General features: G+C 45.0%; 1 protein-coding gene across 1 annotated transcript; it reads right to left on the reverse strand.

The window, feature by feature from the left end:
• Nucleotides 1-1021: 1021 nt before the first annotated feature.
• MAP6 (microtubule associated protein 6) lies at nt 1022-41741 on the reverse strand. The gene is made up of 3 exons (XM_054270431.1): nt 40960-41741; nt 6924-7137; nt 1022-5108 (listed from the first exon to the last, which is right to left on the reverse strand). Exons 1-3 carry the CDS (start codon nt 41676-41678, stop codon nt 4908-4910), a joined length of 1134 nt encoding a protein of 377 aa, XP_054126406.1. The 5' UTR covers nt 41679-41741; the 3' UTR covers nt 1022-4907.
• Nucleotides 41742-54221: the final 12480 nt, after the last annotated feature.

Raw genomic sequence — 54221 nt, forward strand, 5'->3', positions numbered from 1 at the left:
GCACTCACTTTGGGCAGCTGCAGGAAGGAGATGGATTATCTGTGAAGACTGCAGCATGGAAAAGACCCTGTGCCTGTGTGTCATGGGAAAAGCACTTTGCTGCCCATCGTGGGTTGCCACAGATAAGCCCCAGTAATAACCAATCCTTTAGAAATGTGCATTTTCTCCATTACCAGCTGTACAGTGAGATGGTAAATCCTGCAACATAATCCCAGCTGAAACACTCCAAAAATCCTATAGATAGGTGTGGTTCATGAATGGATGGAACTGGTGGGGGAGGGAGAAGGGAAGGCAGGGTGATACAGAGGACATCAGAAAGCAGCATTGTTACTTGCATGTGGTCACAAATGGAATAAATTCAGAAAGTGATTCGTAAACAAGGTAGGGATGTGAAATGGCACCCTTAGCAACAGGAAGGTAGAAGAGGTTTGGTGGCCCATGGATGTCAACAGAGAGGAGGAGGAGGTGGAGAAGAGGCTCCAAAATCATAGAATCATGGAATAGTTTCTATTGGAAGGGACCTTAAAGACCATCTAGTTCCAAACCCCCTACCATGGGAAGAGACACCTTCCAGTAGACCAAGTTTTCCAGGTTTAGTTTAGGGAGAAAATAAAAGCTGTAGGCAGTTGAAAAAAGTGTAATTAACATTGGCAAATACACATCATCCACCCTCCCTCCAGCTCTCAATGGGATTTGGTCTCTGCTCCCTGAGCCAGGACAAGGTGGACATGAGCAAGGCACTGCACGGACTCTCTACTCAAAGATATTTTGTATAGAAAATAAAAGAAAACTTGGGCCATCCACATGACTTCACTGTCCATCTTTGCATTTGCAAACACTTCCAGCTCATGCCAGACTGGTCTGAGATTAGCAGCCACCTAAAGGGAGTCAGACTGTGCCAGCCCAGCTGTCCCCACAGCAGGCATCAAAGTGGCAACTCTAAGCAACACAACCTCGTTTGGACAGATATTTCTTCCACTTAACTGCGCTTCTGATTGAGAAAACAAGATCAAGGAGGAGGTATTTGTCTTCAGCATTTATTTATCATTGGAAAAAAACCCTTTGAGCAAGCAAAGATCACAAGCACATCACAATCAATTGGCGGTACATTAACGTGTGTGTGTGTGTGTGTGTGTTTGTGTGTGTGTGAGACTCTCATCAGAATATCAACAATGAAAAAGCACCACAAGGAGGTGTGCTTAACATGTTTACAAGAGACAATTTGTGATACGCAACCAAACCCAGGCCACAAAATATTAATTAGACACTTCCTATCTGCCTCCAAGAGGCAAGAGGTTGTGGAATGCATGGGCACCAGGTTTTGGCACCGGCTGTGCTGCAGATGAAGAAGCAAGTGATCAGTGTGCAAAGCAGTCAGAGAACAGGAGCTCAGTCAGCAATTAGCACCATTTTGCAGAAAGGAGTAACAGTACAATACAGCGAAAATGTGAAAGCAAGCAATAGCACAGGAATTCTCACAGGGTAAAAAGCAAAACATTTCTTTTTTCCTTTTTACAAGAAAAGTAAAACATATTACAAATCAGCAGTGGAACAGAATCAGCACTGTGGTAGCTGGAAACACAGAAGAGCAGAGCACTGTTTCCCAGTGGGATTGACAAGTTCAGAGCCCAAAGTGAATTTGAAATGGCAGAGATTTGGTCTCCTTTCTGATAAACCTGAGTGGGTTGGATGGGCACAGAGTCTGTGGAAGGTACAGCAATGCAGGATTTCACTCTGAGGCTTGCCTCTGCTGTAGTTCCTGGTATTCAGTGCAGTGCCAGCCCATGTGCTTGGATGTGTGTGTGCTTGGATGCATGCTGCAGATGTGGTGCATACGGAACACAAGCCAGGATTTCTGTTCCTGTTCTTTTGATGTGAGAGGAAGGTGTCCAGGCCTCACCAGTCTCCCTGGATCTTTCTGCAAAGAAAACCTTTCAAGGACCATTCATCCCACCCAAAGACAGGTGTCAAAAGCAGGCAGCTCAATGGTCCTTGGAAAGTTCCTTCACTACAGAGGGAATTGAAACCACTGGCTAACACTTCATACCTAGCATTGTAGTGAGCTCATGGAATAGCTTGGGCTGGAAGGGACCTTCTAGTTCCAAGCCCTCTGCCACCAAAAGACTTCATGTATTATGGAAACAGAAAGCTACATTTTGACCACTCACTGTGTATGTTTCAAACACTGTGATAGATGCTCTTCATTAAGAAGAAACCATCCCAAGCTGGATAATCAGCAGTTCATCCACAGCCATGGAGATGCTTGGATGAGGTGGTCTGAGCATCTTACTGATGTTCCTTGGTCAAAATTTAGTTCACCTTGAAGTCAAGGGCTAAATTCTCATTGAATTCCAGGTGAAATGGTAGCAAGTGTGGTGTACCTTTAAATGTGAAACTTAGGGCTGAAAAATAATAGGAAGAATTGTTTTGCATGGTCTGTCCTTATGTAAGATTGGTGTGTTGAGCCATTTGAACTGTCTAGTGCCTTCCTGATGTGTTCTGCCTGCTGTGATGTATCATCCTCACAGCTACATCCCGTAGGAAAGGACATTACTGAGGAGTGTGACAATACATGAAGCATCTTAAAAGCCAAGGAATCACACCAAGTCTTGGGAGCTGCTCTTCTCTGGCCAGTTGTCCCTTATGTGACAGGTTGGAGGAGCCGTGAGCAGCGTGGCAGCATGCCTCCCCGTGAGCTCAACACAAGCCTTGTGCCAAGCTGCTCTGGACACGGAGCTGAGCAGTGCTGCAGGGGCTTCTGAGCACTCAGAAAAGCAATGATCAGTATGGACAGGTCAGCATCTCCATGAGGCATGCACATTAAAAAAAAAAAAAAAAAAAAAAATAAAAAGGCAAAGAAAAAAAGCACTACATTCACAAAGATTTCCACAGTTTTACTTCCTGGAGGATTTTCCCTGGTTTCCTCCTAAACAGCAGAGGTTTAAATATATATATATATTTCTATATATGAATATATATTTTCCACATACACAACCTGACTAGCTCATAGCACACAGTTCTAACACAGCTAAGCTGGGGATTACACCACTGAATTCAGAACACTACATTTACTGATACTCAAAGGTTTAGGCTGTTAGCGCAAGGCAAACAGGACACATCACATGATACACTGAACTTGGCATTTATTCATTACTAAGGCCAGCAAATGTCACTATCTGTATATCACAGAGCTTTCCTCCTCATTGGAACATTTCACTCAACCTTGTAGCCCACCACTCACTTATGTTTCCAAAAGACTAATTCTAATGGGATGAAACCCCAAAAAAGGGACTCCTCACCCTCCCAACCCATCCATTTTTCTGCTAGATAGCTTCACATCTCTAAAATACCCCTAGCAATAAGACTTTCCTTATTCCACCACCTCTACAGCAACACATCACCTCCCCACTCTACTTCCCATCTCCGTCTTCATGCTTCCCAATTGTCCACTGGAAGTTTCAAGCTGGACTTCACATTAGGAGAGAAAATTTGGAGCTGCAAAAATAAGGAATGAGAACCCTGCATCTTAATTTGCAGCCACTCTGCTATGGGAGAGTCTAACAGCTCAGTTTAGTGGGACAAAAATTAATCCTTATGTATTTAGGACCCAATCCAGAAGTTAGGCACATAAATTTGGACTGGGACCACAACTCTCCCACTGATCCAGTGACCCAGATTCTCTGGCATGCAATGCCCTTCTGTCGGGCCAGTTCATACTCGCTGACAAATGGTCCTGCTGTGTTTCGGGCTTCCAAACCGGTCCTGGGGATTTCCTAGTGTAAGAGCACAGTAAATAGGACTGAAACCCTGAGATCTTGTCTGGAGGGAGTCTAGGGATCCCAGAAACGTTTTTTATGGCCCTCTTGAGTTGCCCATGAGCCAACATGAACATTAACAGCTGGAAGAATAGACACGACGGGGGCTGACCGCTCTAGCCAACCTTGGTGACACATTTCTTTCTACCCCTTGGAAGGTCATGCCTGCAAACTAAACCACTTTTTGAAACCTAGCTCTGCCTATTGGCATCCCAGAAGTGAAGAAAGCAGATCAAGATTCAAAGCAAAACAGGAATACTTAATAAGATCCATAACTCAGGGGAAACAATAGGGAAGAACAACCTGCTGACAACCTAGTCTAACCTGCCATGTGACTGGAAAGTCTTTACTGCTCACTGCACCTTCCCTCACCAATTTATTATTTTTTTTTTTTTAATCAAGGACTTCAAGTGGTATTGATGAATGAAGTTGCCTTGATGCAGCTAGATGTACTCCCAACTACCCTTGGGGAGGATTTGGCCCTTTACTTCCATGGGATCTTCTTCCCTGTTGCTTCTTGGAGCAGAATTCCCATCAGTGTCGAAAGGGGAAATCATTCTTGGCGACACCATTGATTTTGGTGCATTTACAGCATATCCATGGCACCAGGAATGAACCTGATCCTCTCTGCCTCCAAACCCCTTTGCCAGGTGACACCAGTGGGAGATGACACAACAATGGCCAACCCAAAAGGGCCTCATGGGATGAGAGCACAGCCCCTCCTTGGCTCAATGGGCACTTCCATGCTGTCAAAGCACTGAAGAACCAAGCCCAAGGAAAGGGACAAGCTGTTGGATGCAATCACTGTTGATCCATCACCTTCATCTCTCAGGATCCTGCTCATACATTCTCACATCCCTCACTCTGTGCAGAGCCGTGCAGGCAAAGCAGAACACCCTGACCTCAGAAACAAGGATTTCCTAATCCTCCTTGGAAATAAAACAGAAAAGCTTCTAATACAATCAGAACAAAAAGCAGATTAGAAGCCTCTAATTAATTTTGTGGCCTTTATTTAATCAAAGGGAAAAAAAATAAAAAAGGAAGGAAGAAAGAAAGAAAAGGAAAAAAATGAGAAAGAAAGTGCAGTGACATTTACTCTTTTGCCTCAGCCAGTTTATTGTTCATCTCTTTACTTTTCTCCTTATCTTCTGGCTTTGCAGTGTTGGAGGTCTCGGCGCTCTTTTTCTTGGCAGCCCGGCCAGATGCAATCTGCTTGTCTTTGGCCTTTTTCAGGGGTTTATGGCTTGTTGTGGTCTTTTTTGGTTTGGAAGGCTTTGTGCTAGGCTTTTCCACCTGCATGGAGAGCGACAGGCAAAACAACGACATAGAGATGGAGAAGGGGGGGAGAGAGAGAGAGAAAGAAAGAAGGAGAGACACAAGGACAAGTGGAAAACAGGATTCAGATCTGAAGCAGCACAAATGTTACTTATCTGCTCATCTCTGCCCTGCCACAAAGGCAGGGGACCAGCTGAGCTTATGCTGAGTGGCAAATGGCCAGCTCCTTTCAGGATGCCCTGAAGTCAGTGCCCCTGGAGCCAGCAGAGCCCATTGTATCCAGATCAGGACAGAGCAGGCTGAATAGGAGAGGGAATATTATCAGTAATTTTATCAATTTCTGCATCTTTCTCTGATTTCAGGAGGGATTTTGCATACCCACAGAGGATTGTCTCTCTGAAGCAGAGAAATGATGCTCAGGGCAAAGAGGCTGCTATAAGTCTCCATCTTTCTTGCAGCAGAGGACTCCTCTGTTTGTCCTAAACAGATTCTCAAAATGGAGGAATATTACCTTGGGATACCTGAGGTGCAGAACACTAACTGGCACATGAGAAAATTCCACAGCATCTTTTTTCTACACTCCCAAAATAGGAAGGACAGTTACAAAAACTAAGGGAGAACAGAAGCCTTCATCTTCTACATGCTTGCCCTGTAATCCCTCTCAGTCCTCACAGATCTAAGCACTCATCAACTTAGGGAACAACTTATGGTGCTCTGTTTAAAACTTCACAGAGTTTAATATGCAGATCTTCTGCTGGTCCTAGAAAACAAGGCTGGAAAACATTCCAGCTCAGGCCCTTCTCAACACACGTTCTCGATCTGGTCAAAGGCAGAAGTGCATACTGTCAAAATCTGTGTAATGCTCTGAATTAACACCAGCATAAAATGTAATGTGGGGCTCCTAAAGTTTTGGAGGCAGGAAGAAAAAGATGCCTGGATAATTACATAGGAAATGACAACAGAAAAACCCTTTTCATCTCAGCCCTACCCTCACTTGACGTGGGGCACTGTTGTCTCCAAAGTGCCTCAAGCTGTCCCAGGGCCCATAGAATTATAGAACAGCCAGAGTTGGAAGAGTCCTTAAAGAATATCTCATTCCCTATGCCCTGCATAGGCTGGGACATCTTCTACTACACCTGGTTGCCCCAAGCCCTTTCAAACCTGGCACTGGACACTTTCAGGCATGGGGCAGCCTCGGGGCCTCACCACCCTCACAGCCAAGAATTTCTTTCCAATATCCCTTCTAGCCCGGCCCTCTGGCAGTGTGGAGCCATTCTCCATTGTCCTGTCCCTCCAGGCCCTCATCACAAGTCCCTCTCCAGCTCTCTTGGAGTCCTGTTAGGCACTGACAGGGGCTCTGAGGTCTCACCAGAGGCTTCTCTTCTGCAGGCTAAACACCCTCAGCTCTCCCAGCCTGTCTCCATAACTTGGAGCATCTCCGTGGCCTCTTCTGGACTCAGTCCAACAGATCCATGTCCTTCCCATGCTGAGGACCCCAGAGCTGGAGGCAGCAGTGCAGGTGGGGGTCTCACAGAGCAGAGGGGCAGAATGGAACAGTGGGACAGAATCCCCTCCCTGACCCCCCTGTCCATGTTGTGGGATCAACCCAGGACCCTGTTGGCTTTCTGGGCTGGCAGCACACATGGCTGGGACATGTTTAGCTTTTTATTCACCACCATCTCCAAAGTGGATCCCAAGGTTCACCTGCTGGTTGGAATGAGGATACCACACAAGGGGAGTGACAGCCAGCAGTGTTCAGCCCAGCCTGACTGCCTTGGACATGTCCCACCAGGAGCAGCGATGGCCCTGGGTCCCTTCTACCATGTTTCTCACCTTTGGAGGTTCTTTGTAGGGTTCACAGTAGAGAGTGCGTATCCTTCTGCGCTCCAGGTATTTGTTATCAGCTGGAGAAGGCTTACTGGTTTCCCCCTTGAACTGAGCACTGTAACTGGTTTCATGGATCATTTTCTCCTCTGGTGGCTTGTACTGGGGCTTTGCTTTTATCGCTTTCACAGGCTTGACATCTATCCAGGGTCTGAACTCGTTTCTACAGATCAAAAAGGAAAAGAGTTCAGGAATTAAACCAACGGGAGAGCAATGATAACATGGGGATGGAGTCCTGCATTGATCAACCAAGTCTACGTGGAAAGGATTTTGTCTCCATCCAATCAGATTAACATAGAAACTGTCTCCCAACAATTAATTTTTTACCTCATCCAAAACCTCTTGATACATTATGAGAAATTCAAATGAAATGTAGTCTGTTAAAGTCAGTAGTCCTGGACAGCCCATAGCCATGCCTGTAAGTAGAAATTGTTATGATCCCACCTACATTACACCTATTAGACAGAAAATTAGCAGTGTCTGCTAAGACCTTGGATTCCGAGGACCTTGAATGTCAAACTGAAGAACCAGGAATCTCCTGGTGCTCTCGTGAGGACGGAAGCCCCAGCTCTGCCCACAGGCCAGCAGACACAGCTGCACTCTCCCTCCTCCTCCGTGCCACCCCTGGGAGCAGCTGCGGCGTGTGTGTGACCTGTCGAGTCTCCCCATCCAAGCTGATTTTTAATAAAGGCATTGAAAAGGAGAAACATCTCCTGCCCTATTTATTTCAGATGGTGAGGAGCTTTCTCCCAGCAATGGCAGGTACTGAAAAGTCCCAGTCCAGCAGTCACTCCTGAGGGCAGTGGCCCACCAAAGACAAGGAGAAATGGCAAGGAAGGCTCAGCAGCAGCAGAGTGTCCCCCTGGGCAGGATGAGAGGAATGATGGATTTGTCTTTACAAACAAGCTGTGGGTCTGCTGGTAGGTAAAACTAGCACTGGGAGATACAAGAAACAGTGGGAAGGATTCCACTGATTGACGAATGGAAAAAGATATTTGCTTTTACAAATAAACTTTAGGTTTGCTGATAAATGAAATTAGACATTGAGAGATGAAAGAAACAATGGGGAAGAAAACCCCTAAATCCCATAAGAATGAAAAATTAAAAGGGAGGGTTATACATTAGAGGAAAATTTTCGGGATCAGGCATTCTGGGAAGTCTGTACCTCTCCAGTACCTCAGCCAATGGGGAAAGAGAGAAGGGAAATGTGCCCAGGAAATCAGGATAAAAAGGAGGCTGTGTCCTCCAAAAATTTGAGAGATCCCAGGGGAATGCCCCATGGCCTCTCCCTTTATTCGAATAAAGCCAGGAAGGACTCCTCTGTCTCCTTTTTGGACACAAACTTCTGGTGTTTGTGGATTGATTTTCCTAACAAGGAGAAGTCCAGCACCACAACCCACAACCGAACCAGCTCCAGATAAAGCAACTCCCGACCACCACACTGCTTCTCCCCCTCCCCCAGAGCCATTCCAATGATATGCCAAGGCCCTGGCTGCATCTTTTGTCTTTCAAATCAAGGTCCATTCACCATCTCTATGACAACAAATGGAGGAAAATTCCCTGAAGAAAAAAAAGGAAAACCTAACCCCCAACACTAGGGAAATTACCTCTGTAAGGGGGCTGCCAGTCAATCCCTTCCCGTAATACTATTGAACACCTTAATCAGCTTCAGCCAAACTTGTCAAATGGGAATGACGATATTTGGTTTTACTTCTATGAAAATAAGCACTGCATTGAGTCCAGAGGATCAGGAAAGCTTAAGTATGGACATGTGCATGTGATCAGAGGATGCTCAGGCAGGGATGCTAGGGCTTCGAAAGATCATCTGTTGTCCTGGCTGAGGACAGAAAACCCAGCCCATACCAGTCGGAGCTCTCGTTGTCAGGGAGCAGAACAGGGAGGTGGGAGAAAGAGTAACACCACCTTTCCCTTTGTCCTTCGAATCACACGCTCGACTGCAGAGCACCATCTTTGTGTGTGTGTGTGTGTGTGTGTGTGTCCGGTCTTTTCGTTCTGGGGGCAATGCACTAGATTTAGAAATGTTTAATCTGTGAAAAATGCATATTTTTATGATTGGCTTTTTACAAATATTAAAATGATTATTATATGTTATGTTAGAAAGTTGTGTTATATCAATTTTTTTAAGTAGTGTGTTAAATATAGTTTGGGGCTATAACACAATGTTAAAATAGAAACTATGTATGTAAGATATTTTTTTAAAAAGAGGACTCCCACCGAGATGGCAGCCACAGGACACCTAAATCCTTCAGAGAAAGAGAATTTATTGCTCTCTTATCAGGAGAAACGCACTTCTTCCTGCCTTGGCTCAGGTGTCTTCTGAAGATGCCATTAGGATTAATAGGAAGAAGTTGACACTGACCAGACAGAATCCTTTGTTTGAATGGAATTTATGCATCATGTATGAGGTGTATGAATATACAACAGGCTATTGCTTTTAAGGGTTAATCATCTGTTAACGTGTGTCCTTTTTTGGGCTTATTTTGCCCAGAAAAAGGTACCCGGACTGTCTGTAACTCTTTGTTTTTATTGTCTCATATTGTCCTAATCCAAATTGTCCAAATTTTTATTACTCTAATTATATTGATATTTTTATAACATTTTTATTACTATTAAACTTTTAAAATTTTAAAAACGAGTGACTGGCGTTTTTCACAAATCTATTTGTTATTTTTGCCTGTGGCTGCTTGTTAGTAAACTATTTTTTCAGTTATCTACTAGTCTCTGTTTCTTATTGGTGGAAAGGGATTATTAGAACCTATAAAGGGAGACAGCTCATTCCAGAGCATTCTCCTTTAAATTGCCTCAAATCAAGCCAGAATGACAAACTCAAAGTTCATCCTAAACTCCTCAGAAGAGGTTTCTTCCTAGGATCCACTTTTGTTCTAAAGTAGACTATATATTTTCAATATGCGGAAATAAATAAAATGGTGGACTAATTCTCTCTGCCCATATCTATCTATCTATCTATCTATCTATCTATCTATCTATCTATCTCTCAGATTTCCTTCCTAGTGTTATAGATGAGTAATGCAATGCAATGGCTGGCTCTCACAATTAAGAGATTAATATTATGTGGATGTTAAGAAGTTTTATTGATGTATAGTTATGTTATTGTGATGTGTTCTCCCCATACTCCTCTTTCCCCTCCCATTTTACTGTTGTCACGGGATGGCCTTGGTAGTCAGGGCATTTGGGGGGATGGAAGGCTTGTTGCTGGGGGGCACAGCATGGCAACACCTGACCTTCAGTCAAACTGCAAGAAAGGAATCTCCATCATTGGAAGGCAAAGAAGAGTTCACTGATGGACTTTGGGAGCTGCTGGGGTTACTTGATTCAACATCAGGAGTGTGAAAGGTGGAGCAGCCATTTTGTGGGTGAGCACATGGTGGTTTAGTTCCATGCTCCCAGCGCTGTAATTTTTCCTTATTCAGTGTTTTGCTGTATTTTGTTAAGGTTTAACAAACCTTTGAAATTTTAAAAGGGAATGTCGTTTCTCACACTAGCGACTTCAAAACCCATTAGCTGTTTTCTGTTGTATTTGTGGCAGAAGTAGAAATCTCAAAGGTGAAAATCACAATAGCTTTCCTCAAGATCAGTGAACGGGCACATGGGGAGTATCCAAATGGTGTTCTGCAGCAGAGGGAAAGAGGCAAAGTTCATGTTTCGCATTCATGCTCAGGACAGCTGAACAACCAGACCCCATGGATTGCGGGGTAAACCAGCAAGACCACAGATTGCATCTACAGAAGCAGAGAGAAAGGACAAAGGCTGTTGTACTGTGGATGTAGGGAGTGGATTTTAAAGGTGGAACACAAACCAGCATTTATTCATTCTTCTGCTTGTAGAATGCTGGTTTATATAGAAGTGAGCTCCGAAACAGCATGACTGTATTTGTTACCACATTGCCTAGCAACTTCATTAACAGATCTATTATGCAAACATAAACATGTAGGAAGTGACAGGCTTTTCCCCCAAACCCCTGTGATCTCTGCAGAAAAGGCACAGAAAAGCCTTTTATTCCCTGTGGGCTGTCAGGGAATGCATTTCTGCAACAGAGCTGGGCTCTTAATGCAACAATCAGTTTCACTGGACTGTGAAAAATGAGACTGCTTGTCTCCATCCTTGCTTTGCTGGTCTGAATGCAGATGTACCAATTCTGTGAGTACTCAGCTCCACTGTTCTTGGTGATTGGACTTCCCCCTTGACTACTTTATGTCTCCCAAGATGAGTCTTTGCAGGCAGATAATGAAACAGCCATTCTTAGGTGTGGGCACATTGATGCATTGTGTCTACTGTGGGATCACAGCCTCTCAGGGCTGAGGGACAGAGTGACCGAGACCACCCCTGGGGGGCTCGGGAGTCCTGGAATGTTGCCAGAAATGTCTGGTGGCTGGACTTTGATCCCACATGGGAGATGACATCAGTATGAGGACGGGAGGATTTCACTGGGGTGAATGGTGAAGGGATAAGTTAATTGGAGTGTGAGATACAGGGTTTAAGATTTCTGTACAGGGGGGTCTAGAGAAGTAAGATGGAGGAATTGGGGCGTGCCCTTCTCCTTCTTCTTCTTCCTCTAGGCCTCCATCTTCTGTGGTGATGTTGGCACTCCGGGATTGGACCTTACTAAAAGAACACTGGTTAATAAGGGTAGAGGGTATTGGAGAAAAATGATAAATATTGTATACGTAACTCCGGGTATAAAGATAGGTGGCTGCCCCAGGGGCTCTCAGTGTGTGCCCATGGCTGACTGCTGAGCAGAACTCTGTCAGGCCAAGAGAAAATCTTTTAGATAAGCATTTAATAAACACCGAGACCAAGAAAAGATTTGAAGTTTCTTCTCGTCCTTTGGAACGCGGGCGACCCAAGGCCATCTTTGGGCTTTTTCCAGACCATCTAAACAGCCCCAAATCCAACAGTCTACCAGCTCTGGAATAGCTCAGCCACACCTCTGGAAATCGAGGATAGAAGGCTACTGATCTAGAAATACCACACTTTGTTGACAAAGAAATTCTAAACACCAGTGTGTCACATGTATTCAGTGCACATCTAGAAATAACAGGTTGCTCACAGAAGCTGTGGCTGCCCCATCCGTAGAAGAATTCGAGACCAGGTTGGATGGGGCTTGGAGCAACCTGGTCTAGTGGAAATTGTCCCTGCCCATGGCAGAGGGCTTGGAATAAGATGACCTTTAAAAGCCCTTTACAACTCTAACTATTCTGTCATTCTGTGTTTATATTCTAAATCTAAATCCACATCTAAATCCTTTTCAGGCAAATTTTTTAACATCACCAGCTATTACACTACAACTGGTCCCTGCAAGTATGTGAGACAGCATGGGCCACGTTCATATGGAGCTCTACCACATCTGGGATGGACCAGCAGTTGTACCACACACACAGAATCAGACTGGTTTGATTTGAAAGGCACTTTTAACTTCATGTCACTCCAACTGCCCTGCCATGGGAAGGGACAGTTCTGACCAGACCACTGAAACACTCAGTGTGTCCAGCTCTCCATATCTGACATTCAGAGCAAGCAGAGACAGTGAAGGAGGAGAGAATCCCTGACCATTTACTACAGCTACAGCTGGTGCAACAGGCTGGTCTCAAAGCCTTTTATGATATTTAGGCAACATATAAACTTTAAATAAAGTCTTACAAGATGTCTTGGATTGTAAGATAAGTGCCTATTCTATTTGCCATCTCTTAGAGGTGTGGCAGTTATCTTCTGTCAATTGGGCAGTTTTTCTTTATCTCTTCCACAAACCAATCCTCCCTTTGGGAAATATCATGTGTTAATGGGCCATTGAGTGTCACTGCATGACTGATAAAAATTACAGCATCCCATTGTGAGATGCTCCATCCAGGGGGAGGAGCCAAGCATTCCTACGTGGACATAATCTGAGATTTTGGGACACCGGGGGAGCCTTTTCCCAGAGGAACAGCTGTCTTCTCCACTGGATTCCCAGAGGAAGACCAGGCCCATCTACACCACCACTGGACCTTCAGAGGAAGACTACATGCTTCTACAGGATCCCTCCTCCAACAGAACCACACCTGACACTGCAGGAGCATTGCAGCCACAATTTCAATCAGACTGCTACCAACACCCTGACCCACAGGGTGTCAGGTCATATTCTGTCAGGTCATAGGGTTTTTTTGTTTGTATTATTACATTTGCAATTTTAGTTTTCCTAGAAAAGAACTGTTATTCCTATTCCCATATCTTTGCCTGAGATTAATTTCAAAATCATAATAATTCAGAGGAAGGACACTTCCATTTCATTTTCTATTTCAGGGGAGGCTCCTACCTTCCTTAAGCAGATACCTGTCTTTTCAAACCAAGACACTAGAATAGACACACTCTGCTGATTGCATCAGTGCCCAGAAACTCAGCATGGTTAATGAGAATTCCTAAGTCCCTCCATCTCTACCACAGATGAATGAGGGAAAACAATCTGCTGGGAAGTGCCCTTGGAATATGCCAGTTCCTGAATCCAACCAGACAATTGCTTGGAAAAGCATTAGTTACAATGGACCAGAATTGCAGCCAAGAGTGTGCTAGCAACTTTGCAACCTGGATCTCCATATTTGAGTGTCAGGCACAGGGAATTTCCTAATGCAAGGTATGAAAGAGAAGGCAGGTGCCCTGCTTGGGGTCTGCATCTCTATTGCTTGTAGGGGTGAAGGGGATGTCTCAGGAAGGTAACCTAAATCCCCCTTCCAAGTCTGATGACTCTCAATCAGAGGTCTGTCTGATACTGTTCAATGTCACCATGACCTCGTGTTGTCCAAACAGTGCACGGCACAGCTCTTAACTCTCTTAAGGCAGTTGTACTGTACTTCCAATACAATGCCCTAGTGTTGGAAGTCTTCAAGGTCAGGTTGGACAGGACTTGGAGCAACCTGGTCTAGTGGAAGGTGTCCCTGCCCATGGCAGGCAGTTGGAACTGGATGGTCTTTAAGATCCTTTCAAACCCAAACCATTCTGTGATTCTGCCATCTGGAACTGGCCTGAATCTCCAGGATCTTTATGTCACTCAGAAAAGTTGTTATACATTTAAACACTTCTTATATTCAGTGAAGAAGTGAGAGGAAAATTAGTAGCTTTAAGAGTTAATAAAAAAAATATGCTGGGTATAGTAAAAAATACCTGTGTTCTAAGTTACCATATTTGTTGCTCCTGTAGCAATAAAACTTATGCTGTTTTGGAGAAAGATCCTGTCATTCTGAGACTTCCCTCATTATTATTCAACATTCCAAGGCACACTTGTGGGGAAGGTACCCAAAAAGTTACAAATTCCTTCTGCAATCTGAAATGAGCCCTGAAAATGTTACTTTCCCCTTATTTTCAGAACAGCAGGTCATAGTGGTGTCTGGACCTTTGAAGAGTTCTGCACACTCAGAGTATTTTAGGAATGTGCTAGAGTAAATTAGCTCTCAGAGTATTCAAGGAATGTGCTAGAACCCATTCTAAAAGAGGCTGGTCTCACAGCTCATTTAAACCTTTGCTCAAGTAGCAAGTATGAACCGTGGACCAGCTCCAGTCTGGATGTAACCAACAGGCACAGCTTCGTCCAGCTCTCAAATTCTTTATCAAAGGGATTTTCAATGCTCTTAATTTTGCTGAGGAAGATTTTAAGAACTGCTCTTTTAGTGTGAATGGAGGGTTGAACTGAAATAGCGGCCAATTACATGTCTCCTCATTTTCTGCCTCACTCTGGTCCCACCTTTACAAAGAATAATTAGAATTGATAGGGAACCCAGTGCTGGCCTGAAATAAAACTCAGTGAAAAAGAGTATATCAGGTATCAGGTGACCTTTTGCAAGCCACGAACAACAGAAAAATTTCCCAGTGAGGTTAAAGAGAGTTTATGTACCTACAGAGCTGATGAGAACATAAGGCTGTACAGGACAGGGCAGATGCCTCACCAATGCATAGGCAGTGGATCTTATCAGATAACAGTAGCCTGGGGAGGTGGTGGCCTGATCCATATCCATTAAAGCCTGGCCTGGTCTCCACATGTACCAGAGAACACCACACTGCTCTTGTGTGAGGCTTTGTGCACCCTGGTGGTTGTAATTGCATTTTCCCTTTGATGAGGATTGGTGAAGTTGGTGGCAAGATGAAAGTGACCTGAACAACCTTTTTCAGCCCAGCCAGGGCACACCCAGTTGTCTCTGGAGATGCTTGTGAAATCCTGTGCAGGCATAGATTGCTTTTATCTACTGAGGTCAAAGGAAAGACAAAAGGGGGAAGGGAAGGGAAGGGAAGGGAAGGGAAGGGAAGGAAAGGAAAGGAAAGGAAAGGAAAGGAAAGGAAAGGAAAGGAAAGGAAAGGAAAGGAAAGGAAAGGAAAGGAAAGGAAAGGAAAGGAAAGGAAAGGAAAGGAAAGGAAAGGAAAGGAACAGGACAAGGTTTAACCATTTCAAGCTTCCACCTTCTTTGAAGGACTTTTTAAAGAGAGGCTACATTTGCTCAGCAATAGCACAGGGTGTTCAATGTATTCTGCTGACAGCAACTCTGCTGGCACTGAGCCAGGCCAATTCCCTCTTCTTGATGTACACGTACAAAATAATGAATAATGCAGAAAAAGGAGATGGGGGACTTCATGCTGGAGTCCTGCACAGGAGGGACATTTCTAGCTTAATCTGGAGAAGTACATCTTGGTGAAAAAAGAAAAACATTCATATTTCTCACTGAAAAAAAAAAGAAACCTTTACAAAATGTTAGGCCTGAAACATTTAATTAATTCTAAAATGAAACTTTAATTTTCTTTTTCAGTTTCTTTAATTCTTTCCTATCCCACTTTTTCCCCTTATTCTACTCAGGACAACGCCAAAAACTATGAATCCTCCGATGAAGCAAAGTGCTTCACAAGGAGTATTTCAGAACATATTTCTCTTTAATGCTTCTCTAAACAAAACAGCAACAACAAAAAAAGACACATTTGAGCCAAACTAAGCAGAAAATATGTCCAGGATTTTCAAATTATTTTTCCTTTCTGGAATGCAGTGTCACTTACTCTTAAGTATTCTCCTGCTCTTAAAACCAGAAAAGAGGAATTTGGTGAAATGAAGTAGTGAGAAACCCAAAATCCATAATAATGGGTGGCTGAACTCAATGCCAAAGGAGGACACTGAACTTCAGTATATAATGAGATTTATTTAAATCATGGCTGTTTAGACGGATATCAAGAGTATTCAGAGCTGTCTTCAGCATCTAACTGCTCCTGAAAAACCATGAGCCAAAGCAGGAGTTATTCCATGATACAGGAATCTCCTCCAACCCCCCTCTGGATGTCTGGTTCTGGCTGTGATTGGCCAAAGATGCTGGCCTAAATGGGTTCCAGGCAAATTCTGCTCAGAAAGGATTGCTTGCATGAGGAGCAGGCTTCTGTTTTGATCCTAAAGCTGTTCTCTTTTCTAAGGTGAACAAAAAGAAATACATTTCCACTCAGCATAAACAGGTGCATTCTCCTGCAAGCACAGCTGACTTTAAAGACAAGCCTGATCAATGGTTACTGCTCTGCAAGAGCCAAAACCTGCCTCCTAACCCATTTCCAGCCCCAGAGGAATTCTGCCCCATGCTGAGGTCCCCCATGCAATAGTAAACAGCGCAATGTGCTCTTGCCTCGCGGAGAAATAAACCTAAAATTCTGGGCCAGAGTGATTTCTTGTTTTGTCTGACATTTTACTGCAACACAACATTTCCACTGCACCGCAAAATATTGGAGCTGTTGGAATGAGTCTGGAGGAGGCAACAGAGATGCTGCAGGGGCTAGAATCCCTCTGCTCTGGAGACAGGCTGGAAAGCTGAGGGTTTTCCCCTGGAGAAGGCTCTGAGAGACCTCAGAGACCCTGCCAGTGCCTGAAGAGGCTCCAAGTGAGCTGGAGAGGGACTTAAGACAAGGGACTGGAGTGACAGGACACGGGGAATGGCTTCTCATGGGCAGAGGGCAGGGTTAGATGGGACATTGGGCAGAAATTCTTCCCTGTGAGGGTGGTGAGGCCCTGGCACAGGTTGCCCAGAGAAGCTGTGGCTGCCCCATCCCTGGAAGTGTTCAAGGTCAGGTTGGATGGGGCTCAGAGCAACCTGGTCTAGTTGAAGGTGTCCCTGCCCATGGCAGGGGGGTGTAACAAGATGATCTTTAATATCACTTCCAACCCAAACCAGTCTGTGATTCTGTGATTCAGCCATTTAATTCCATTTTCCATCCCAGACTTCTTTAGTTAAAAGGTCAATTTCAACCAATTTCTGATTTCAATGGTCTTGTCAACATACAAATTTGCCACTGCAGTGCAAGAACACCCTTGTCATTGCCTGCTGCATCCAGTGGCCCATCTTCAGCTCCTGCATGGAGGCTTAATGTCATATTCATCCTCTAATCCCTGTGCTATTATCTTGAACACAATAATTTACTGTTAAGTTTCAGTGAGATTGTGAAGGGTACAAAGAAGCTTCTGGTGGCCAAGAGCATTTTTTCCCCAAACATTAATAATCAGCCTCTAAGACATGCACATATACACACACAAACACATGTACAGAGAGCTAGTCTGTTTGGATAAGCCAATTGTGTACAAAAACTAAAACACTGTGAAATATATTAATGAATTATTTTGAAACTTGGGCAATGGACAATGGAATGAATGTGAGCAGAATGGGGAGGGACGAGTATCTCTAAACATCCCTGGTTAGGGCCCATCAAGCATGGCACTGGCACAAAAGAGGAGAAAAGTACTGAGTCTCCAAGGAGGTGACTTCAGCACTGGCTGAAGGAGGTTATGATCAAGAATATGTACTGGAAATTATGAAAACAAGTCATTTGGCAGAGGAGAGCCATGTTGCCATCCATTTATAAAAGCTGGATGAGCTTGAGTCAGTAGCTCCCAAATCATGGATATTGCATTGCCTGAGGACCATGCAATGTGGGCTTTCAAGAAGGAAGAATTAAAACATCACAAAACCAGGACTGAAGGTGACAGTGAACACTGCAGAAGGCCAAAGAGCTGAGTGAGACACAGAGTTGTGGGTGAGTAACTCTATGAGTAACATCCCAGCCAGTGTGGAGAGGCGCATGTATGATGTAAAAGGGTGAGATAAATCCTTGTGCCCAGACTGAGTGGCACATCTAGGCAGCTTTGTCACACAAAATCAACTTTGCAGACCTCACAGTAAACATCAGCACCCCCATGATTGTTTCCTTCTTTCCACTGCTGCCTTCAGCTTAGATCTGCTCTCCAGCCTCCAGCCTGCACCCAGTGCCCTGTGCTCCCAGCCACAGGGAGAACACACTCTGAGCCTGATAAAGGATTTCCATCAGCATCTGCAACAGCCCAGGAGCCCAAAGCTATCCCTATCCCTAGCAGCTAAACACCTGCCAAAGGGAACAGCATGGATTCTGGGAGCCTAACACTTGGGGATCCCACAGCAGAAATCACAGAAACAAGGAAAAGGTAAATCTGGGGATCTGGAGAGAGGTTAAACCAAACAACACTGACACCTCCTGGTGTGAATCACAGCCCTGTGGAAATTTGCCAGTTTGTATCACTCTGAATTTCCGTGTGTATTATAAACTTGTGGGTTCTGCTAAGGAAGGGACACGCGTCGGCCATTCCATATAGCAGTTTTCATGTTGTCTCCATACAGGCTCAAGCCTGTACAGATGATGAACTCAATGTTGCTGTCACCAAGGAAGCCAGACCATGCAGCATGCTGGAAAAGCTCCCAGGGTGATCACAGCCTGAGCTTGCTTGCAGAAATAATCCATCTGTAAATGTCAGGTTCACCCCTGGAAAATGGGTCAGGATCAGGTCAAAGTTCTGCCAACACACCATTTAATTGCCTGTACATCTATTCTCCAGTGGGCTGGTCTAGGAGCAGCAACTCAGCCCCCTTGTCCTCCATAAGGACAGATGACTGTAAAATTTGCCACACAAAGCAGTTTGTTTAGTATCCATAATATGGATGATTTGACATAATATCATCTTTATTGACAGAGTGCTGTAGGATTGGGAAAAGTGTTGCTATAGGCAGTTCTGGATAGGCTGCAGGAACCAGGACATGAGAAGAGCCTGTAGCAGGACTTCTGCCCCTGCCACTGGAAAGCTTATCTATAACTCAGGAAATCTTGCTCTGAGTTAAGCACCACATAAGCCTTGGTGAAAGACAGTTTTGCCTTTCATTGAGTTATTTTGGTGCCACAGGATTGATGCTTTCAGCTGACAGTAAACATCTTACTGTTGAAGCAGATCTGGGAAGATAAGCTGGAATTTCTGACTGACAGACTGTTCACTTTACAAACTATGAGAGCTACACCATATTTTCACAAAGCAGAAATCTTCTGCACATTCCTCAGAAGGTGTGGAGTCTTCTCCCCAAAGTCAGGACGCCTTTCATGGTTACTCCCCTGGTGGCTGAGTGATCGGACTGTCCGATCATCAATTTCTGGTAAGTTACATTGACTCCTAATCTATAGTGTTCCTTTGCTAGCTATAGCATAGATACATTTTTATTGTGCACTGTTTTATGTAATCTAGTAGTAGCCTTTTGTTTTATCCTGTGTAGGAAGTAACTCTGTTAAAGGCCTTTCATCCCTTAAGCTTCTGTCTTTTCAATAAATAACTATTTTATAAGAGACCTGATTGGCCATTCTTAAGAACTTGCAAGCCAGAGCAATTTAGCTGCGGGTCACCTGAGTAAAGCTGCTGCCAAACATCTGAACCTAAGGCAGGGCTTGTCTAACACTCTCACTCGATCCATAATAGAGCCAAAGTGCTCTTTTGGGAGTTTGCTGGGTCAAAGGGCACCCCATATCTGACTCTCTGTTCAAGACAACACACACAAATGCACAGAAATACAGAAATGTGAATTAACTAGGCTCATCTATTAGGGTCCCAGGAATAAAAACCCTTAAGAAGAAACCTTCATGTTAGGAAAAGTGGAAGAAATTACAAAGACAACATAGCATTGGAAATTCTTCTCTCCTCTAAGTGCAAAGATTTTTTTTAGTGTAATTCATGGTGAATGCAATGATGTAATTCAAATATCTGATGGGATGCAGAGAAACTGGCAGCTGCCTGCCTCTGCTCATCCCCATGCAAAAAGGGCACAATGAATCACTGAATCTTTAAGAATGGAAAAGTCCTCTAAGATTATAGAGTCCAACCAGTCCCCCAGCACTGCCAAGCACACCACTAACCCCTGTTTCCAAGTGCTATAACCACCTGTCCCTGTTAAATCTGTGTTAAATCCCTCCAGGATGGGGACTGTACCACTGCCCTGGGCAGCCTGTGCCAAGGCTGAACAACCCCGATCTGATGGCCTTGTGAGCCTTTGGTTCTAGTGGGATTCTTGGCAGAGAGATGTTTTCAGCACCTCATTTAAAGTGTCTGAGGACAAAATTTGCAGATGAACTAAAAATACATTATTTCAGTTCATCAGAAAACTTCAGCATATGCATAGTGGCCCTTAGCTGCTCCATAGAGGTAAATATGGACAATAAAAACCTTTCTGAATGAGAGTTTCATACTGCAAAAGCTATGAATGAATCCATGTGGATCCATTATGTGACTTGTAAGAGGAGAATCTGGTGCAGCAAAATGTGCTAATGGACACCGAGGAAAATAAGCTTTTTAAGGTCAAATGAAGCCATTGCATTTCACAAACTCAGGGTCATCAGTCCTTGAGGGAGATCCATCAGCAGGATAAGGAGAGAAGCCAAAGGCATCACCTTTCAGCAAAGACAGGACAGATGGTTGGTTAAAGAATTGAAGAACTACTGCCCAAGGAGATAAAGGACAAGAGCATCTCACTGCCTAGCACTGCTGACAACACCTCTGGTCCAAATTCATGGAATTCCAGAATGGTTGAAGGGACCTTAAAACTCATGTCACTCCAATTGCACTGCCATAGGCAGGGACACCTTCCACAAAATGAGGTTGCCCCAAGTCCCACACAGCCTGGCCTTGAACACTTTCAGGAATGGGATAGCCACAGCATCCCTGGGAAACCTGCACCAGTGTCCATTCACACTGCTAGGGGGGAGTTCATTAAGTCTGGTTATTCTCATGGGAATATGCTGGGTAGGGATTGCTGGGGAAACCCTTCTTCCCAGACTTTATGGGAAGCTCTGCTGTGAAGCTGCTTGAGCCCATCACCAGCTCCTGTTTCCTAAATCCTGCCCCTTCTTCAATAGGTGATACTGCAGTCCATTGCATGGGAATTGTGAGGTTTGCCCTTGAGGCAAAAGATAGAGATGGGTGGTGGTTGGGAACCACAAGAAGGATTTTGTCTGAATTTCTTCAATTATTATCCAATTCATGGGTACAGAAGCATGGGTCTTTCTGGAGAAAGGTCAGGACATCACTATTGGCAAGAAGCAGCCTTTCTGTCACAGCAATATAATTCAACTTGCTGTATTTTGCTTCTCCATGCAGGGAATCATTATTTCCCTTCTTCCTTTGTGTTTCTCTTAGATTTAATTGCTAGTCTGCATGACAGTGTAATTGCTCACATGGCAGGGTGGGGGGGAAGCTTTGGGCTCTTTAGCCGGTTTTTTCAAAGCCTTACTAGCGAGGCGTTCTATATCCCTGTGTGGTTTGGTTTTACTTGCCTAGCTTGGTTCTGTTGGCCCAGGAGAGTATCTTTTTCCTTTCCTGGCCTTGGAGAAGCAGCAGCAGCAATCTTTTAGCTGCCTTTGAGGTGAACTGAACAGCTGCTGGTCTGAGACCAGAGAAGCATGACCAGCAGTAGCAGGAGATAGGTTGCTCTGTTCCAGCCCCCAAACTTTGGGAAACTGAGATGGGGAAAGAAAGCACACCAAGAGGCTCCAGCCCAGATGCTCAAACTGCTGTGAGAAGCTCCTGTTTGTTTGGGTTTTTTATCCTGAGAGAGAAGCCAGCACCATTTTGTACTGCATGTTGTAGCAGGTATTTTCCCAGCCATTTTGGGTTTTTGTTCCAGTGCGTGTGTGTGTGTGTGTGTGTGTGTGTAAGGTCTGACAGTTTAATATTTAGCAGTTATTTACGTTTTCCCCCCTTACCTTGTGGAATTCTGTATGTTAACAAAGTGTTGCGTTTGGGTTTTTTTCACTTTAATTTCCTATGGGTGGAAAGGGATTGTTGGAACCCTTTTAGAGGAGATGACTCATTATAAGAGTGTTCTCTCCTAAATTTGTCTTGAAACTGAGACATCAAAATCTGAGTTTCATTTAATATATGAAAGCAGTTCCAGTGGGCTTTCATAGAAGAACTAGTCACCTGGTTTCAAATGGTTTACCTGTCCAAGGTAGGAACAGGCAAATGCTGAGAAAAGGAAAGTTATGAATAGGGATCCCCATGAACATTAATGGAGGGGACTGAGGAACAAGGGGACTGAGGAACAAGGATCTTCACCACTACATAAAGAGGCAATAAACCAAGTCCAGTGGCACAGTTAATACCCAGAATATCATAGTGTTGCATCCCAAGACATAGAAGGGGATGCTGAGGCAGGGGTGCCTTGAGACACCCTTAAGTTAGGGGACACAAAGAGATGCTCTCCCACAGTTGTTGTGCCTTTATGTTAATGATGCAATTTGTGTCATCCCTTTTCCCTCCCCAGTTCTAGAATGTTCCCTGCTCCCATTTCCCCTGTTGGTCCCCATTCCTTGCAGCTCTTCCCCTGAATCCCAGTTAGTTGTTACCCTCTAACCCTGCCTCTGTACCGCCCCTTTCCCTCAACCCATTGTCCCTCAGATCCGACACTCTGCCTCCCTTGTCCCGTATATAACCCTGGACCCTCCTTTGTTCTTTGACCCCGGTTCCCTTCAGTGTGCTCTTAATAAACACCCCTGGAATGCCATACAAAGAACCCCTCCTGCTTTTCTCTCTGTCAGCCTTCCAATAACATGGCCTGCTGAGTGTGCTCGGTGCACTGAGCCATCCCCTTCTCTCGGGAGGGCGGTGGCTTCGGCAGCTCCGGCCGCGCCATTGCATCACAGAATTGCAGAATGGTTTGGGTTGGAAGGGACATTAAAGATTGTCTTGTTCCAGCCCCTTGCCATGGGCAGAGACACCTTCAACTAGACCAGCTTGCTCCAAGCACCATTTAACCTGGCCTTGAACACTTCCAGGGATGGGGCAGCCACAGCTTCTGAGGGCAACCTGTGCCAGGGCCTCACCACCCTCACAGCCAAGAATTGCTTCCCAATATCCCAGCTAACCCTGCCCTCTGTCATAGTAAAGCAGTTCCCACTCATCCTGTCACTCTTTGTCCAATGTCTCTCTTGGAGCCCTTTTAAGTACTAGAAGAGGTTCCAAGGTCTCCCCAGAGTCTTGATCCTGTGGTAATTAAGTTTTTCCTTGCACTGGGCTGGAGCAGTGACACACGTCTGAAAGTCCAATGCACACAGAGTCTTGAATAGCACCTACTTCTTCTGTCCATAGTGCTTGTGGAAGGTAAATTTATCATCTAACTCTGCAGCTGCCTGGCATTATCCCTGCATCCACCTTCAGTGACCCTGCAGAGCTGAGGGAGATACTGATCTGAGGTCACAGCCCTAGCTGCTCTCACCACAATGGATGCCCACAGAATAGACAAGCCTGCAGCTCAGCTCAGAGACCAAGCAGCCAGGATAACCTCTTGTTTTCTGTTCTATCACTGAACTTGGGGTTGTTATAACAACCTGGTACCATGTAAGTGATCTTATGTTTTAACACCTTAGACCCTCCAAGCCAAAAGTACCTCCTGGGAAAGCAAATCACACACACATGCTTAGGGTCCAAAGACACCCAATTTTATCCCATTTTAGTGTATAAGGTCAAATAGAGACATATAATCTAAACTTCTTGTATTTATAGATGCTTTGTGTCCATAATATCTTATTCTTGGAAATGGAAGAATTCAAATCCATGATGCTTTATCCATCCTCAAGGCTTATCTTCTAGTGGTAGTCCTCCTGTACAGAGGTTTAAAATCACAGATTCATGGAATAGTTCGTGTTGGAAAGGAAAGATCGTGTAGTCCATCTTCCCTGAAATGAGCAGGGATATTTTCAACTAGATCAGCTTGTCCAGATCAGGTAATTGTTTATACTTATTATACAAATAAAATAATAATTAAAACCCATAATACTAATAAAATACATACATTTTTATATATACTATATAAATATCTACATATACTGTATAAAATGCATAGTAATAAAAATATTGTTGCAGATATTTTTTGCAAGAACTACTCCCCAGGAAACCTTCAATCTGTCCACTTTATCTAACAGGTCTAATGACATGACTATTCCACAGCAAACATTTCTGCAGCTTGATGAGCTGCATTTCCCCATTTCCAACCATGTCCCAAGTGTGTGACACATGTCAGGCTGCACACAGCATAGGTAGTGTGACAACAACACAGCCTTGAATAATGCAATACAGATGTGGATGAATGCAGATTAACCTACATTTGGTCCAATCATCTGCCTCTGCCATGCTTACATGTGTGTATTTGAGGTTGTCCTAATTCTTTACAAAATTTTATATATATAATGCATCTAAAGTATTTTTTAACATTCAAAAGTGACAAGTCACTGGCTCTGACTGAATTCTGCTTATCAATTGATGCCTTCCTGTGCAATGCCACCACTGAATGTTTCTGTAGGGGAAATTAAGAGGTTGTAATTCTTTTTAACTGGAAAAACCATAACAGATCTGGGTGTGAGCTAAGTAGATGAAAGAAGAGAACTGGGACTTGAGCAAAGATTTTAAGATAAAGGATTACTGAGCTAAGAGAAAGGCTGAGTTGGATTTCCCCTCCCATCTTTACCCTTACATACTGTGTTATTGCAAAGGCTGCAAAATCCAGTTATAAAATTGGTTTGTGCTGAGACATTAAGGCGCAGAGTTCACATAACATATGTGGAATTACTGGAGAGGAAATGTGGATTATTCCATTGAAATTGCCCTGGGTGCTGTGAAGAAAGCTATTCTAAAAAGCACCATGAAAATCTAGGACAAGGCAGAAGGGGTTTAAACTGAAAGCAGGGTGATTTAGATTAGATATAGGGAAGAAATTCCTCCCTGTGAGGGTGGTAAGGCCCTGGCACAGCTGCCCAGAGCAGCTGTTGCTGCCCCATCTCTGAAGTGTCCAAGACCAAGCTGGATGGGGCTTGGAGTAACCTGGTCTGGTGGAAAGTGTCCCTGTCCATGGCAGGGGGTGGAACTGGGTGGTCTTTTAAGGTCCCTTCCAATCCAAACCCTTCTGAGACTTTGTGACTGAAGTGGGATGAACAGAGAGTTTCAGGGGACAGCGTGGGAGAACTAGGAGTTGGGAAAGCTTCTTTGGGAAGAGACAAAGCTTAAGATGCCCATGCATTTTTTTAGGAAACCATACAACATACCAGTACAAGTCACTGGGACTGTGTTGGTGCAATGGAGAGCAGAATAAGGGCCAATAAAGTTTATCACTTTCAACAGTGTAATACTCAGTTCATTCCACTTCAGTTAACATATCTTTCTTTAGAAGCTATCCCTACCAGAGGGAGACACAAAAGTCAGATGAATTGCAGGAAATGAAGAAATGCTCTGCATTTTTCTACCCCAAGCTTGGGAAATTGCCAGGATCATTTAGAAATCAATAACGTAATGGGGAGGACTCACTGACTCCAGCTCTGTAACAACCTGATTAGAACCATGGTAACAAATCTGTAAATACTGGGACCAGCAAAGCTGTCTTGGGGGAGTATGGGGAACAGACAGCAGAAGGCACTGGAATAGATGCTCTATTGTGAAATCTCCTCCTAACTGCTTAAAAACAGGGACTGGTATGAGTTTATCAAAGTGATATGAGTGAACAAAGTTGATATGAGTGAACAAAGCAGCTCGTGGTCTCTGCAGGTACCACCCTGTCCACACCAAAGCCATCACAGTGTAATAAAAAAGGGGTAAGGATGACAGTAGGAAAGCTTTATATGGAAAACTTTATATGTGAGAAAGCACGTTGTGGAAGAAAAGTTGTTTGATAATTAATTGGTTATTTTCAAGGGCTCCTCCAGTGTTTGCATAGAGTGTAAAACTCTAAAAACAAAGCTCAAGCCAAATGAGTTGTGTCTTTATATCAAAGGTGCTCATGTCTAGAGGGCCCCACTGGGCTCCATCAAAAGCATCATGGTGAACACACCTAAAATATCAGGGAGACTCACCATTCAGACATACCTGAGAAAAAAATCCTAGGCTGTGTGCACAGCTGCCTGTGCCAGCAAAGGAGCTCTGTAAATATTGTGGGCAGCAATCAAAGCCTGGAGAGCTGCACAGCTGGGAGAAAACCACAGAAACACCCAAGAGACTCAGAGCCTATTCCCATATTGGGGAGCACCTTGCATTGTCATGATTTGCAAAGCTGAGGGGATGTTACCACTCAGGGATCTGATGTCCTGGGGTCTCTTGGTACCTCCAGGTGCCTGAAACATCTGGAGGAGGTTGCAAATGGGCTGCTTGCTCAGAGACAGGGCTGCACTGATGCTCCTGTGGCCAGAGACACCTGGACTAGATGATGGTGCCATTTAATGTGGATGTAAATAGCCTTAAAAACATACCTGGGTCACAGAAACCCACTTCCCAAGAAAGGTACCATTAACATAGGACTGAATAAAAATATTCCTCCACTGTGCAGTCTCTGCATGCATCACCCATGCCAGACCTACCTACCAGCACACAAAAGCGTGCACAGCAATCCCTTTCTTAAAGAAAAAAAAGCTCCCAGGCAGTAAATTTAAGAACTAAAAACCAGAAGCACCACTTTTATAAGTCTTCAGTGAAGAACTAGAAGGAGGATTTGTTGTTACATCCAATGCACTTTTGTGCACACAGCAGATGTTTACAGCCTCTCCAAGCCATTTGTATCCTGCTGGGTAAATTATTTGTCTCATTTGAAAATGAGGCGATCTACAGATACTTCTTCCTTTGGAGTTGTTCCAAACTTAATCAAAAACTAAAACATGCTAGGGACAAATGTATTAAGCAGATATTTAATTGAGAGAAGAGATGATGGAAAAAGGCAGAGCTCTTGTCTCGCAGGCAGAGCATGCAAGCTTTAAACACACTCTCAGATTGATTGCAACTGACAGAGCAGAAAGGCTCAGAAAAAGCACTCCTTCCCTTCCCATAAATAATTCACCTCCTGTAGCAGTTCATAAAATGTTTATATTAAGTAATAATTCAATTTTGCATTGCAAAAATAAACCCCAAACATGCTAGCCAAGGAAAAAATCAACCCTAAGGAGGATGGGAAAATAATTGCTTGGAAGGTGTCATTGCTAAAGCAATTCAATGGGGTCACTCTTGGCTGTACTCTGTTCTGCTTGGTCAAATCCTGATCCTGCCCTGAATAGGGTTTTCCATTGATCTCTGCAACAGCCACATGCTCTTGAGTCATAGAATCATAGAATCATTTCTATTGGAAAATACTTCTGTGATCATCAAGTTCAGCCATTAGCCCAGCACTGCCAGGCCCACTATTAACCCATGACCACAAGTGCCACATCCACACACTTTCTGAGCACCATGAGGGGTTTTCCAGCCAGGCAGGGCAGGTTCAGCGGTCCCACATTAAGCTCTGCTGTCAAGCAATGACGCTTTTGATTTCAAGTCAACATGAATGTGAGGAGGCTGTGAGCCCACTAAGAGGTTATTTGTCTTGGTTGCAAAAATACACAAGGTCCAACATGGAATAAAACTCCAACAGTTGGACGCCAACATGGGATGGAAGACTGAGAGCATGGCAGGGAGGAGAGAGGGTAGTGGGACAATGACTGATGATCAGCAGAGGCCATCAAAATAACAGAAATCAAATGTCACCACACATACAGCCAGGCAGCTTTTATTAAAATTGTAATTGCTTGATGCAACCTATGCCCTGGGGAGCATAAAGGAAAGCTAGCAGCACCAAGGTCACTGCAGACAAAAAAAATCAATGCAGACAATGAGTGATAATGATTTTCCTTTCTCCTACATTCAGAGAGGGAGACTCTGGAGATATCCTCCTGGCATCTCCAGAGATGCACAATATCCCTTGAACTTTGTCCAGCAACGCACTTAATACATTTTTAACTTGTGACATCCAAGTTTTGCTCCTCTGGGCTGTGACACCAGCAGGTTTGAGCATCCTAACCCACTGTTACATTTCATAGATGCAAAAATAATAATCCATTTCTCTCTTCCAAAACCATTCCATACTTTCCAGCTTCTTGCAATGACCATGTCCTGCTGCACTCCTGGCCTCTCTAATGGGTATCCTCAGAACCTTCTCTGGTCCATGACTGCTGAAGCACAAAACCAAAACCTGAACAAAAAACAATTTACCCAAGTTTTGACTAATGTGGTAAGATGTCACATCCTTTCCATGTATCTCAGTACTCTACGTGCCCCAAAGTATTTAGTTTGGAGCGCTTTTGTTCTTAATTTATTATTTTTAAAAATGAAGTAACAATTACTGGCATGTGATTTGTGATTGCCTGCAGAATTGTTCCTCCACCAGCTGTCCCCATCTGCACCAGCACCACTGCTGATCCCTACCTATCCCTGCCCTCCCCTCTCCTAAACTGCTGCTTCTTTGTTTCAAGAGATTTCTTCAATATGTCAAGAGCTCTTTGAATTCCAATTCATGCAAAATTACTTAGCCAAACATAAGTGAAGGACTCAGCACGAGATTACATGGATGAAATATGACTCTGGACAGGCTCTGACGTGGCAGGGTCCTAATGCCACATTCTGCCCTTACAAATCTCTTACCTGTAATAAAGTGTCATGGTTTGGAATGGGAGGAAATTCAGGGAAGTGATGCAAAGTGTGAAAAATGCATATTATATGATTGGCTCTTCACAAATATTAAAATGAATATTATATGTGTTATGTTGGAAAGTTAGCCTGTATTATTTTTTTCAGTAGTGCTGTATTAATATTTTTAAGTAGTGTGGTGAATATATTGTGGTGAAGTTTTTAGGCTACAGCATAATATTAAAATAGAAACTATGTGATGTAAGATACTTTTTGTAACTAGCTCAAGGAATAGATAAGATAACCAAGAAATTCTTCACATAAAGGTAACAGCAACAAGACCCCAAAATCTCAAGAGAAGAATTATTGCCTTTTTATTGGGACAATCCAGACTTCTTCTAGACTTCTAGGAGCTAAGAAATGATGGGGGGGGGGGGAGCAGCAATTAAGCAGGAGACACCCTTTGTTTGAAAAGAATGTTTGAATCATGTATGAGATATATGAATATGCAACAGGCTATCAGGCTATTGCTTTTAATGGTTAATCCTTTGTTAGCGAAGCGTGCTTTTGTGGCAGAGTGCAAAAAAGCACCCAGACATCCATAATTTTTTTCTTTTTATTGTCTTTTTTGGTCCTAACCTTGATTGTCCAAAATCTTATTGTCCTAATTTTTATTACTATTTTATTATATTAAACTTCTAAAATTTTAACACAAGTGATTGGTGTTTTTCATGCAAAGATAACCCTTTCAATGCTTCCACACTCCCTCGAGTGAGAGAAAGGAGCAAGATGCAAGCATGTAAAGGAACAACATGAGGACACCAATGTCAGTGAAGAAGAAGTCAAGCCCCAGATGGCAGGGGTGAGGAGATGCCTTATTTTTGAAGCTGAAATCCTCTTGTAAACTATGAAGAAAGGACTCTTTTTCCCTAAAATGCATGAAACTATGGGGAGATTAAGGGTTCAAACTGATATTGAGCAAAGGCTTCCATGCTAAAGTAAGCAGATGTTGAAATGGCTGTGATCCCATGAGAAGTATGAACCGAGAAAGAGAGAAGAGCAGTCCTGTGCTTCCAGGAGAAGACCTCTGTTTTCAGGGTTTAACATGATTTTAGAGATAGACAATGAGAACTTTTGCCTTTGAACAGCTCATCTTTAAAACAATACCCCATAAGTCGACATGGCCCATTGACAAGCTGTGGGAAGGCTTGTGGGAAATGGGAGGGACTTCACAATGGCAGGGATCCCAAGGCAGCTGCTATTCGAGAGGAAATGGAGAGCCACGAGAGAACTGTTTTCTTTCCTCTGGTGGAGAAGTCTCCATAACCTTAACAAGAGGTACTTCTCTCCCTAAGTGAACTGAAGAAAAATTATTTTAGAGTTGGTAAACTCACTGGAAATTTTAGGTTTTGTTTCTTTACATTGTCAGTGGGAAAGAAAAGGTTGTGGGGGGAGGAAAAGTGTTCTGAAGGGCTTGTTTTGATTGTTACTACTCTTTTTCCTTTTAGTTACTTTTAATAAATTTTTCTTTATACCCTTTTAAACTTTTGAGCCTGCTTTGCCTTTCTCTTGATCCTGTCTCACAGCAGGAAATGAGTGCACTGGTGGCTGGCCAGTGCTGAATCCACCACACTCATCAGCACATTAATTGGGGAAATCTCAAAATTGGAGAAATCTGAAATTGGCAAACCAAAACCACTACACAAAGTACCAGTTAGAATTACAGGAGGAACATAGCGCTGCAAATACAAATTGCCTGTTGGATATTTAAGGCATCTTACACCTAAAGAGGCTCCAAGAGAGCTGGAGAGTGACTTTGGACAAGCACCTGGATAAACAGGACAAGGAAGAGCAGCTTCCCACTGCCAGAGGGCAGGGTTAGATGAAATATTGGGAAGAAATTCTTCCTTGTATGGTCCTGGCCACATTGCCCAGAGCAGCTGTGGCTGCCCCATCCTTGGATGTGTTCAGCATCTGAGAGTCTATTGATGGGCTATTCAAGGATGAATCTGAGATAATTGACCCCTAAGTGACATGAAAGACCTGCACAAAACTGAATTTGTAGTCATCAGCTGAGAAAAACCCAAGGAATGACATAAGAACTCAAAAGCTGGTGTCCCTCAGGCTGTCCACCAGTGATGCTTGTCAGATCACCTGAACATGGACATCTGTCTACCTGCAGGGTGAGTGTAAATTAATGAAATCAATGGAAAGAGGAAAAATCTAGTTTTTTTTATATATTTTATAAACAAGTATCTTCCCTTTCCACAAGATCTTACACTGAACTTTACACAGTAATTTCCTATAATATTTCATAGAATCATTTGTTCCTTTGGAAGCCTGAACACATTTCCAGCACCTGTGCAGCTTCCCACGGGATGTTTACACACAGCAGAGAAGGATGCAGTGTGCACAGCAATTGAGGTCATGGTGATTCCCCTCATTTCCCCTTCTGCACAGCACATGAATGCAGTTTCTATGTCAAGGGCATAATCCTGAACCTGGACATTGCCAGACTCCAGGACCCAGTAGTACCTCTCTGGGCTGGAATGTGGTGTTTGCTGAAATCCAGACTGGGGACCAGGTTAAATCAGAACTGTTTGCAAGTGTTTGGAGACTTTGAAACAAAATACAGCCTCTATTTCAGTGTTTACAGCTCCCTTCATTAGAGCAACATGGGTATGAAAGTGGGGTACAGCAGCAGTGCACCACCTTCACATCTTCACTCTTCCCAGGCCATAATTACAAGTCAAGTCTCTGTTTCGTCCTATTTTGCATCATGTCCCAAGTCTCACATGAAAAGACCAATTTTACACAACCATCCAGTTTGACTTCCCACCCAATTTCCATATCAAACATCAGTGTGACGTAGCCCAAAGCCCGGTTACTAGACCCCAGCACTAACTCCTTGGAGCACCCCTACTGCCCAAGAGTGTGTGGGAAAGATGATGATGTGTACATCACCACTGATGGACCACTAGACATCAAGACCCAAGACTGAGATAGGACGGGCTGGACAGACACACCTGGCTGCAACTCACAACCACAGTGTGTTAAATTTAAAGATTATTAAATTTAATAATCCTCCTGGAGTGTCAGGTGTGGTTCTGTTGGAGCAGGGATCCTGTGGAAGGGTGTAGTTTTCCTCTGAAGATCCAGTGGTGGTGAGATGGGCCTGGTCTTCCTCTGGAAATCCAGTGAAAAAGGTTGCTTGTGGTATTCCAAGTCTCGGATTATATTCAGTTAGGAATGCTTGGCTCCTCCCCCTGGGCAGAGCATCTCACAATGGGATGATGTAATTTTATCAGTCATGCAGAGACACTCAATGGCCCATTAACAGAAGATATTTCCCAGAGGGAGGATTGGCTTGTGGAAGTGATAAAGAAAACTGTGAAATTAACAGAAGATAACTGCCCCACCTCTAAGGGGGCAATAGACACTTATCTTGCAATCCAGAACACCATATAATGAGCTATTAATAAAATAAAATTTAAAAATCAAAATAAAGCAGTTATTAATAGAAAGCAAAATTTGTTTGCAATAGAACACCTGCAATGCTGGATTTGGGAAGAAGAAATGAGTTGGAGTCTAAAGGAGTAACTTGGTGAACAGCCCAGTTTGTGTGTATAGTATTTCAATAATATATAAAAATAGATATACATAGATACAAACATAATATATAAAACATTAGTATATAGAATATATTAGTCTATAGAAATAAATAATATATAATTACAAATAATTATATATCCTTCCAATGTCCTTTATATATGTATATACACATATACCACATATAAACCTATATATACCTATATATATATATATATATATATTAAAAGAACATTGGGAGGATATCCAGAATATTGAGTTATACAACAAGAGAAATAAAAATTCCATTCTATAAAACTTTCCTAAAATGTCCCTTTCCCTCCTGGCTGGTGCTGACCATGATAGCAGAAGAGCATCCCTGCTCTTGCCCCAGTGGAGCAAGGCTTAGCCAAAGACACCATATGAATATATATATATATACATACATACATATATATATATATGTATGTATGTATATATGTGTATATATATATATACACACACACATACATATATATATATATATATATATATATAAATACATTCAGATCAGAGCAAAGAATGGTGAGATTGATGCAAGATTGAGTGCAGAAGTACTTAGAAAGCTTGTTTAGCTGGCAGGAGACAGGAAAAGTAAAGGTCATGCTCTAAATGCAAGACGAGACGTATTTATAACATTATATGTCTTAGTGATTTATTTGAAAAAAGAAAGGATGGGTAATCTAAATTAGTTGATCTCTCTCCTCTTTATTTACTTTGTGTTACAGTGGTGGCTTGAAGCCACCAAGTAAAAGTGGGATCTGCTCTCCAGCATCAGCTCGTGCATCCCAAAGAAGGTGGTGGTCTCACCAGACACAGAAGTGTGTGGAAGGGGAGGAGAAGATGTTTGACATGTCCTTTGACACGATAACTGACTTAACAGACAAAAGAAATGTGAAAATCTATTTGGTTTCAGCAAAGCATTTTATCCAGGGCCACGTGAGAAATTATTAATTAAGCCAGTGAACATGAACATCAGCAGAATGGGAACCCAGGCAAGGGAAATGACAGTGATGAATGATGGAAGGCTGAGCTGCAGCCTGGAAGAAGGTTAGCAGTGTTTAACATTATGGAGGTTGACTTTAGCACTTAAAAAGTAGGGCAACGTTGATGACACCTAATGACACAATGCAACTGGGAGCACCAATGTGTAGGATTGGAAAATCACAGGGGAAGGAGGGGATTGACCTTGACTGCCATGTTCAAAATGGAATGAGAACTAGTAGTGAATTCTAGGCTTGGTACGAATCACCAGAATTTTTTGCTACAGGGTGTAACTGCCTAAGAAGGAGAAGAAGAACAGTATGGACATCCTTGTTATCAAAGAGTAAATAAGGGATTCATAATGAATCCATGATGCCCACAAACACGACTCGTGAATCTTTAGTAGGAATGGGGATCTCATCTCCAAAGGGCAGTAGTGTCCATCTCTGTTTAAGAAAAAGAGATTTCATCTCGGAAGAGCTAGAGAGACAAGGCTGACACCAGGAAGTAAAAATGTTCACTTCCTAGCTACAGAGCCAAATCATGTGGATACTGTACCTGGAGACACTGAGCAGTGACATTTGGACAGGGGAAAGTCACTAAGTATGCCAATAAAACAGGAAAAATATAAGAGAGAAATAAACCAAATAAAACAGCAAACTACAACCTGCCCATTGGCCCACACTGTAAATGAGTTGCAAATCATCAGAGAGTGAGGTCTCGGCACAGCCCTCCTGCTGGCATAATGCAACTAAAAATTCTGCATTTCTGAGAGAGAGCCTTGGGTGTTACTCATAAAGACTAAATAACAAACCAGACAACTGGACTTCAAGGTTCAGAGGGTCCCATCCAGCTCCATGTGGCTGAAGGTCTCTCTGAGGTGACCCAGATGAGCAGGAGCAGAGGAATAGTTGCTCAAGCATGTTGACTCCATCACCTGAATGCCACCTCCATCTCTTCCTCCTGCTCTACTGTGTCCTAAGGCATGCACAGACCAGCTCCAGTCCGCACACAGTCAAAGCAGCAAAATTCAGTTTTACCTACATTGCTGAGCAACTCCCCCTTGGCTTTTGGGAATGGATGTTGTCCACCTTGAACTGACTGCATGGAATACATTGCCACGTACTCCAACTTGGATCTTGCAAGTGTCCCCAGGTTGGAGACACCACTGGTCTTTCCCAGCTGATGGACTGCATCCAGAGGAGATCAGGAGTGTGGCAGAACAGCTCTCTGCCTGCATGTCATGGTCTGACACTGGCCAGATGGCAGGCAACCACCACAGATGCTCGCTCACTCACCCTCCCCTGCTACAGCTGGGCACAGCAAAAAAATTAAATGAAGGGTTCATGAGTTAAGATAAGGACTTGGAGAAAACACTCCAAGGGCAGAACAGGCTCAACTTAAAAGTACAAAATGAATTTATTGCTAACAAAGTCAGAGGAGGATAATGATAAGTAAAATAAGCCCTTAAAACACCTTTTATCCCATTTCCTTTCTCCTTTCCACCAACAGCTCAGGGAGACAGGGGGTGGGGGTTTTCGTCAGTTCATGACCTGAGATCTTCTTCCACTGCTCAGGGAGAGAAGTCCTTCTCCTGCTATGTCATGGGGTCCCTTCCCACAGGAGACAGTTTTCTGTGAACTTCTCCAGCATGGCTCCAATCTCACGAGCACCAGTCCTCCCAAAACTGCTGCAATGTGAGCATCTTCCATGGGCAAACATTCCTCCCAACACTGCAGCAGCGTGGGTCACTCTTCCACACGGTGCAGTCCTCCAAGGACAGGCTGCTCCAGCCTGGAACCTCTCTCCACCAGGCCTCCCACTGGATCACAGCCTCCTTCAGGCATCCACCTGCTCCAGCGTGGGCATCTCCCCCATGGGCTGCAGGTGGATTTCTGCATCCCCCATGGATCCATGGGCTGCAGGGGGACAACCTGCTTCACCATGGTCCTCACCATGGCCTGCAGGGGAATCTTGGCTCTGACACCTGGAGTACCTCCTTCCCCACTGCCCTTGGTGTCTCCATGTCGTTTCCCTCTCATGTTCTCACCTCTTCCTTCTCTCTGGCTACAAAAACACTGTGTCCCACTTTGTTCTGATTTTCTCCTTAAATATGTTATCACAAAGGCGTTTCCACCATCTCTAATTGTCCCAGGCTTGGCCAGCAGCATGTCCATCTTCAGAGCCATCAGGGACTGGCTCTGCCAGAAATGGTGGAAGCTTCCAGCAGCTTCTCACAGAAGCTACCTCTGGACACCCTGCACTACCAAAAACCAGGCAGTGCCAAACCAACAAAGCCTGTATCATCCATCTCCATGCTCTGTGTCTTGATGAACACTAGGCCATTAGTCATTAGTTACTCATACAACCTATCCCTGTGGAATCACCAGACATTGTGTCTCCTCCTGCCACTGAAGGTATGTATCAAGTGACCCATGAGACAGAGCTCAGTCTTTGCCAGAGCTGCCAAACACCTCTCTGAAAGGCTTTTTCTGGATGGAAGAAAACATTCTGCCCCTTCCCTTCCACCTGAGAAAATTGGATCCTTCTGCCTACACGGTTACTTTAATAAACACTCTCATAGCTGAAACAACAAGGATTTGGAGAATGGTATCTGCCCAGGAATGTTCTCTGGCAGTGGAGTCTGGGATAGCCCTTACTCATCCTATTAAACCTCTTTAACCTCTAAAACCAAGGTGGTTGCATCCAAACTGATTGTAGGGATAAGTTCTTGGCTTGGGAGTGTGTGCTACCAAACCCAGTGTGAGAAGAGGGCTAGGGACAGTTCTAGGAACTGGAGTTTACATGATGCTTCCACACCCAGGAACATGTCCTGGGACTCTTTTAATTTACTAGTACAGACATTGCTATGGATCTGATCAGAAGTTTCAGAAGGCAATGGAAAATCTCCCATCTTACAGCATAAGCAGTGTTATTAGCATTTTCACCAAGGTAGGAGATGTCCTCCACTGGAGATTTTCAAGAACAGGTTAGATAAAATCACAGAAACACAGAATGGCTTGGGTTGGAAGGAACCTCAAAGCTTATCTTGTTCCACTGCCCTGCTATGGGCAGGGACACCTTCCAGCAGACCAGGTTGCTCCAAGCCCCATCCAACCCGGCCTTGGACCCTTCCATGGATGAGGCAACCACAGCTTCTCTGGGTACCTGTGCCAGGGCCACAGCACCCTCACAGCTGTGACCCTGTTCACAGGGGTCTTAGGATGAGGGAAGAGATGAGGATCTGACTCCATGCTTCAGAAGGCTTGATTTATTATTTCATGATATATATTATATTAAAACTATATTAAAAGGAATAGAAGAAAGGATTTCATCAGAAGGCTAGCTAAGAATAGAAAAAGAAAGAATGGTAACAAAGGTTTGTGTCTCCGACAGAGAGTCCGAGCCAGCTGACTGTGATTGGCCATTAATTAAAAACAACCAACATGGGCCAATCAAAGATGCACCTGTTGCATTCCACAGCAGCAGAAAACCGTTGTTTACATTTTGTTCCTGAGGCCTCTCAGCTTCTCAGGAGGAAAAATCCTAAGGAAAGGATTTTTCATAAAAGATGTCTGTGATACACAGCCAAGAATTTCTCCCTGGTATCCCTTCTAACCCTGCCCTGTGACAGTGGGATGCCATTCCCCCTTGTTCTGCCCCTCCAGACCCTTGCCCAAAGTCCCTCTCTGGCTGTTGGAGCCCCTTTAGGCACTGACAGGGGCTCTGAGGTGTCCCCAGAACCTTCTCCAGTCCACTGTGAGCACCCCCAGCTCTCCCAGCCTGTCTTCAGAACAAGGAGGAGCATGGATTTCCTGTCCTCCTGTACCTTGGTCCAGCCTTCCTGTGTGGACATCCCTCCCCAAATTATCTCTGCTGTGTCTCTGAAAAGCAGGCAGCAAGTCTCCAGTGCTGACTCATTCATCTCTATAGCTACTACAGATTCCCATTTGCTCCACATCCTCAGTACCTCCAGGGTTTGGGATGAATGACAGAACATTAGCAACAGGCAATTCATTAGTACTAGAGGCAGTCCAAAATTTTCCATTGAGGCCTTTATTGTCTTGTTTCCTCTGCTAGGAAAGGAAGTTGGTGGGAGGGAAAAAATAATTGGTTTGGTAAAAAAAAAATAAATAAATCTGGTTTCACAATATTACTTCTCGGGGGAAATTAATTTTCTTAGTACTCATTTTGATGCCTTACAAAGGGGATAAATGTTTCCTTTAAGTTTTGTATCTTTTTTTTTTCAGGGAATAAAGGTAACAAAAGAAGCAGAATGCAAGACAAAGAGAAGGGGGAAACAACACCCAAGAAACACCTAATTCTGTCCTTTTCACATAATTTCCAGATAAAAATGGAAAGTATTCATTCATTCCTTCTTTTATTTTTGCCAAAAGTGCTTTTAATTGTTTCACATCCACCAGCAAATGCCACGGTGAGCACATTTTGTTGCTTGCTCCCTCTGATCCCAAACCCCCAGAGCCAAGTCCAGCCCACTCCATCCTTTGGGAGAAATGCTCTGCCCATCCCATCCAGAAGTTCAGGAGGAGAAATCCCCTCACCCAACACAGATAAAGCCCTCACAGAACTGAACAAGAAACAGCTTCATCCACCACCAGAGGCTTTCCATGGGGCTTGTCACTGACCTGGCTGAAGGATTTCCTGCTCCTTCAGGTTCCACAGGCCACGCTGGGAAGCAGGACCAAAGGGAAGGGAGGGGGGAGTGAAGGAGATGTAACCAGCCTTGGCTACCTATAAACTTGGGCAGCTCATGTGCTGGGGAGGGAAACTGAGGCAAGAAGCCCCTCAGTGCTGGAACCTTGCTCGACCATTGCACACCCAGTGAGAGCAGTGGGAATAAGTACATAAATAAATCCCATATATAACTGAATAGTTAATAGATTATAGTTAATGAACATGTAAATATCAAAATATAAATAATGTAAATACGATGAATAGGATGATAAGAATAAGATAAATAAATACTGGAAATAAATCCTATTTATTTTGTAGGATCCCAGGCAGTCTCTGACAGACAGCTACACTCCTGCCACTCACTGAAGGCTTCTAGCTCAAATGCTGATACAAACAAATCCCCCATCCCTCTGGCTGGGAGGAAGCTCCATCTTCCATGGACATCATCACCAGGCACCACCTCTGTGGAGCTGGGAGGAGGTCACAGGCACATGGTCTCCGTGATATTCATCTGTCCAGGCACACAGAGGTTAAAAAAGAGAATTTTTCCTTTTAGCATAGACTTCCCCCATGACCCTGGGCTAGTTGCTGACTCTATCCCATGCTCTCAGGTATTCCTCACATGGAAATAATACCCAGTGGGACAGAGCAAGCTTAAAAACTCCTGCTGGTCTGCTCTTTGGTTTCACCAAGGAATTGTTTATTTCCCAGCCGTGGAAACATTGATTGCAGCAGTGACAGAGGACTGTAAGGAAATCTCCCCCTGACTCTCTGCTGATGGAGAACCTTCATCCATGCACAAGGAACAAAGCCCCATGTGAGCCACCCTTGCTGCTCTCTAGCAAGAGGTCATGAGGGGGTAATTTTTGGCTGCTGGGTGGCCCATAAGGTTGCCCCAATAGGCTGTGAGTCTCCATCCCTGGAGATGTACAATATCCACCCAGCATGTCAGCAGACAGGCTCTTGGCTGTAATTAGGATTTGGAGAATTTGGCTTTTTATAAGAATCCAAACAATAAACAACACTTAGAAGATGCCTAATTTGAACAGAAAATGAGAACAATTAGCCAAAATATCACTTAGGCATTAATGAAGAGGCGCTTATGTTCTGTGGCTGAGCATGAGAGCAAACATTTCTGCAAGGAAGAAAAACATGGAAGTGGGAGAGCACTTTCCCAGGTGGAAAGAGAAGCCCTGAGAGTATTGTGAAAGCCAACAAGCAGCACAAAGAAGGCTGAATCCTTCTAGTTCTTCTTAGGTTTAACATCCCTGCTGATCCAACCCCTTTCCCTGGGGAGGAATCCTAGCCCAGTGCCTTAGGAGCAGAGTGGAGGGATAGGAAGGTGAGCAATCTGCATTTAAATATGCAAATAAATTCCATTATCCTTTGTAGCAGTGGAACAGAAACAACACATCAGCTCTCCAGTTCCAGGAGAAAGCTTTCTGCTTTAGCCCTGCTGTCTCCAGCCCAGACCTTACAAGGTGAGCAGACAAAAAGCTGAGCCTCAGTTCACAGCAGATTTCAGGGCTGTGTCACTCCCAGAGACTCCTTTCCCAACACTCCCCAACCCTGCAAAACAGAGCCCCCAAAAATCCCTGGCCACTTTCTTGTGTCTCAGCCAAGCACCACCATCACACCTGGATGCACCTGAGCCTCCAGCATTACCCAGGGAGAGTTAAGAACTGACGCCAAATGACAGCAAAAATCAGGATTTCACTGCTTGAACTGTTTCCCACTTAGGGAGGGGGGAAAGCAGATGACTGTCAGCTTTGCTCAGTGGGACAGAGGAGGCAAGTCCCAGCTTCATCCTAAATCTGCATGAATGTATTATACCTGCTTGATGGCCAGGTGTCACCTCTAATGTCCCCAAGAAGGAAAATAAATCATTCAGAGGCATAAACACCTCAGCATTCACACAGCTATAGGGAAAAGCAAAACGGCTGCAATCTCACTTTTTGTCACCACAGCTTTGCTCTATGCCACTTCCACCCTGGCAGGGGTGGGCTCTGCCAAAGAAAGTGCTGGAAAAACACAACTGCAGCAAGCCCTCCTCGCAAACGTACACGCAGGGCAGCCACCCCATCACTTGTTTCTGCATTCCCAACACATCGAACGCCCTGACCCGGAGAGAAACAACAACAGCAGCTCGCTGCGAGGAGTTTCACACTCGGAATCCCAAGCAAGGTCTCTGCTGCCGAAGTGAAATAAGGGCACGCATTCCTAGCTGGCTGGGGAGGTGCTGGGGGGACAGAGGGATGTGTCATCCCCTGCTGCGCTGCATTAAAACATGGCAGCATCCGAAGGCTGCCCCACCCAAGCGGCCTAGGATGCGTGTCCCTCATCCTGGCGCATCCAGGGATGCTTTGTCTTGAGCGGGGCCAGCCTGAGACGCTTCCTGGGATGCTCCTGCCCCTGGGTGGGGCACCCATCTATCCATGATGCAGTCAGGCTGCCGGTCCTTTGGGCTGGCTGCAACCTGACAGCCAGGGATGTGCTTGGCAAGGACCAGAGGTGACTTGCACATTCCACAGAGGTGACCCCAAACATTACCCCTACGGGAACCCAAGGTGGTGGGTGTCTTTGAATTTTGGAATGCACAGGATGGGGGGAACACAAAGACACTCAAACCCGCTGCCAAACCCAACAAACCACCAACAAAAAGTGTCCATGTATTCACTACCTGCACAATACCTCCTGCTCCATCATCGATTCCCAGAGAGACGGGGAATTTAAGGACACTCCCCGCGCAGGAAATCGGCAAGCCCCCCCGGAATGTTTCACAGCCTCACTCCCAGGGTGGGATGCTCCTCCAGGGAAGAGCACAGGGGTTGGATAAGAGCTGAGGAGGGGCCGGCAGGGTGGGGATCAGGATGGATGGGGTGGGAGTGGGGGGAGGATATGTCTTCTCACCTGTAGGACGAGCTGACCCCCGCCGCCACCTCCTCTTTGATCTGCCTGTTGACAGCATCGGCAGCCGCCCGGCCTCGGCTCGGCTCCGCCGGCTGCCCGCCCGCCTCCTCCGCCTTCCTCCGACCCTTGTCTCTCCCATCCCCGGGCCGCGCTGCTTTGGGATGCTCATCCTCCGCCTCCGGGTGCTCCTCCTTCTTCTCGGGCGCGATGTGCACCTTCCGCCGCTTCTCCTGAGCCGGCTTCTCCGGGGGAGCGCGGTCCAGGGCCAGGACGGGGGAAGGTCCCGGTTTGGGGATCCAGGGATGGTCGCCCCGCTTGGGGATAGGCCAGGCACGGAAATCCTTCTGGTACTGCGTCTCCTTCTCGAAGGGAGTGTCCGAGGGCTGGTACTCGCTCTTGGGCTTGCAGCTCGGCTCCGGCCGCTGCACCTTCCAAGGCTTGTAGTCGTGTCGCATCACCGAGTCGGCCGGGGGGGAGGCGTGCGGGGCCGGGCCGGGCCGGGCGGCGCCGGGAGCCGCCTCAGCTCCCGCGGCCGCCGCAGCCGCCTCGCCGCCCGGCTGGGTCTCGATGGGCGCCGCGGGGCGCGGCGGGGGCGCGGCGGGGTGCTCGGTGGCCTCCGAGTACTTGGTGAAAACGAGCGGGACGGCGATGTCCGCCTTGTCCAGCTGGTTCCAGAAGCGGGCGATGCAGCAGGCACGGGTGATGCAGGGCCACGCCATGGCGGCCCCGCGCCGGGAGCGACCGCTCCGCGCTCCGAGCCCCGCACCGCTCCCCGCCCCGAGCTCCGCGCTCCGCCCGCAACGCGGAGGCGGGGACAGCGGGAGGGGCTTGCACGCACACGGGCACGGGCACGGGCACGGCACGCACACGGGCACGGGCACGGCACGCACACGGGCACGGCACGCACACGCGGGACACACCTGCACGTCCCCGCACGACACACGGGGTGATACATGGCCATGGGTGCGCCCGCATCTGCACGGCTACACAGCTCACACACATGTGAGGATGGCCATGTGTGTGTGCGTGCCCACACCTGCACAGCCACACAGCTCACACACACGTGAGACTTGGCTATGTCTATGTGTGTCCACACCTGCACGGCTGCACACACTTGCAAACACATGTGAAACACACCCATGCATGTGTGCACACGCATGCTTGGTCACAGGCCTGCACACACATGTACAAGGCACTCAGGTGTGCACTCGCTTGCATGCAGGGTGACAGAAACCTGCACATGCTCATTTTAAAAAGCTCATGTGTGTGTGCACGCAGCCACACTGCCACAGACTTGCACAGCTGCACACACAGGAGGAGACACATCCATGTGTGCACAGATCTGCATACTTCATACACACCTGCACAATCACACACCTGCACACACGCATACCAAACAGGCAAACCCAACAAACACTCCTCTGTGTGTGCACACGTGCATCGTCACACACCTGTACACACATGGGCAAGTCACATACACGCATGTGTGGACACACCTGCACAACTGATCACACACATCCACACATATTTGCAAGGTGCCCATGTGTGCAAACATGTGTGGTCACACATACACCTGCATGCATACGTAAGAGATGTGTGTGTTTGTGTGCACACATCTGCACAGTCACACACAGCTGCACACACATGTGCAGACATGCCCATGTATGCGTGCATGTAACTGCAAGGACACACACCAGAGCATAAACATGCAGGAAATGCCCATGCATGTGTGCAGACACAGAAATGTGTGGTCACATACCTGCACACATGTGTGCAGGGTGCCCATGTGTTTGCGCACATGCGTGCATGGTCACTCACACCTGCACACACTCATGCACAGGAATGCAAACACACATGCAAGGCACTCTTGTGTGCACACACCTGCACAGGCATATTGCACATGCACACACATGTCAACTGCACACAGACATGTGGACATGCAGAACCACACAAATCACGTTCACATGTGCAGGTTCTCATGTAAGTGTGTATGCAGTGCACACTGACATTTGTACACACAGATGTGCACACATGTACACACACATGACTGTACACACATGCAAGCACATCCAAACACATGCACGTATACTCAAACCTGTACACATACACAGAATTCACAAAATTCACAGAATCACGAGGTTGGAAGAGATCTTCAGGATCATCAAGTCCAACCCATGCCCTAACTCCTCAACTAAACCACAGCACCGAGCACCACATCCAGTCTTTTTTAAACACATCCAGGGATGGTGAGTCCACCATCTCCCCGGGCAGACCATTCCAGAACTTTATCACTCTTTCCCTGAAAAACTTTTTCCTGATATCCAACCTGTATTTCCCTTCCCAACACTCACCCCTGCACACACAAGCCCAAACATGCACATGAACAACTGAAAATGCACCCCGTGCTCACACATGCACAGTGGTATGCACACCTGCACTCACATGTGCAAGCACATACATGCACGCTGGCATAAGCATGAACATGCACACACATCTGGACACACACACAGCTAGACATGTCTGTCCACTCACATATGCACATGCTGCATGTGCACATTTGTATGCACAAGCACATTCCTATATGAACATGCATGCACACACATGCACATGCATACACGTGTCCACTCTCACAAATGTGCACATGCAGTACACATGCATGTGAACACGTGAACAGATGCACCCATGAGCAGACAGACAGACATAGACACAACATGTGTGTGCTCCCGTGTGCATGCACTCATGCACAGATACTTGCTCACGTGTACACATATGGGAGCTGGCCTTCTGTGCACATGTATGTGCAGACACACACACACACACACACACTTAATTAATTCCTTTCGCCTCTTTTGCAGTTGCAAATCCACACCAAAACACCCCCCAGCCATCTCCTGCTGATGGCTTCTTCTGTGGATTCACAGCCCCAAATCCCACCCTCCTTTCTTGCTTTGTCTGCACCTTCACCCCATCCATCATGCCACCCCTCCAACCCTTCTGCCATCCCTCTGTTTCTCCATCCTGCCATCAGTCCCTCCACCCCTCCCTCACTCTATTCCTCTCTCCTGTTTCTCCATCACTTCATTCCTCCATCACTCTATTACTCCATATCTCCATCTTGCCATTCATCCCTCCATTCCTCTCTATCTCCATCCCATTCTCCCACTGTCCCTCCATCACTCCCTCAACCCCTCCATTCTTCTCTGCATCTTTGTCTTTATTCCCTGGTGCCAATAAAGTCCATTTGCACCCAAATCACATCCACACTTGGAGCCCTCCAGCCTTTGTCAGCCTTGCAGCACTGCCAGCATTTCCACTGGGAGCAGAACTCAAATAAAACCAGGGAAATCCACACACCCAAATGCTGAATTACAAAGAGGAAAAGCAATTCCCACTCACAGTGACTGCAGCTGCTGGGAGTGCAGTGAAAAGCAGGATTATCCCTGTGGGGATTGTTTCTCTACTCTAATGCTTTGTATTCCCTTATTGAGTCTTAGGCCCTGAGGACTTTGAGCTTGGGTTTGGTATTTTTCTTCGCTTGTCTTTGCCTGAAATGGCTTAATTTCATTCTTACCTGCAGGCAAATTGTGGAAACTCATTTTAAGGATGGTATTGGAGCACTCAGTGCCGGGGATGGATGGCTCAAAGAGCCGCCTTTGGAAAGAGAATAAATAAATTTCAACTAGAGGTGTCCTTACACAGACATTACTTTATCTTCCAGAACTGTATCACTGCTGCTATTACATCCAGTGCAATTAAACGTGAGGATTGCAATTAAAGATTTAGGAAGCTCCTCAGTATTTCCCAAGCTGGGACCCAAGCCATAGTGCTCTGGAGCATCACTGCACTGTGCATCACCTTTGTAAGTGTGCAGTGTGCTCCTGTACATCCACAGTAGACGTGCTCATCTCTGCTCAGGCTGGGCTTTGAAACAGAATCACAGAATCATTGAGGCTGGAAAAGTCCCCTAAGATCACTGAGTCCAACCATTCCATCAGCACTGCCAAGGCCACCACTAAACATGTCTGTGAAAAACACGTTCACTCTGCTGAGAAAATTTTAAAAGTTTAATAAAGGACGATAGGAGACAAGGACCACAGAGCAAAGGTTATTATGGCCAGGTGCATCTTGGCACTCAGCCAAAACCACACTGTTATCTTTGGAGATACCCCTTAAATACCTTTTGTCTTACATCAGCCTGTTGCACATTCGTAGACCCTTATGCACAATAAACTTTTCCCAAACTAGTTTACATATTTTTACATGGCCCCTCCTTGGGTACACCTTTTTAGAGCATCCATACCCCTTGGTTGTGATTTTAGTCCATTTTTATCATCACCTTCAGTTTTGGGCCTGGGTCCACACTGTGTTCAGACAGTGAGTGCTGATAGTTGGCATATCTGTAGCAGGTGTCCTCATCCTGTGTTCACTGGATGTTATCCCATCCAAGCAGGCATTTTAACACAAGCATACTTATATCACTATTTCACTACTATGTCTAAGCTTAATTAACAACAGAAATAAAAACCATATCTTTATGACAAAGTTACTTCAACATTACACATATAAAATCCATTTTAATATCTGTGAAAAGCCAATATTATAATATGTATCTATAACATGTCCCAAATGCCTCATCTACATGGCTTTTAAATCCCTCCGGGGATAGGGATTTCACCACTGCCCTGTGCAGTCTTTGCCAAGGCTTGACAATCCTGTCCATGAAGAATATCCAGTCTAAACCTCTTCTTGTGCAACTTGAGACCATTTCCTCTTGTCCTGTTGCTTGTTACCAACCTCCACCTGGCTCCAGCCTCCCTCCAAGGAGTTATTGTGAATGGAGGTGAGCTTAGACAAGTCCTGCCTTTGGCTCAGATTTCTGGCACTGCTCTGTCTGGGGCAGCCTGCACCCAGATCGCTCTTGTTCACAAGTTCTTCATAATGGCTGATCGGGTCTATTACAAAATGAATTATTTATTTAATAGGCACAAAATTAACAGATATAACACTTTGAACAGATTACTTACTACACAGGATAAAACAAAACCAACTCCTAGCAGATACAATACAGTGCACAATAAAAAGGTACCTATATTACAGCTACCTAAGAGATAGTATAGATTAGGATTCAATGTAACTTACCACCACATTGATGATGGAGTACACATAGAACTCTTTCACTCAGTTCTCAGGAAAATATCCACAGAATTTGCATCTAAACTCTGGGGAGAAGTCCTACACATTTCTGAGGTGTGTGTAGGAGGCTTCTGCCTCTGTGAAAGCTTGTGTAGCTTTTATAGTTTGTAAAGTGAAGTGTCTGTCAGTCAGCAATTTCAGCTTATCTCCCCACACCTTGTTCCCAAGGCCAGTTGTTTATTGGGAATTCCACCTGACAGAGAGAAATAACTCACCAGGTAGGCAAGCTGGCCTGGGTTACCTCATCAATTCGTGTAGGGCAGGTAGAATGTCTGGAGCTGTGCACCATCTGATGGATAGAGCAGATAAGCTCTATTGTGGTAGGGGGGAGTCCTGCCCCAGGAGTTGAAGACAGTGAGAAGGTTCCCTGTTTTCTCTAGGTTGAAAGGTGAAAAGGAGCCTTTTTTTCTCCAGGTTGAACCCCCCATATCCCTCAGCTGTGACCGTGGTCACAAGGGTTTGCAGGATGAGAGAGACGAGAATGTTGATTCCATGATCAGAAGGCTTGATTTATTATTTTATGATATATATACTACATTATGACTATACTAAAAAGAAATAGAAAGAAAAGGTTTCTTCAGAAGGCTAGCTAAGCTAAGAATAGAAAAGAATGACAACAAAGATCTGTGTCTCAGCAGAGAGCGAGACCCAGCTCTGCTGTGAGTGGTCAGTAAATCTAAACATCCACAGGAGACCAATCACGGATCCACCTATTGCATTCCGCAGCAGCAGTGAGAAGGTGAAGTTCAAGACTGTGTTTATTTCTAAATAGTCTCAATAATTTCATTTATCTTAAAGCCGCCATGGTGAATTTTGAGAGTGTCAACCCAGTCTTGCCCTGATAACTGCTGCCCACAGAGGCCCTGCGCATGTTTGTGGACTTTCCTGCAGAACCTTTCAAAGTGTGTTGGGAAGGATGAAAGTTTGACAAGAAAGTCTCACAGATATGTATGCTTGGCAGAAAGATTTTTGAATGTAGAATCTGAAGAAGGAATAGAAATGAAAGAAAGTTTGATATAGAAGGAAAGAATTGCTGAGCCAGTTTTACTGGATAACCAAGAAGGCAAAGGGTATGTTAGTTAGAAGGGGTTTTATGGCTTAGAGCAAAGGATAAACCCACCTCAAACAAGAAGATGTTTTTGCCAAGCAGAAAGATAGCACAGGCAAATAAGCCTGCCCATGTTGCAAGTAGAAAAAGGTCTCAGAATTTTCCACTGCAAGAAAACTGAAACACAACTTCTAGCTTATACTGTAATGTACTAACTTTTAGTGACTGGAGAATAGTAACATGAATATGGTAATTATAGTAGTTATGATAGGCTATAGGAAAAAGTTAAGGTATGGATTGGTTCTTCTGTGTTAAGATGCTCAGCAAAGAAAAGTATTTAATGCATTGTAACCAAAACCAAAGGGTCTCCAGGCCTGCCTGCAGCTGGAGCTGACAGCTGTAGGCACAGGCTCTGTCACCCATGACCCTGGACTGCTGTAATGTATTGGATACAATAAACTGCATTTTAGAGAGTGGCCTGGAGTCCTGTGTCTCTCATTCAAGCTCGTATTAATGGTGTCCACGTTTAGGCAGTAAGAGACTTCCTGGTGAACTCGGAAGGAAGCAGCTGCAAGGATCAGGCACCTGAAGGAGGGTGATCAGAGCCTGGACTGGAATTGCTGCTGGACAGTACCTGGATTGGAGCCTCAGCGTGCAGCACCTGCTGCATAGCTGGACAGCAGGTGAGCACTGGGAGTAACAGGGCAGAATAGGTCTGTCACTCAGAGGGATGTGTATCAGCATTTAAAATCTTTGATTAAATCCAGTCCAAGTAAATTACCAAAAAATAAGTTTAAAATCTTCTAGCATGCACTGTGAAAAATGCGTATTTTATGCTTGGCTTTTCGCAAATATTAAAATGAATATTATATGTGTTATGTTAGAAAGTAATGCTGTATTAATTTTCTTAAGTAGTGGGTTAAATATAGTTTTCGGATATAACGTAATGTTAAAATAGAAACTATGCTATGTAGGATACTTTTTCTAAAGAAAGGACTCACAGCGAGATAGCAGCCACAGGACACCTTAATCTTTCAAAGAGAAAGAATTTATTGCTCTCTTATCAGAAGAAACAAACTTCCCGCCTCGCTCAGTCAGAACGACGCCGTCAGGATTCAGAGGAAGAAGCTGACGCTGACCAAACAGAATCCTGTGTTTGAATGGAATTTATGCATCATGTATGGATGTATGAATATGCAACAGGCTGTTGTTTTTAAGGGTCAATCCTCTGTTACCGTGTGTCCTTTTTCGGGCTTATGCTGCCCAGGAAAAATGTACCCGGACTGTCTGTAACTCTTCGTTTCTATTGTCTCATATTGCCCTCATTCAAATTGTCCAAATTTTTATTACTCTAATTATTTTACTATTTTTATAACCATTTTATTACCATTAAACTTTAAAAAAATTAAAAACGAGTTTTTCCCATGCACTGAGATCAAATTCACAAACGCCGATCCCAGTCTCTATACCAGAGACTATTGGGACCCCGTAGGGGTCAAATTATTCAAAGCTATTTCTCGCCGCGACTAAGCAGCAGCAGATTTAGTCCCCGCTTGCCGCACGCTTGTAGAAATCTTTTGCACCCTTTTTCCTCTGCCATTCCACCTGGATCCTCCTCCCCGTTTCCAGGTTCCAGGGGAGGAAACGCTCCCTCCCTTTCCAGCCTCGCCCAGGCTCTGCAGCCGCGGGGAGCGGGGGAAGGGACGGAAGGAAACCGCAACTGCGGCTGCGGTGGCGGAGGTAAAATAACCTGGAAATGTTCTGCCTCAGGAGACGAGGCTGAGCCTTTAATTACAGAATAAGAAACCCCGAAAAACAACCAGATTTGTTTAAAAATGACCCCAGGGACTCCCCAGTGCCTGGAGGAGAGGTTTCAACCCCAAAAGAAATGCCGAGCCCCTCAGGAAACTAAGGAAATTACAGAGCGGGTTTTACACCAGGGCAGCCCCCACGGCCCGGGCACCGCGACCCGCCGGGCGCTGCGGGCGCTCGGTGCGCCCGAGGCGGGCGGGAAGGACCGGGATGGGGCCGGGAGTTGAATCCGCAGGGACAGCAGGACCCACCACTGTGAAAAATGCATGTTTAATGCTTGGCTTTAAGCAAATATTAAAATGAATATTATATGTGTTATGTTAGAAAGTTATGCTGTATTATTAAATATAGTTTTAGGTTATAACATAATGTTAAAATAGAAACTATGCTATGTAAGGTACTTTTTTTTAAGAAAGGATTCGCACTGAGATAGCAGCCACAGGACACCTAAATCTTTCAGAGAAAGAGAATTTATTGCCCCATTATCAGAAGAAACAAACGTCTTCCCACCTCACTCAGCCCTGAAGACGCCGTCAGCATTCAGAGGAAGAAGCTGACACTGACCAGACAGAATCCTGTGTTTGAATGGAATTTATGCATCATGTATGAGGCGTATGAATATGCAACAGGCTGTTGTTTTTAAGGGTTAATCCTCTGTTAACGTGTGTCCTTTTTCGGGCTTATGTTGCCTAGAAAGAGGTACCCGGACTGTCTGTAACTCTTTGTTTCTTGTTGTCTCATATTGCCCTCATTCAAATTGTCCAAATTATTATTACTCTAATTATATTGCTATTTTTATAACCATTTAATTACCATTAAACTTTTAAAATTTTAAAAACAAGTGATTGCCATTTTTCACAGCCACCACCACCAAGAACCACTGAGGGAGCCAAAAAATCACCCCCCAGATCTCCTACTCTTGAAGCTAGCAAGGCTTTACAGAAAATTACCAATGCTCTGCAAAACAGACAAACACATTGCTATGTTCCAGGTAAACCTTCTTTCCTTGCAGTCCTAGGAGAAACGCTGAGACTGTATGGCCTCATATTTCAATGAGACTCCTCTCAAAATGATCCTTTGTTGATAATTGAATGGGTTTTTCTTGCTTACAGGTCACCAAAGACAATCTTCCCATCTTTAGAGATGATTTCTCAAATTAACATCAAAGGGCAAGGCTTCTTTCTATAGCAGGTAGAAATCTGCAATCATCCATTTACCTATGATTAAATCCTATTCTGATTGGGCAACACAAAAATCAGATTTGCTGTATGCCTTGTTAGATTTTCCATGTGCTTGCTCCATTCATTATCCAGCACACAATTTGATCAAAGCTATATATTATGCTACAAAGAGAAACCCCTGATCAGTGAAGAGCCTTTAGATGCAGGTACTCTCTTCACTGATGGGTCAGGACAAGCACACAAAGCAGTAATTACATGGCAAAATAAAAACACTAAATCCTGGGAACCAGATGTTCAAAAAGTCCAAGGTTCTTCTCAGATTATTGAATTGGCAGCAGTTGTAAGAGCATTTCAGCTCTTCCCAGAACCTTTTAACCTAGTCACTGATTCAGCATATGTTGCTAACATTGTAAAGAGGATTGAAGGGTCTGTTTTAAAAGATGTTAGCAGTGACAAATTGTGTCTTTGGCTCACCTGTCTTTATCAAATTTTGTTACACAGAACTAATCCTTATTTTGTTGCTCACATCAGAGCCCACTGTGGTCTCCCAGGATTTATGGCAGAAGGGAATGCACGAGCTGATGCATTGGCATCCGCAGTGTGTGATGAGGGAACTGCAGGAGACATTGAAGATTGCATTTCTGTGCTTCCTGCAGCTACCTTGCCTAACATTGTTGAACAAGCTAAATTAAGTCATGCCTTTTTTCACCAAAATGCACAGGCCCTCAGACGAGATTTTCACGTCTCCCTACAGCAAGCACAAGCCATTGTAAGGGCTTGCCCTGATTGCCAGCTTGTCCAACCTATCCCTTCTACAGGAATCACCAACCCAAGAGGGTTGGAAAGTTTGCAGAAATGGCAAACAGATGTCATAAAGTACCCTTCTTTCGGGAAGCCTAAAAACATCCATGTCTCTATTGACACATTTTCAAATGCAGTTTTTGCTTCTATACATACAGGAGAAACAGCTATGCATGTTTGCCAGCATTTTTCACAAGCATTTTCCTCATTAGGTGTCCCTCAAGAAATTAAAACTGGTAATGGCCCTTCAGATGCTTCACAAGAATTGGCCTCATTTTTAAATGACTGGGGTGTTCACCATACAGAAGTGCTTCTGTGTTGCTGTTCCGGGACTTGCTGCACTGAGAGCTGTTAGCGAAATGAGTTGTTCTTAATATAACAGGGAAGTTTTGTGGGAAGAAGGATGTGGACCTATTGGAATGAGTCCAGAGGAGGCCACTAAAATAATCACAGGGCTGAAGCCCATCTATTGTGGAGACAGGCTGGGAGAGATGGAGGTGTTCACACTGGACAAGAGAATCACAGAACCACGAGGCTGGAAGAGACCTTCAAGATCATTGAGTCCAACCCATGCCCCAACACCTCAACTAAACCACAGCACCCAGTGCCACATCCAGTCTTTCTTTACACACACCCAGGGATGGTGACTCCACCACCTACCTGGGCAGATCATTCCAGTATTTTTTCACTCTTTCCGTAAAAACTTTTCCCTAATATCTAATCTATATTTCCCTTGACGCAGCTTAAGCCTGTGTCCTCTCATTCTGTCCATTGCTGCCTGGAGAAAGAGACCAACCCCACCTGACTGCAGCCTCCTTTCAGGAAGTTGCAGAGAGTGATAAGGTCACCTCTGAGTCTCCTTTTCTCCAGGCTGAACACCCCCAGTGGTTCCTCACAGGGTTTGTGTTCCCAGCCCCTCACCAGCCTCGTTACCTCCTCTGGGTGTGCTCAAGCGTCTCCAGGTCCTTCCCAAACTGAGGGGCCAGAGCTGGACACAGCACTCAAGGTGTGGCCTCACCAGTGCCCAGTGCAGGGGAGAATGACCTCCTTGCTCCTGCTGGCTCCTCTTGCTCCTGGTAAAACACCTCACAATAGCCATTAGTTCCTTTGTTCTCTTATTTTTCTAGTAAATTGCTTAGGCAGGACTTTTTGGCTTCTGTCCAGTTGGCTATCCTTAAGTTTGAGGTGAAGTCACTTCGGAGCTTTTTTGCTTTTCAAGGAGACAAAGGATAATTTTGTCACTCCATCAACAGGGGGCACATTCCTACAGGCCTGGTCCTCCTCTGGGAATCCAGTGGAAAAGAAAGCTTCTCCTCTGGGAATGCAGTGGGAAAAGTCTGCCTATGGTGTTCCAACTCTCTGATAAAATCCAGGAGGGAATGCTTGGCTCCTCCTCCTGGACAGAGCATCTCACAATGGGATGCTGTAATTTTATCAGCCATGCAGTGACACACAATGCCCCATTAACAGAAGGTCTCTCCCAGAGGGAGGATGGGTCATGGAAGAGATAAAGAAACACTGCCTCACCTGGTTTTAACAGGTAGCCCAATTAATAGAAGAAACTGCCCCACATCTAACACATAGCAGTAGAACACACACCCCCAGCCACATCTTGCATTTGCAACCTAAGACAATTCTCGTTCAGGCATCAGCAATGGAAAAGCATCATCAAGTAAAATCCATTAGCTCTAATCAGTGGAATTGATGTGCTGGCTGCAAACATCTCTGAGAGAGGATGAGAGTAAATTAGGAAAAAAAAATCTGTTTTTAAATGACAGCCACCATGGCAGGAACAAGGAATTCCTTCTCCAGCCTCCTCTGGGAAAAGCGTACAGCCAAGTGTGATGCCACATTGGGGGACATGGGGTGGCCAAGCACATAGGTGTCATTCAGCATCAGACTACCTCAATCTGGGACATAATCCTACCAAAAAGTTATTATTAGGAAGAAATTCCTCCCTCTGAGGATGGCACTGGCACAGATTCCCCAGAGAAGCTGTGACGCATCCATCCCTGGAAGTAATGGACAAGACTTGGAGCAACCCAGTATAGTGGAAGGTGTCCTTGCCCATGGCAGGGAATGCAACAGGATGATCTTTAAGGGCTCTGTCAACCCAAACCACTCTGTGATTGTATGATCATGCTAAAGGAAACCATGCTGTGGTACACACCAGAGCAAGACAAATATTTTGCAGCCCCCAAAATCACCACAGCCCCAAGCAGTGATTCTGTGTCAAGCACCCCCTGTGCAACAATAACCAGGATGTTTTGGAAGCTGATTAATAAGGTACCTGATAAACCTTCTTCTCCTGGCATCCTGACATGAAGCCAGGGAACCGTTCAGTCAAACCTAAGCTATTGGAGACCATCTAGGGACATTTTTGGTAGCTTCTTCTCCATTTTGTGATGGCATGAAGAGCAAGATGACTGGCAATGACCATGGGAGCAGATGTTTCTATCTCTACAGGATCTGATGACAAAGGTGGACTGCCTTCCTTTCTCACACCACCAGCTGGCATCTCATCACCTGCTGTCTGTACACATCCTCCCCCACACCCAACACACACATATCCACCAGTTCTTTTAGGAAATAATGCTATGGCATTGTGAGAACAGCACAGCAAAGCTCAGGGCAAGACTTTATGGGAGTGCACCGCGGGTTTATTTAGGGAAAACACAGCCTACAGTGGTAGCCATCACAAAGGCAGGCACCTAACTCCTTAGTAATCACTGATGAGAGTCAGAGGAAGGGGATGGCAGCTCATCCCATTGCTCCCAGGAGATCACTGACAAAAGCTGGAATGAAGCAAAAATGAGGAATAAAATCAGGTAGGAGCCTCACATCTTCTTAGGAGCCTTTTCCCTCCATTTTATAGGAATGGAGATGCCCAGGGCTAAAGGCAGGTGAGACTCCATCTCCAAAGGCAGAGCCAGGCCACACTTGCAGCTCCCTCTGTGCACAGTGCTCAGCTCCACAGTGCCCCAGGGAGATGCAGGAAAGCTCCATTTGCTCTGCCTCTTCCAGGCACTCCCTCTGCTCTGCAGGACATGTCCTGGCACCAATCCCTCCCATGGCCAGCATCTCTCACCAGGCACAAGAGAATATGACAACACTGCAGGTGACAATTTAAAGGGGAGTTTTAGTGGCCTCTCACATCTTCAATCATTTTATAATCATGCACAGCTTCTTCCTGGTGGGTTCACAGGGTTCAGCCTGGGGTGTTCTTG

Source organism: Melozone crissalis, unplaced genomic scaffold (genome assembly GCF_028551555.1).
Source record: "Melozone crissalis strain CALT ecotype California unplaced genomic scaffold, PUWL_Pcris_2 ptg000009l_1, whole genome shotgun sequence".
In the NCBI taxonomy this organism is placed as follows: Eukaryota; Metazoa; Chordata; class Aves; order Passeriformes; family Passerellidae; genus Melozone; species Melozone crissalis.

Bases quoted from the DNA above. Each gene is read 5' to 3' on its own strand.
- MAP6 (XM_054270431.1), bottom strand. From the start codon at position 41,678: ATGGCGTGGCCCTGCATCACCCGTGCCTGCTGCATCGCCCGCTTCTGG. The intron at 7,138-40,959 runs GTGAGAAGACAT...TTTGATCTGTAG, and splicing joins GGGGTCAGCTCGTCCTACAG to AAACGAGTTCAGACCCTGGA. The intron at 5,109-6,923 runs GTGAGAAACATG...CTCTCCATGCAG, and splicing joins CCTACAAAGAACCTCCAAAG to GTGGAAAAGCCTAGCACAAA.